This window comes from Triturus cristatus, chromosome 2_2 (assembly GCF_964204655.1).
Source record: "Triturus cristatus chromosome 2_2, aTriCri1.1, whole genome shotgun sequence".
NCBI classification, from domain to species: Eukaryota; Metazoa; Chordata; class Amphibia; order Caudata; family Salamandridae; genus Triturus; species Triturus cristatus.
The window spans coordinates 390,894,920-390,967,008 of record NC_140582.1 but is presented as its reverse complement, the minus strand read 5'-3'; positions in this window follow the sequence as shown (position 1 = coordinate 390,967,008).

Sequence of the window (72,089 nt, the reverse complement as noted above, 5' to 3'; positions counted from 1 at the left end):
CTGAAAGTATTTCCTACTGAGGAGACTGCAGTAAATGAGGAAATTAGGAAACTTCATAACAAATAAATCTCCCAAGATGGCTACCAGAGACAAAAGAGCCCAAATGTAGCCCAAATATCACCCAGATGTAGCCCAAGTATAGCCCAATGACAAAATGTCCCAGAGTGTTCTAACGAACAACTAGAGCGCTAACAGTCTTACTTATGACAAAAGTATGGCACACCTGAAGCCATCTTGATTGGAATAAAGTGGTAACACTTAAAACATTTAATTTACAAAGGAACAAAATGAGGAGGTTCATTTTGCCATAGAAATGATTAGTTCTGCAGAAAGACAAAATCCTCTTCTATTTCATAAACAAATTCTGACATGCAGACTGAAACATGCACTTTGAATACCAGCAGCAGACTTCCCCGGTGAGCAGTAGTTTTACTACAGTGATCTAATGAGCAACTAGAGTGCTAACATTCAGAATTTATGGCAAATGTGTGACATATCTGAATGCCTTCTTGATGGAACCAAAATAAAAAACTGAAAGTATTCCCACTGAGGAGACTGCAGTAAATGAGGAAATTAGGAAACTTCATAACAAATAAATCTCCCAAGAGACAAAAGAGCCCAAATGCAGCACAAATATCCCCCAGATGTAGCCCACATGTAGCCCAATGACAGAAGTGTGCAAAACACTTATTTTTTGTGTATTTGCAATTTTATATAGTGCAGACTTCTCAGGTATTGGAGTGCTTTACATGAGAATTGGTTACATCACACAAGATCAAATTCATTTTGGTTGTAGACATGGGGAGATTAAGTGATTTGACCAGAATCACAGAATGTTGAGCTGAAGCAGAAACCCCAACCTGGTTCCCCAGTTGCAAAGTCTGAAGCTCTGGAAGTAACACCACATCCTCTCCCCTAGGTGCAACATTTAATCAAGTCGTCAACTGGATAAAAAAACATAAAGATTACAAATAATTTAAAAGTTCTTTGTCACTATTTGAAAACTCAGAAAATATGTCCTCATTTTTGTTTTTTAGAGCACTAACCATAATTTTGATGCAAATAAGACCCTCTCATATATGTATATGTAATTTCTAAAGGAAATACTCTAGGTATTACAGTTTTGATTACATCAAGATGACGTCAGGCGTTCCACACTTTTGTAATAAATATAGAATGTTAGCAATCTAGTTGTTCATTGGGATACTGTTGAGAGGCAGAGGCCAGGGGCACGGACTCTGAAAATTGAAGACAGGTAGGAGAGTGCAGAGGCAACAATTTGACCACACTGGGCAGGCAGGAAGGGCAGTGGCAGCACAACAGACTGGAGGGCAGTGGAAAGGGGGGCAGGGGCAACAAACCAACAATACAGGACTGGCAAGAGATGCTGTGGCAATATAATAGACCATTGTGGGCAGAAGGAAGAGGCAGTGGTAATACAACCATACATGCCAGGAAACGTCCAATGTTTTTAAGCTCAAATGGGCTTTATTTGATCTGTCTCCTGTCTACAATCTCCTCTTTTTCAATGTAACTCAAAGGGGAAAATCAATACCCCAGTTTTTTTTCAAAATCTCCCTCTTAACATGTTCAAAATGTTTGCAAGTATGGTACATTGGATCATGGTAGGCAGGAGGAATTGGGGTAGGGACATGGACTCGGATAACAGAGGACAGGAGGGACATGGAGAGGTGCACCAAACTGACTCTACAGGGCAGGCATCAGGGTTTGCAGCAGCACAATACACCACACAGCGCATGCGGGACGGGAGTGCAGCACAACAATCCATAGAAAGCAATAGGGAGGGGACAGGACCATGCACATGGACAACAGAGAACAGAGGGGAAAGAGGCAATGGTAGCTAGCTGACCATAATGGAAAGACAGGAGAGAAAGCTGCAGCATAACAGACCATAAAGGGCAGGAGGAATGGATCAGGGGCATTACAATGGAACAGACAAGCCAGGAGGGAGGGAATATGGGTCTGCACATCGAAACAGAGGGCTGGGGGCAAGGGGGCAGGACAGGAGCAGCAAGATGACCATGGAGGTCAGGCAGGATGGGCACTAGAAACAAGACACACCATGGAGAGCAACAATGAGACTATGATAGCATACACACAGACCATGGAGGGAAGGTGGGAGGGGGTCAGGGGCAGCTAGCTGACCACACAGGGAAGGTGGGAGGGGCCATGGCAGCACAGAAGACCATGCATGGCAAGCAGAAGGGTTAGTGGCAGCACAATGGCTATGATGGGCAAGAAGGAGGGTGCAGGGGCATGCACAAAGGACCATGGAGGATAGAAGGGAGGGTCAGGACCTGGGCACAGACAAGAGAGTTCAGGGGAAGGGGCCTCACAACAGACCGCGCGGGGCAGGCAGGAGGAGCAGTTGCAGCACAACAGACCAGGGAGGGCAGAAGGGTGTGGCAGTAAAATGGACCATGGAGGACAGGAGGAAGGGGATAGGGGCATGGCATGTGGACAGGTAGGGTGGAGGTGGCAGGGACAGGTTACAGTCATCTGACAATGCTAGGCAGGTGGGAGGGGAGTGGCATCTCAACAGAACACTCAGAGTAGATAGGAGTGGCAGGTCCATGGAACATGGTGGGCAAAAAGGATGGAGCAGGGGCATGCACAAAGACATCGGAGGGCAGGGGGAAGGAGAATAGGGGCAGCAAGCTAAGCACAGAGGCTAAGCAGGAGGTCAATGATGGGCCATAGAATTGGGCAATGGAGGGCAGGAGGAGTGGACTGGTACATTATGCGAAATGGAGGGCAGTGGCAGCACATCAGACCATGCATGGCAGGAGGGAAGAGGCTAGTCCATGGATTCAGACAACAGATGGTAGGAAGGAGGTGGATGGGGCAGCAAGCTAACTGTTCAGAGAAGGAGGGTATTAGGAACTTTATTGTTTTAAAAATGTGTGTCTGTGCGAACTACTTAAAATATGAACAAGTATGCAGCATAATCTCACTTTTATTCAGGAAGAAGAGGACGTTTGTGACTGTGACTCCGGGCTCACTTGGCAGAAACACCCCCTGACCCTCCACCCCCCATCGCAAAATGTAATGCCCATGAAAAGGGTAGGTGGATGCAGTGTTATATAGAACATAGTCCTGAGAGCACGATTGAAAATGAAAACTAGATATAGTATATGGTATAAACTATGCACCAAAAAGTGTGATATAAGATGAACCGGGGCGTGAAATATAATATGCAATACATTGTGCGCAATGCCAGATTAATTGGAAAGCACGAGATAGCACAGGCACTAGCGCGTGCTATGGGATTTGCGCCTTAGAGTGTAATATGCACAGGGCAGTGTTGAGTAACCTAACTAGTCTCTAAAGTTGTAATATAAAATATGTGCTGGGGAGTGTAACGTTGCATATGCACTGTGACAAAGATATGGATCCCAGATTGTAATATGTATGGCATAGCACTGTGCGTTATAACATAGGCTTCGAGGAAGGCCGGTTAGATGGGGCAATATAACCCGTGCGAAGGCAAGTATGGCATGACATATTCACGGGGTGGTGTTACAGTGCACATGGGCTAGAGAGTGTCATAGCATACGCACTAGCTGGTGGAATACAACACAGAGGTGTGAGGCACTCGGCGGGCACTGGTGGGTGTAACACAGCATTGGGCTCAGCCAGGAGCACGCTGTGACTCTCAAGTGAGCTTTGTCTCCTTTCCAGAGAGTAAAATAAAAAGTATTACACATCCGGCGGTGGATATGTATTTTATTAACCGTGAGGGGGGTTACTTTCATAGTTTGGTCGAATTTTTGTCGAATCCCCTTTGAATGGCTTGGTGTGCGTGTATATTAAATGTGCCCGTCAATAGCTACCCATGTTTGTATAAATAAACGACAAGGGTGTCTACTTGGAGAGTACCCACCGGCGGGGGTGCCGGGATTAGATACGGTAGGGCGTCAGACACGTCAGAGCTTCACTAGCGGGGTAAATACATTCCATGTGGATTCATTCTATGCATATTCACCTTTTAATGAATATCACGCAAATCGTCATTGTGATAGGTACGTACGGTTTGTCCAGCATGTCCTAGGTGTTTCTATAAATATATATATTTTTAAAATATTAAAAAACAAAGGCCGGCCCCGAGGGATGGGGTACCCAGGGCCATAAGTGGCCTGAGGAGGGGAGCAACGCAGCCCCCTCCTAAAGAATAAAAAAAAAAAGGCCATGATCCGGGGGTTGGGGTCCCCGGGGCCGATTAAGGCCTTGGGAGGGCCAAATTTATTTTTTTCAAGAAAAAAAATTAGGGTGCAGGCCCTGGGGGGTGGGGTCCCCAGGGCCAGTAAATTAGAAAAAGAAGGGGGGCCACACAGCCCTCCTTCTTAAAAAAATAAAATAAATAAAAGACGGGCATCGCGATGGAGGCCACGCCCCCTCTTTGCAGCACTCTGCAAACGCGCCCCCTGGCCAGTTGTAAGTTGGGGAATTAACTCCCCTTCAATACTGAGGGTCCCTGAGGGCCAACTAGCCCAACAGGTATCTCCAGTATGCGCCAGGGAGCTGCGTTGCAGACAGGTGTTCTGAGACCACGCCCCTTTTTACACCTCTATGCAACGCAGCTCTGTGGCGCTTACTGAAGGTACCTAGTGGGCTAGTTTGACCCTTGGGACCCTTAGGATTCAAGGGGACTTAATCTCTCAACTTAGAACAGCCACAGGGTGCGTTTACACAGTAGTGAAGGGAGGGGATGGGGTCTGAGGTAACATGTGCAATCACGCCCTGTGGCGCGTTTTAAGTTGGGGAAATAATTCCCTTTCAATCCTGAGGGACCCTGGGGGCCAACTAGCCCACCAGGTGCTTCCAGTAAGCGCCACTGCTCTGCGTTGCAGAGAGGTGGTGTAGGCCGTGCCCCTTTTTACACCTCTCTGCAATGGCGCTTACTGGACGTACCTAGTGGGCTATTTTGCCCCTAGGGATCCTCAGGATTCAAGGGGACTTAATCTCCCAACTTAAACAACGGCCACAGGGATGTTTACACAGTGGGGAAGGGAGGGGACGGGGCCTGAGGTGACGTGTGCAAACACGCCCTATGGCGCATTTTAAGTTGGGGAAATAATTCCCCTTCAATCCTGAGGGCTCCTGGGGGCTAACTAGCCCACCAGGTGCTTCCAGTAAGCGCCACTGAGCTGCGTTGCAGAGAGGTGGTCCAGGCCGTCCCACTTTTTACACCTCTCTGCAACGCAGCACTGTGGCGCTTACTGGAGGTACCTAGTGGGCTAGTTGGACCCTAGGGACCCTCAGGATTAAAATGAACTTAATCTCCCAACTAAAAATGGCCACAGGGTGTGTTTACACAGTGGTGAAGGGAGGGGACGGGGCCTGAGTTAACTTGTGCAAACAAGCCCTGTGGCGCGTTTTAAGTTGGGGAAATAATTCCCCTTCAATCCTGAGGCACCCTGGGGCCCAACTAGCCCACCAGGTGCTTCCAGTAAGTGCCACTGCGCAGCATTGCAGAGAGGTGGTCTAGGCTGTGCCCCTTTTTACATCTCTCTGCAACGCAGCTCTGTGGCGCTTACTGGAGGTACCTAGTGGTCTAGTTGGACCCTAGGGACCCTCAGGATTCAAGGGGACTTAATCTCCCAACTTAAAACGGCCACAGCGCATGTTTACACAGTGGGGACGTGAGGGGATGGGGCCTGAGGTGACGTGTGCAAACACGCCCTGTGGCACGTTTTAAGAGGTAGTTTTAATCCCCTGCCCTATTATATACTAGGGCCTTACAGAGGAGGTCATGCTGATCACAGGGGGACCCCAACGCATAGTGTTCCCTAGTGTATGTAGGTGTTTTCACTGTATTCTGAGTGTCTATTAACATAGTACTGGCTCTAGGACTGGTTAGTCAGACTCAGTTACCACCAGTATCCGTTGGTACAGGATGATTTTGCAACAAGGCTTCTTTCTGCTCTTCTGTTTGTTCTTTCTGCACGTTATCCTTCTTCCTGCACTTTTCTTCTTCTTTGAGGACTTCTGTTGCTTCTTTCTGCATTTCTTATTTTTTCTTTCTGTGCGTTTTTTCTTCTTTCTTCACATGTCCTATCTCTGTAGGCATAGTTAGAAATTAGCATTTAAAAAACCTTTGAAATTCACTGAAAAAACCATAGGTTTCAGGCACGTTATAGTTAGGAATTAGCATTTAAAAAACCTTAGAAATTCACTGAAAAAACCATAGGTTTCAAGGGCGTTATAGTTAGCTGGACTTTTCACTCGTACAAAACCATTGAAATTCCCCCGTTATAGTTAGTTCAGCTAACTATAACTCGCGTGCCCGCAATGCACTGCTGATGACGTCACATATTACATCACTCATGACATGGTCAGTGACATCACTGATGACATCTCAAATGACATCACTGATGACATCATCCTTATGATAGAGTGGCAGACCTCCACTCCCCTAATATAACCTTTGATACACACATTTAAAAAATAGAAACTAACATTTTCAAAACAATGGACATACCAATATCAGTTACAATAACCTATTCAGTAATTCTAAGATCCACATACACATCCACTCATTCACCAACAGTCCTATACAGTCACTCATACATGTACTCACTCATCATATGTACTCATACACCTATACATCCTGTTACACAACGCCACTCATCCATAGAGTTACTCACACACATAGTCACTCATGCTAATAAAGAATCAAACATCCATGTACTTGCATATACAGTTATACACACACCACCACACTTACTTCTACAGAAACTTACACATACTTAGTCTTTTAAACAATCACTTATAGAAACACATACTTATACATACAGGAAATCTTTCAATCTCTCACCCTCACATATACTCACTTATATACACCAATAGTCACATATACTACTTTAAAACATATGTAGTTACTCATAAATACACTATTGAGACAGTCATTCACTCACTAACACACCCATGCACACATTCATCCACCCATACAGTCCTGCACACATGCTGTCTTCAACACATACAAACAGTGAGTCACTCATTCATGCACCTATGCACTATGTAATACCCCCCACCGAACCATACAGACACCCAGACACTCGTACTGATACTCAAAAAAACAACTAATAACCTATATAGACACTCATGTAGCTACTCACCAACCCATGCAGCCACTTATACACAAAGTGAGAGACTGATACAGATATTTACATATTTAAACATTACTCACTAAGCCATGTATTCACTAAGATACACTTAATCAGTCAGTTATACAATCAATTTTTCAAAAACAAATCATCCATTTAGACACATATACCCATTTATTCTTCCATCGACCTTGATATATACATATATAAAACATATGTAATTTTCAGAAAAGCACACATTCACTGGATGATGTCATCATTGATGTCATCAGTGATGTCATTTGATATGTCATCAGTGATGTCATGAGTGATGTCACTGACCATGTCATGAGTGATGTAATATGTGACGTCATCAGCAGTGCATTGCGGGCGCGTGAGTTATAGTTAGCTGAACTTACTATAACAGGGGACTTTCAATGGTTTTGTACGAGTGAAAAGTCCAGCTAACTATAACACCCCTGAAACCTATGGTTTTTTCAGTGAATATATATATATATATATATATTCACTGAAAAAACCATAGGTTTCAGGCATGTTCTAGTTAGGAATTAGCATTTAAAAAAACCTTAGAAATTCACTGAAAAAACCATAGGTTTCAGGGGCGTTATAGTTAGCTGGACTTTTCACTCGTACAAAACCATTGAAAGTCCCCTGTTATAGTAAGTTCAGCTAACTATAACTCTCGCGCCCGCAATGCACTGCTGATGACGTCACATATTACATCACTCATGATGTGGTCAGTGACATCACTCATGACATCACTTATGACATTTAAAATGACATCACTGATAACATCATCCTTGTGATAGAGTGGCAGACCTCCTCTCACCCTAATATAACCTTTGATACACACATTCAAAAATAGAAACTAAAATTAAAAACAATGGACATACCAATACCAGTTACAACAACCTATTCAGTAATTCTAAGATCCACATACACATCCACTCATTCACCAACAGTCCTATACAGTCAGTCATACATGTACTCACTCATCATATGTACTCATACACCTATACATCCTGTTACACAACACCACACACCACCACACTTACTTCTACAGAAACTTACACATACTTAGTCTTTTAAACAATCACTTTTAGAAACACATACTTATTCATACATGAACTCTTCCAATCTTTCACTCTCACATATACTCACTTATATACACCAATAGTCACATATACTAGTTTAAAACATATGTAGTTACTCATAAAGACACTATTGAGTCAGTCATTCACTCACTAACACACCCATGTTCGATTCGGTGACATCGTCGTGTGTTGCCATTAGAAATATCTCCTGTATGAAAGAAGTGTATGGTAGCGAAGGTCATCTGTGAAATTTTGGTCTTAAGTACCAGGAGACCAGAAGGAGTTCTGATAACGCTTATCACTGGAAAGGTAATAGGTGTTCCCTAAGCTTGCTAGAAGGATAAAGTAGAGGGAAGTGCTACTTTATTAACGTGTGTCATAATTCTGTAGTAGGACAGACTGTTCGCTGTTCTTGGGAAAGACAGAATTCTGTGTGAATATACTACATTTTCCGTGTGAAAGTGCATGAATGAAATAGCATTCAGGTTAATTGTGAAACTCTGGTTTTATTTCTCAGGAGCATTGGGTCTCCAACTAGGTGTCTTAATTCTGGAGAAACGGTTAGCTAATGCTTGTTAGAAGGGTAAGGTAGAGGGATGTGTTACATTATCAACGGAAGTAAAGATTCCATAGTAGGGCAGAGGTAAGCGCTGCACTCGGGAAAGACGGAATTCTTGTGAAAAAGATCATTAACTATACTTTGGTTAGCAAAACAGATAATGGTGGCGTTTTTATGTTGTTACTAACAGATTTGTAAATAAAAAGAACGTAAGAAAAGTTACCGATAAATTTTGTAAAGGAGGGGTCAACAGTAGCAGGGGCAGGAGCTGCGACAGGGAGAAAGCTGACGTCAGAAAAGCAGCGCTGAGATTGGCTAATTAGTAAGTAGCGTAGACACCCCTGACTGATGTATTAGTGCATGCCGCGCTAGGATTGGAGAATTGAAGGGTGACGTAGATGCCGCTGATTGGTGTGTCGGTGTGAGATGCACTGGGATTGGGGAATTGAAGAAGTGACGTTGACGCCCTGGATTGGTGCGTTAGTGTGAGTCGTGCTACGATTGGTTAAAATAACAGAACAGTCGTTAGGAAAAGATTAGCGATACACAAAAAGACAAAATGATGTATTACGATCCACCTGGAAAGGAGAAAAAGTCCTGATTTGGGAAAATCAAGAAATTATTTAAAAAGGACAAACCACTTGAGACTAGGGAAGGACAGTTGCTTCCCCTGCCGAAATAGCCTGCATCATTTATGGTTGCGAAATACGGATATCATACTTGTATTTGGTTGGACAATTGGGTAAAATACACCAAAAACGACGGAGTTTTAGCATTTCCAGAACATGGTTTGTTTAATTTAGTGGTTTTGAGAAATCTGAGAGAGAAAATGATGAATCTAGAACCAAGACCTAGACCGACACAGTTTGAAGCACTGACAGAATGGGAAGATGAGATGCATGACAGAGAAAGAGAGAGGGGTGGCGGAAGATATAAGTACATGTTTGGTAGATACGGACATGACACTCATGATGAGAGAATGAGAAGGTGGCAGAATGCGTGTATGACTGAAGGTTTGTTTCCTGTAAGAAACGTTGAGGAAATTGGAGGTAGAAAATGTACGGAAAAAAGACATAATATAGAATCAAGAGGGTATGGGGTGAATGAATGGGAGGATGATGTTCTTGATGACATGTTTTATAAAAATCCACCTCTGTATCAACCAGAATCTGAAATGTTGACACCAAGTGCCCCAATGAGAGAAACTTTGCGAATCATTAAGACTGAACCAGTTCCCCAAGAATTAGGTCAAAAAATAATGCCATCAGAGAGATAGAAAGAAAATCAGATGATAAAATGAGTGGTGAAAATTTGACAGAATTAGCAAAAACCACTTTAGAATTAACTGAAAAGATAAGAGAATTGACTAAATATTTAGAACCTGTAACTGTTCCAGTGACTATAGGCCCTGTGATGCCTATTTTTGATAAACAGAAAGATAGTGAACATTGTTTAACAGTCCCTTATAATAGCAATAAACAGATTGAGAAGCCAAAGCAGAGCCAAAATGAAAATCCATGGAGACAGACAATGAGTATGATCGAACCAAATGTTTCGAGTAACCCATTTCTAGGTCCAAATGTGGCAGAAAGACATACAATGACAATGGAATCAGTATTAGAGACACAAAGGGACTCAGAACGAAGTAATGTAGAGAAACCAGTAGGTCCATCTTCAGAAGAATTGAGTGAATGGTTGAGAAGCTTGCAGAAAAAAGACGATTAATCCCAATCAATATATGTGGCCAAATTACGAATGGTACTGGAAGAGTTAATAGTAGGAACTATCCCCACAGAGAAATTTAAAACTTATCAGGATGAGGAGTTACTGTTTTTGTGCAAAAGCGTAACATGGAGAGCAATAAATCTGCATGAAAGACTAGAGGAAGTAGCAAATGAAATGGGTATAGATATTGACACGGTGAAGGCTTTACAAAAACCATATTGAATAGATTGTACTGAAAAAGATATTGAAAATTTGAATAGTACAGGGCGGATAAGTCAGATTAAGGAGATAAATATTTTGTTGAGAAAATGGGGAGATGTAGATAAATGGAGAAGCAGATGGTACCGAAAACGAGATGATGCCTCAGAGAAAACATTTGCAGCATTCCCGGTGAGAGAAAAGGGAAAGGTAGTAACAGAATGCCCCATGAGAGAAATTCCAGGAGGAGGATATGTACATGTTCCACGGTCTAGACAAGATATTTTGTCATTTACAAATGATTTTCCTAGACTACTCGAAAAGCCTGTCGAGTGGTATAGGCAAGTGGACAGATTTGTGAAGTTATCTAAAGTATTATGGATTGATCTGAATAGCCTATTTGACATAATAGTACCAGCAGATTTATGGACAGAGTGCAAGCTTATGATAGATTGGCCAACACAGGAATACCCTAGGGATCCAAAGACAGGAGCCCCTGATCCAGAGGTCATGAAGAAATATGAACAGGTTATTGCCTTTCTGAAAAATAAAGTACCTCCTAAAGAAACAGATTGGGTGAAAATTGACAGAACTCATCAGGAAAGTAAGGAGTCGGTAGATGCCTATTACGAAAGGCTGATTTTGGCCTTGAAAAAGTTCAGTGGTGATGAAAATTTGAGTGAAAATGATTTAAGTCATTTTGCATACAGATTTGTATATGGTCTACGTCCAGAAATCAGTGAAATGATCAAACAACATACTGTAGATTGGCAAAATAAGAAAATAGATGAAGTATTGAGACATGCAAAATATTTCAGTGATGAGATTGAAGCAAAACAGCATAATTTAAAAGAGAAAGCTATGTGGGCACAAGTAAAAGTGGCAGAGAGGCAGGAAGCTCAGTTAGCGGAACCAGCGAACAATACAGGCCCCAGACAAAAATTAATTCCTGGGAAAGGTAAGGGAAATTTTAATATAGAAGAAGCTAAAAATTAATTCCCATGTCAAAATTGCGGTAGAGTAGGGCATTGGAAATCCGAGTGTAAATTTCCCCCAAATACTAACAATGAAAATGCATCATTGAATCCACAGGTGCAGAATGAGGTGAGTGATCAACCACAGCGACAGCAGTAGGTTGTTACCAAACAGAATCAGGTGCCAAAACAGCCTTTTCCACAAAGCAAAAACTCACAGAAATACAGTAATGAGACAGGATTCTACAACGAAGAACAGGTAACTAAGCTGCCGCACGCTAGCCCTGTTTCGCAGTATTGGCTACAACGCAATGAGAGCGATTCGGAAGCGGGTTATTGACGGTGCCGAAGGGAGGAAGAAGAGTGCGTACTTGGCGCAACTCTAGAAGTAGACCAGACAGGCCCATTTGTGTATGGGAAGATACATAATGAAAATATTACTTTCCTAGTCAATACTGGTGCTACTCGATCAACTGTTAGGTCAGCTGATATTAAGAATCTTCCTCTTTCGGATGAAACGATCCAAGTAGTTGGTGTATCCAACAGACAGATTAAAACTTATCTTATAGAACCGGTGAAAGTTAGCATAGGGAAATTCTCAGAAATGCACCGCTTTGTCGTGTGCGATACAAGTCCTGTGAATTTGTTAGGTAGGGATTTGCTGTGCAAAATAAATTGCACTATATTATGTACCCCTGATGGGATAGCATTTGAAACTCCTGATGAAGATGTGCTGTATAAAATGACTATGGCAAACAGGGAAACTGAGGTTACTGAAGCCTATGCTGTATTTAACCATGATGAATTACCTAAAGAATTGAAACAGTCCGTAAAAGCAGAAGTATGGGATTTTACAGGAGAAGATGTGGGACTAATGAGAAATGTAGATCCAGTAAAAATAACAGGGAAGGAAGGAGTAAGCTATCCAAATGTCCCTCAATATAAATTGACACCTGAGATAATTGAAGGAGTTACTCCTGTGATTGAAAAGATGATAAAACAAGGCATTCTGAGAGAAATAATGAGTAGTCCATGTAATTTCCTGATTATGGGACTGAAAAAGCCAAATGGAAAGTTTAGGATAGTGCAAGATTTGAGAAAAATAAATAAAATTGTTGTATCATGTTGTCCCATTGTACCAAATCCATCTGTGATTTTGTATCAGATTCCCCATGATGCAGAATGGTATACAGTGATTGATCTCTGCCATGCTTTCTTTTCCATTCCATTGTACCATGACAGCCAGCAAAGTTTTGTGTTTCGTTTCAGCGAACATATTTTGGCTTGATGCCGAATTCCACAGGGGTATACAGAAAGCCCCTCAATATTTAATCAGATATTGAAAAAAATCCTTAGAGAGTTTAGAAATATCTGAAAATTCAGTGTTAGTCCAATATATCGACGACCTTCTTGTGGCGTCGAAAACTCGTGAAGATTGTGAAATAGACACTATAACCTTACTGAAAGAAGTACATTATTTGGGCCATAATATTGAAAAAGGACTGAGATAGATAACAATAGACAGAATCAGGATCAAAAAAGGAATGAGAGCTCCCATGACTCAAAGAGAGGTGAGAATGTTTCTTGGAATGGTTGGATACTGTCGCCAGTGGATTAGCAATTTCTCTCTGATTGCAAAGCCTTTGGTACGTTTGACAAGAAGTGATGTGAGAGATCGCATTGATTTGAACAAAGAAGAATTGGCAGCTTTTAAGCAATTGAGAGAAGGGTTGTGCGAATCACCTGCATTAGGTATGTCTGATTATGAGAAGGAATTTGAGTTGTATTGCAGTGAGAGAAATGGATGTGCGCTCTCTGTTCTAATACAGAAGCATGGAAAACTGAGGAGACCAATTGCATACTTCTCATCAATGCTAGACTAAGTAGCTGTAGCCTTACTTGGGTGTTTGAAAGCAGTGGCTGCTACCTGTCGGAGTTTGGAACAGAGTGAAGGAATTGTGATGGGATATCCTGTGTAAGTGCTTGTACTTCATGATGTGGCAATCCTTTTAACAAGGAGTCGCACTCAGTACATGACACATAGTCGGCTGACTAAGTATGAGAAAGTCATATTGGGTGCAACGAATGTAAGTCTTGTGAGATGCTTGAATGTGAATCCTTCAACGTTGCTGCCTGATGCTGAGAATGTGGAAGTCATAGAAGAAGCAGATCATGATTGTCTGGATGTACTTGAAGGCTGTACCAAACCACGTCCTGACATAAAAGATGTACCATTACCAGAAAGTGATTTTGTGATGTTTGTAGATGAGTCTTGCCTGAGAACAGATGATGGAATGCTGAGTGCAGCATAGGTAGTTTGCACAGTTGCAGCAGTAATGGAAGCATCCTACCTGAAAGGAGTAAAATCGTCCCAAGTAGCTGAACTTGTTGCTTTGACTAGAGCATGTAAGATTGGGAAGAGTAACCGTGATAACTGACAGCCAGTACGGATTGGGTGTGGTGCACGATTTTGGCCAAATATGGCTGCAGAGAGGGTTTTTGACATCAAGTGGAACTCCCATTAAGAATGCTGAGGTGGTTGGAAAATTGCTTGAGGCGATACAGCTGCCTAGGCAATTGGCTGTTGTGAAGTGTGCTGCCCACAGTCAGTCTGGCGATTACATCGCCGTTGGCAACAAGTACGCCAATGATATGGCTCAATACTGTGCATGTAATCAGAATTAGATAAACAGGGCAAAGGAAAAAGAAGTGATTTCTTGCACCTTGATGTTTACTAAAACTGTAGGTACCTGGGAAGAAGTAAGGCAATTGCAGAACGAAGCAGAAGATGAGGAAATGAAGCAGTGGGTAAAAGCAGGATGTGCACCAAGGGAAAAGGACCATGTGTGGGTCTATCGGAATGGAAGACCAGTTATGCCTGATAGCATGATGTCTGCCATGGCACGGATGTATCATGGCCAGGGACACATAGGGAGGGATGCTTTGATCAGGTCGTTCAAGCAGACCTGGTACAATGCAACATTTAGACTTGTAGCAGAGAGTCTTTGTCAAAGATGCCTTAAATGTCAGCAATATAACCCTGGAAGAAAGACAGTAGTGAGCCTAGGAACAATAGGTCGAGAAGGAGGGCCTTTTACCAGAATGCAAGTGGATTTCATTGAGATGCCTCCCTGTAACAGGTTGAGGTATGTTCTAGTTATGGTCTGTTTGTTTTCTAGATGGGTGGAAGCATTCCCAACAAGGAGAAATGATGGAATCACAGTGGCAAAATTACTTTTGAGGGAATTTATCCCAAGATTTGGGTTCCCAGTAACAATTGAATCAGACCGAGGTAAACATTTCCATAATGAGATCATAAAATTGATTTGTGAAGCATTGAATGTGCGACAAAAACTGCATTGCGCCTATCGGCCAGAGGCTTCTGGTGTGGTGGAACAGATGAATGGTACTATCAAAAATAGGATAGGGAAAATGTGTTTAGCCACAAGTATGAAATGGCCTGATGTCTTGCCTCTGGTACTCATGACTATTAGATCAATTCCAGACAGAACTACAGGGTTGAGCCCCCATGAAATCATCATGGGTAGAGCAATGCGCCATGTGTTCATACCAGTCAACAAGCTGATGCCTATAACTGATGATATGGTGTTGGATTACTGTAAAAGCCTGGCTGACGCACTTCATTCTGTGTTTCATCAGGTTGGAGTGGATGCCACCATCCTTGAAAAGAAGCAAGCCCATGATCTGAGCCCAGGGGACTGGGTAAGAATCAAAGTACACAGCAGAAGAAACTGTCTGGTTCCAAGGTGGGGAAAACCACGACAAGTAATTTTGACCACAACAACAGCTGTGAAGTGTGCTGGACTGAAAAACTGGATTCACGCCAGTCACACATTGAGAATTCCAAATCCAGTGGATAACACAGAAAAGGAATATTTTGACGAATCAGGATCTAGTACTGAATCAGATGACGAAGAGACAAGAGCCAAAGAAAACCATGAAAGGGGGGAACCATAGTCAAATCTAACTTTCGTCCCCAGAAGTATTTCCTTGAGAAGAAGGCTACAGATTTCTGATACCAGCTCGGACTCAGAGACTGAACAAGGAACTCAATGTTTGAGAAAAGAAAAAGACAGTGAAAAGACAATTAAAGAAATTAATAAAGAGAAGTTCCAGATGAAAGATTGAGAGAAATCCCACCTGAAATAACCAATTTAGATGGACAGGTGCCAGATACAGAGAGAGAGGGAAGATTTCTGCGGAAGACCCCCGAGGAGGTGTAGGGAACTCCAACATCCAGTTAGAAGTAGGGACAAGTAGTCAGCAGGAAGATTGCGTGCCAGAGATTCAAGGAGGGACAGAAGTAGGGAAAACGAAAGAAGTGGTGGAAAAAGAAGCTGTTGAAAGTAAAAAGCAAGTTGAAACAGAGTCAGAGGATAGCGAAGACGAAGTACCTGAAGGTCGAATTCTAAGAAAGAGAGCTTGGAGAACTGAAAAGAATGATAAAGGAAGAAAACTGAAAAGAGCAGCAAAAGACGAAGTTTGGCCAAATAAAATAAAAAGACTGAGATATCGATTGACATGAGTAAATTCACCAAGAGCTGAACAAGTGAATGAAGTAACGAGTCAAGAGAAATCAAATGACGAAGAAATAGTTGTAATTAAAGAAAGCAAAAGAACGAGGAAAACTAACCAGAAGTATAAGTCGCCAGAATGGACGTATGTGGCATTGCCTGAAGTAAAAGAAGAGGCGGATAGTCAAGGAAATCCAGAGGTGGCTGTACCGGTAGTGGTTGAGGAGGACAAAGAATCAGAAATCCTGAGAGTTATCTTGTCCGATATTGGAGAAGAAGCGGATGCTCAGGACATTCTCAGATCACGAAGGAAAGGTGAAAGATGATGAGATGCCAAACTGAATGAGACAAGAAAGCTGCTAATGGAAAGACAATAAAATACAGGAAAAAGACAACCCTGGTAGAACCAAGGAGGTGCTTAGAGCCTTGGGTTAGACAAACTAGTTGTGAAGTAGAAGAGGCTAAGTCAAAAGACACTGTTCATTTTAACAAAAATGGCAAACACAGATAGTAGAAGAGGTAGATGTATATTTTTGAAAAGATGGTGTAAAATGTGTTGTTGTTGTACAGGGTTACTAATGCTTCTGTGGAGTATACTTGCTCTAATGATCTCATTTAAGGTTACTATAGATACAATAGAAGGACATAGTGAAAACAAAAATAATATAGAAAAGATTCAAAGGGTAGTTCCAACTAGAATAGATAGAAACTATTTGCATAAAGACAGGTCAATAATTGATTTCTCTAATAATGTATTTTCGAAATTATTGTATGAATATGTAAAGACAATGGACGTAAGGGACTGCTATGTTTGTATGCAGTTACCTGCATCTGTATCGGAGGGAGTGACTTATCACTACCTTCCTGTAACTTATGGAATAACATGTAGTGTAATGGCTAGTTTATTTTATCAAACAGGGAAGTTAGAGTATTATTTTTCAGATATAGATAACATATTTTCACAAGTACCATCAATTAACAAGCTAAACAAGGTAAAACTTGCAAAGGTGAATTTTTCTTAGAGACTAAAGAACTAATATTAGAGTACATATTTAGAAACAATTTGACATGCAGTTTAAAGAAAGAAGAAAATACATTTTTAGATATGGTTGAAGAAAGGAGATTGAAAATGCAAAGGAAGGCATCTGAAGGAAAGGTGGAGTAGACAGTCTGGGATGTAGAAATGGAAAAACACTTGAAATGAGAAGCTAGTCCAACTATGGCTTTAGATTGGCCTCAGAAAGGGAAACTGTGTATTAGAAGGAATCAAACTGCATATGATAATTACTTTGTAGGTAATAGTGAGTGCCATGATACATACCGAATCATGGGTGGATGGGGATTTAAAGGAGGAAATGATCCAGTTTTTCCTGGATTATACATTATTGGCGGGAACAGGGCGTATTATCGTTTGCCAGACCATTGGTATGGCACATGTTATGTAGGCCTGGTTTTCCCAAAGATTTTTCATATGGGAAGAGGAGAAGATGGTGTACATAACTTAGGTAGTTATTTATCACGTAGAAAGAGAGAATCTTGGTCAGAAATTGTGGGTAATATCTTTGGAGCATTGATACCAGCAGTGGGAATATCTCTGAACGCAAACAAAATTAGAAGGCTATTAACGGTAGTGGATCACTTGTCAAGAAGCACCTCTGTAGGAGTTCTATTGGTAAACACTGAAATGGTTTCCATGCGTGCCATGGTAATGCAAAATCGACCTGCCCTTGATAAATTATTGGCAAAAGAGGGTGGAGTCTGTGGAATGCTGAAAGTTCAACATTGTTATACTTACATTCCAGACGAAAGTAAAGATTTGAAAATTTATATTAAAAATATAACTGAACTGCATGACGAAATTGCACCACTGGAGGTTGAAGGTGTTTGGGAAAAGATTGGAAAGAAAATATCTGCTATTAAGAATTTCTTAGTAAATCTAGGTAGTACCTTTTTAGGTAAAATCTTATTTCCATTAACGTGTGATTTTCCTAGCATTAATATTAAGATTAGGGTGTCTTTGTCATAAAAAGAAGAAAATTCTGAATAAGTTACAAAGAGAACATTTAAGGAGAAAAGATAAGAAACAAGAGAGGGAATTTGAAGAAATAGAATTAGAAGAAGTTAAGGAAAATATGTATAAAACAGCAAAAAGAGAAGAAACGGGGGAGACTGAGTTGTGAATAAAAGCAAGACCTCACTTCGACTCCATGAAAAGTAATACAACATTTTAATGGTGTGGTGATATAATCACCAATGGGGGGATTGATGGAGCGGGTAGAACAACATTTTGTATACCCCTCTTTTTTCTGCATGTTTATACTAATTCGAATAATCTATTAATTATAATATTATTAATGTGTTAATGTGAAGTTTAACCAACATTACTAATGTACGAAATATACGTGGGATTTGCATTTTGCATCGCTAAAATAATTTGTAATTAACATATGTACGCTTACTAATACTAGGAAAATAGAATATTGCATGATATATGTTGCTTTTGTCACGTTATCATATGTTGCACCAGATGACATCAATGGGTGAATATGAACGCTTTAAATGTTGCCATTTGCTAGATAATTACAAGCACATAAGGGAATTAGTGAGGGTTTAACATTTTATTCATTATTTCTATTTTTTAATTACTTTTTGTGTTTGTTTCGCTTAAATTATCCTTTAGGCCTAAATCAAGATGGCCGCCTGACTAACTCGACGCGATGGCCACCATTCCATGAGGTTTCAGACAAAGTGCGCCTACGCCAACATCATGTACCAGTGGCCTCAACATGACCCTAGACTTGATGTGCCCAAGAAGGTCACGACGGGATGCCTGCCAAGTGTTTCGACAAAAGACTTTTATAAAAACCGGATGGCACATGTAGGATGACCTAACATCCTGAACTGTGTGAAACCTCACCGGACGATCCCAACCAACCAATGGGATGAGCCCAAATTCTCTAAATTGTATCTTTTAGACCTTATTTCCATTATAAAAGTGACGTTAGACTAGAGAGGGTGGTTGTTGGATTGCGTGTTTCCTTTGCTGACGGAGACGACAGTGACGCTACGTGAAGGCTGTGTTCCTGAATCTTTAACAGACTGAATTGCTGCCCAATTTCTTGATGAACTAAGGATTTCCAAAAATCTATAGGCACTAATCGATGCTTGCACGTCTCTGGTCCTTGACCCAATCTTTGGGACTGTAGAGTGCTGACAACTAAATTTGATGACTTAGAGGACGACCGTTAGCCAGAATAGGTAAATATGGTGTTCTGTGATTTGCGTAATGATCAATAAATTTATTAGATGAAACTAAAATTCTTGCATTATTTAGATAAACAAAATATTGATTAACAAGAACATTTGTTTGGTTGTTTATTGAAAAAGGGGTAGATCAGGATCTTTGAGTATGCTTTAGCTGGACTAAATCATCAATATCAAATCAACTAATTGATCCATTGATCACGTGGGAGTAGTATCTTAATGTTGAGGTTTATGATGGGTAGTGATAAGGGTATTGGTGCATAGAAGTGTAAATACATTTCTCTCTATAGGTTATAAGCTATTCCTTTCATGTCAGCGCTTGGAACATTTATCTCTCCTGCAAGTGCAGGCCAGTGAGAAGAGAAGTGTGAATGTTGGTGTTATGGGCCCCACCAATGATTGTAGGAGTGAATGTGTTAATGTGATATTTGGTCTGTGACGAAGGGAGGATATTAGGTACGGGGTTTTGTTCTGATTCCCGTTACCCAGGTTCCGCGCTCCAACAGCACCACAGGGCGTGTTTGCACACGTTAACTCAGGCCCCGCCCCCTGCCTTCAACACTGTGTAAACACGCCCTGTGGCCGTTTTTAGTTGGGAGATTAAGTTAATTTGAATCCTGAGGGTCCCTAGGGTCCAACTAGCCCACTAGGTACGTCCAGTAAGTGCCATTGCAGAGAGTTGTTAAAAGGGGCACGGCCTGCACCACCTCTCTGCAACGCAGCACAGTAGTGCTTACTAGAAGCACCTGGTGGGCTAGTTGGCCCCCAGGGTCCCTCAGGATTGAATGGGAATTATTTCCTCAACTTAAAACGCGCCACAGGGCGTGTTTGCACACATCACCATCAGGCCCCGTCCCCTCCCTTCACCACTGTGTAAACGCGCACTGTGGCCGTTCTAAGTTGAGAGATTAAGTCCCCTTGAATCCTAAGGGTCCCTAGGATCAAACTAGCCCACTAGGTACCTCCAGTAAGAGCCACAGATCTGCGTTGCAGAGAGGTGTAAAAAGGGGCATGGCCTCAGAACACCTGTCTGCAACGCAGCTCCCTGGCGCATACTGGAGATACCTGTTGGGCTAGTTGGCCCTCAGGGACCCTCAGTATTGAAGGGGAATTAATTCCCCAACTTACAACTGGCCAGAGGGCGCGTTTGCAGAGTGCTATAAGGAGGGGGCGGTAGTAACAACACATGATACCTCTGTCACCATAAATCAAAAGGTCGATTTCTTAAAGTGGATTTTTATTTTCCACCTTGTACATGTAATATTCATGGACTATATTTCATCTTTTTCATCAAGGTCTGTTCAGTGCTGTACAACTTTAAATCAAATTACAAGAAACATTTAGAAACACTTAACAAATAAAGACCAAATCGACAATTGGACAATCATGTGCATCAACAATATTTACATGAAAAGACAAGGACAATTCTGAATGCTACTTTTTTGGACAACGGAATGTGGAATATTCAACAAACAAGGGGAGTCCTACACATTTCATATAGAATACCTGGGACCTATTCTTTTAGTCCTCACAGACTAACAGTATTTTTTGAGTGCCAACAGGAGGAAGCCTCCAGAAAGTAGGGAACAGGTTTTTGACACTATACTTGGGTGTCGGGCAAATGTTTTTTAAGGACTTGACGTCGATATTGTTCCTTGGAGTTCTTAATACGGCTTGCCTCCTCTAGAAACCAACGCGTTTCGACCTTCTATGTGGCACTTGTTGTGGAAGGTCTTCATCAGGGTGAACACATGTTTGTGCGAAGGACTGGGTGTATCGTTTGGGATGTCCTATAGGAGTCTGATAATTGAGTTTCTTACGACTCCAGGGGTAGACGCTGTTGGAATTCAGCGAGAAAAGGAAGGGGAGAGGGAGGGGGAGCCTCCAAACAATGGAGGTTGAGCACCCCGGTACCAACTTGTGTCGGGGTCAGAAGCTCTCCTACGAATCGGTGGCTTGAGAGCTGTGGAGCAGCGTTTCACTTTCTCGCTAGCGTAGCAGTACAGCATGCAGCTCGGGGGCAGTCAATCATCCCTCCAGAGTATAAGGAGGGGGCGGGGCCTCCGGCGCGATGCCGATCTTTTTTTTTTTTTTTTTTTTTTAAGAAGGGGAGCTGTGTGGCCCCCCTTCTTTTTCTAATTTATTGTCCCTGGGGACCCCATCCCCCAGGACCTGCCTCCTAATTTTATTTTATTTTTTAAATTTTGGAAGGGGGCCGCGTGGCCCCCCTCGCAAGGCCTTGATCGGCCCCAGGGACCCCAACCCCCGGGGCCGGCCATTGTTTTTTATTATTCTTTTTTTTAAACTATATTTATAGAAACACCTAGGACATGCTGGACAAACTGTACGTACCTATCACCATGACGATTTGCGTGATATTCATTAAAAGGTGACTATGCATACAATGAATCCACGTGGAATGTATTTACGCCGCTAGTGAAGCTCTGATGTGTCTGACGCCCTACCGTGCCTAATCCGGGCGCCCCCGCCGGTGGGTACTCTCCAAGTAGACACCATTGTCGTTTATTTATACAAACATGGGTAGCTTTTGACGGGCACATTTAATACACACGCACACCAAACCATTCAAAGGGGATTTGGCAAAAATTTGACCAAAACTATGCAAGAAACCCCCCTCACGGTAAATAAAACACACATCCACCGCCGGATGTGTAATACTTTTTATTTTACTCTCTGGAAAGGAGACGAACCTCACTTGAGAGTCACTGAGCGCTCCTGGCTGAGCCCAATGCTGTGTTACACCCACCGGTGCCTGCCGAGTGCCACACACCTCTGTGTTGTATTCCACCAGCTAGTGTGTATGCTGGGGTGGGGGGGGGTGCACTGTAACTCCACCCCGTGAATATGTCATGCCACACTTGCCTTCGCACGGGTTATATTGCCCCATCTAGCGTGCCTTCCTCGATGTCTATGTTATAACGCACAGCGCTATGCCATACATATTACAATCGGGGACCCATATCTTTGTCACAGTGCATATGCAACGTTACACTCCCCAGCACATATTTTATATTACAACTTTAGAGACTAGTTAGGTTACACAACACTGCCCTGTGCATATTACACTCCAAGGCGCATATCGCATAGCACGCGCTAGTGCCTGTGCTATCTCGAGCTCTCCAATGAATCTGTCATTGCGCACAATGCATTGCATATTATATTTCATGCCCGGTTCATCTTATATCACACTTTTTGGAGCATAGTTTATACCATACACTATATCTAGTTTTCATTTTCAATCGTGCTCTCAGGACTATGTTCTATATAACACTGCGTTCACCTACCCTTTTCACGGGCATTACATTTTGCGATGGGGGTGGAGGGTCAGGGGGTATTTCTGCCAAGTGAGCCCGGAGTCACAGTCACAAACATCCTCTTCTTTCTGAATAAAAGTGAGATTATGCTGCATACTTGTTCTTATTTTAAGTAGTTCGCACAGACACATTTTAAAAACAATAAAGTTCCTAATACCCACCTTCTCTGAACAGTTAGCTTGCTGCCCCATCCCCCTCCTCCCTATCCTCTGTTGTCTGAATCCATGGACTAGCCTCCTCCCTCCTGCCATGCATGGTCTGATGTGCTGCCACTGCCCTCTATTTAGCATGATGTACCAGTCCACTCCTCCTGCCCTCCATTGCCCAATTCTATGTCCCATCATTGACCTCCTGCTTAGCCTCTGTGCTTATCTTGCTGCCCCTATTCTCCTTCCCTCTGCCCTCCGATGTCTTTGTGCATCCTTTTTGCCCACCATGTTCCATGGACCTGCCACTCCTATCTACTCTGAGTGCTCTGTTGAGCTGCCACTCCCCTCCCACCTGCCTAGCATTGTCAGATGACTGTAACTTGTCCCTGCCACCTCCACCTTGCCTGTCCACATGCCATGCCCCTATCCCCTTCCTCCTGTACTCCATGGTCCATTTTACTGCCACACCCTTCTGCCCGCCCTGGTCTGTTGTGCTGCAACTGCTCCTCCTGCCAGCCCCACACGGTCTGTTGTGAGGCCCCTTCCCCTGAACTCTCTTGTCTGTGCCCAGGTCCTGACCCTCCCTTCTATCCTCCATGGTCCTTTGTGCATGCCCCTACACCCACCTTCTTCCCCATCTTAGCCATTGTGCTGCCACTAACCCTCCCGCTTGCCATGCATGGTCTTCTGTGCTGCCACGGCCCCTCCCACCTTCCCTCCATGGTCTGTGTGTATGCCATCATAGTCTCACTGTTGCTCTCCATGGTGTGTCTTGCTTCTAGTGCCCATCCTGTCTGACCTCCATGGTCTTCTTGTTGCTCCTGCCCCCTTACCCCCAGCCCTCTGTATCCATGTGCAGACCCCTATTCCCTCCCTCCTGGCTTGTCTGTTCCATTGTAATGCCCCTGATCTGTCCCTCCTGCCCTTTATGGTCTGTTATGCTGCAGCTTTCTCTCCTGTCTGTCCATTATGGTCAGCTAACTACCATTGCCTCTTTCCCCTCTCTTCTCTGTTGTCCATGTGCATGGTCCTGTCCCCTCCCTATTGCTTTCTATGGATTGTTGTGCTGCACTCCCGTCCCGCATGCCCTGTGTGGTGTATTGTGCTGCTGCAAACCCTGATGCCTGCCATGCAGGGTCAGTTTGGTGCACCTCTCCATGTCCCAAGTCCATGTCCCTACCCCAATTCCTCCTGCCTTCCATGATCCAATGTACCATACTTGCAAACATTTTGAACTTGGAAAGAGGGAGATTTTGAAAAAAAACTGGGGTATTGATTTTCCCCTTTGAGTTACATTGAAAAAGAGGAGATTGTAGACAGGAGACAGATCAAATAAAGCCCATTTGAGCTTAAAAACATTGGATGTTTCATGGCTGAATCGGGTCTGTTGGCATGTATGGTTGTACTACCACTGCCTCTTCCTTCTGCCCACAATGGTCTATTATATTGCCACAGCCTCTCTTGCCAGTCCTGTATTGTTGGTTTGTTGCCCCTCTTTCCACTGCCCTCCATAGTCTGTTGTGCTGCCACGGCCCTTCCTGCCTGCCCAGTGTGGTCAAATTGTTGCCTCTGCACCCTCCTACCTGCCTCTGCCTCTCAACAGTATCCTAATGAACAACTAGATTGCTAACATTCTATATTTATTACAAAAGTGTGGAACGCTTGACGTCATCTTGATGTAATCAAAACTGTAATACCTAGAGCATTTCCTTTAGAAATTACATATATGAGAGGGTCTTATGTGTATCAAAATTATGGTGAGTGCTCTAAAAAACTAAAATGAGGACATATTTTCTGAGTTTTCAAATAGCGACAAAGCACTTTTAAATTATTTGTTATCTTTATGTTTTTTATCCAGTTGACCACTTGATTAAATGTTGCACTTAGGGGAGAGGATGTGGTGTTACTTCCAGAGCTGCAGACTTTGCAACTGGGGAACCAGGTTGGAGTTTCTGCTTCAGCTCGACATTCTGTGATTCTGGTCAAATCACTTAATCTCCCCATGTCTACAACCAAAATGAATTTGTTCTTGTGTGATGTAACCAATGCTCATGTAAAGCACTCCAATACCTGACAAGTCTGCACTATATAAAACCGCAAAAACACAAAAAAACAGTGTTTTGCACCCTTCTGTCATTGGGCTATACTTGGGCTACATCTGTGTGATATTTGGGCTACATTTGGGCTCTTTTGTCTCTGGTGGCCATCTTGGGAGATTTATTTGTTATGAAGTTTCCTAATTTCCTCATTTACTGCAGTCTCTTCAGTAGGAAATGCTTTCAGTTTTTTACTTTGATTCCATCAAGAAGGTATTCAGATATGTCACACATTTGCCATAAATTCTGAATGTTAGCACTCAAGTTGTTGATTAGATCACTGTAGTAAAGCTACTGCTCACCACGGAAGTCTGCTGCTGGTATTAAAAGTGCATGTTTCAGTCTGCATGTCAGAATTTTTTAATGAAATAGAAGAGGATTTGAGAAGTCAAATATGCCCTAATTTTTCTTTCTGCAGCACTAATCTATGTCAAAATGGACCCCCTCATTTTGTTCCTTTGCAAATTAAATGTTTTAAGTGTTACCACTTTATTCCAATCAAGATGGCTTCAGGTGTGCCATACTTTTGTCATAAGTAAGACTGTTAGCACTCTAGTTGTTCTTTAAAACACTCTGAGACATTCTGTCATTGGGCTATACTTGGGCTACATGTGGGTGATATTTGTGCTACATTTGGGCTCTTTTGTCTCTGGCGGCCATCTTGGGAGACTTATTTGTTATGAAGTTTCCTAATTTCCTCATTTACTACAGTCACCTCAGTAGGAGTACTTTCAGTTTTTTACTTTGATTCCATCAAGAAGGCATTCAGATGTTTCACACATTTGCCATAAATTCAGAATGTTAGCACTCTAGTTGCTCATTAGATCACTGTAGTAAAGCTACTGCTCACCAGGGAAGTCTGCTGCTGGTATTGAAAGTGCATGGTTCAGTCTGCATGTCAGAATGTTTTAATGAAATGGAAGAAGATTTGAGAAGTCACTCAAAATGTGCCCTAATATTTCTTTCTGCAGCACTAATCATACTTTCTATGGCAAAATTAACCCCCATCAGTTTTGTTCCTTTTTAAATAAATGTTTTAAGAGTTACCACTTTATTCCAATCAAGATGGCTTCAGGTGTGCCATACGTTTATCATAAGTAGGACTGTTAGCGCACTAGTTGTCCTTTGGAACACTCTGGGAAGCTGCAGTAGAACACAGAGGAATTAACTGACAGTCTCTGCCCTTGTTAGATGTACATATTTTACTGAGAATGTCAGACTTCATTCTTACATGAATGAGAAAGATAATGTGAATTTACAGAAAATATGCTCTCAGTTTAGCTTATAGATCACCTTCCAAACCTCTGTGGAAAAAACCTGAGAAAATAGTTTTCTCTCAAACATGATTCATGATATCACAGCAGAAGGCTTTTTCACATGGTAAAATCACCTTAGAACACAGCACAATTCCTAAAATGAGTATGGTACCATCAACAAATGATGTATAATGTAACTAAAGTCTTAAAACCTTCTATTAACTACAATGCTTTTTAATGAGGTGCTATCATGTATATTGGTCCCAAGATGGCTGCCAACACTTCTTGGATGAAGTGCTGACAGCCAATCAGATCTCACGATGTGATGTGTGGTTAGGCTCCGCCCAGATATATATGTGATTTTACTTTTGATTTTCTCAGGAACTACTGAACGCATTTACACCATTTAAACAAACGGCACCACTCTGAACCAAGGTCTGCCTTTCTGCCAAATTTGGTGTAATTCCCTTCAGCAGTTCGGGCTGTAGCTGCGGCTAAAAGTCCTATTGGAAAGTGCATGGGGAAAACACGTTTTGGGACCCCCCTTCTTTCTCAGCCCCCGCTACACGAATCATCCTGAGACTTTCAGGATAGGAGCGGGCCAGAGCTGGCCAAAAGTTTTGAAAATTTCGCGAAGATTCGTCAACGGGCGCCAAAGTTATTCCAAATAGAATGTTGCGGATTTCCTATGGAAAATAGGTCCTAACTATAACTACCTACTGGCGACCGCCAGTAGGTAATATATATATATATATACACATATATATACATATATTTATATATATTGCCTGAAAAAACCATAGGTTTCAGGGGCGTTATAGTTAGCTGGACATTTCCCTCGTACAATACCCTAGAAATTACCCCGTTATAGTTAGTTCAACTAAATATAACTCGCGCCCCCGCAATGCACTGCTGATGACGTCACATTTTACATCACTCATGACATGGTCAGTGACATCACTGATGACATCACTGATGACATCTCAAATGACATCACTGATGACATCACTGATGATGTCATCCATGTGATAAATTAGTGCATCTTCTCACACCCTTTGATATACTCAATCAAAATTTCAGATGTCCATTCTCAAAACCATAGATACTCCAATACCAATAACTACATACCCACTCATTGACTCTTAGATCTACACACACATCCACTCACTCACCTGTACAGTCACTCATACTTACAGTCACTCAGTACAGGACTATAATATACATTTATGCACCTACATAGACACTCACACACCACCAATCATCCATGGAGGTACTCTCACACCTAGTCAGTCATGCAAATAATTAATCACACAACCATTTACTCACCTATGCAGTTATACACACACAAGTTCACTTACTCATAAAAATAGTACCACATTCTTGCGCTCTTATACAATCACTGATACAAGCACACACTCATCCATACAACCACTCTCACAATCACACACTCTCACATATACCCACTTATATACTCTTACACACATATATACTGCCTTTCACATATGTAGTTAGTCACACATGAACCACTGAGATATACATTCAATCACTAACACACCCATACATACACTCACCCAACCATACAGTCCATCACAGATGCACTCTTAAAACCATGCACCCATAGAATCACCCTCTCACACATGTATGCACAGAGTCACCCACACCCCACCCACACAAACACTCAGGCACCCATACAGATACTCAGACAACCAATCTATAACCCATAGAGACACTCATATAGCTATTCACAAAACCATGCAGACGCTTATACACCAACAGACAGACATATACAGACATTCACACAGTTTACTCACTAGTCTGCAGTAAGATACGTTTAATGACTCCATTCACACACTTATGCATCCACTCATTCTTCCATAGGTTTATCCCTATATATATATTAAACATATTTAAAATTTACAAAAACACACACTCACTGGATGACGTCATCAGTGATGTCATCAGTGATGTCATTTGAGATGTCATCAGTGATGTCATCAGTGATGTCACTGACCATGTCATGAGTGATGTAATATGTGACGTCATCAGCAGTGCATTGCGGGGGGGGTGAGTTATAGTTAGCTGAACTAACTATAACGGAGGAATTTCTAGGGTTATTTTTTTTAAAATACTATTTTATCACAATTTTTTAAACTTATTTTTTCAATTAATTCTTTTAAAAATAAATAAATATTCTTTGTTGGTTTTGGGTTTTTTTAAAATATTTTTTTATATTTTTAAAACTATTTTTTAAACTATATTTTCAAAACTTTATGTTTTATTTTTTTCTCTCAATTTTTTGGGGTTTCGCGCACCCTATGCGCACCGTTCTCGATCCCTACGTGAAAGCATCCGCGCACGGTATGCGTTGGGTACGTGTTTGCAATGCGACCGGTATGCGACTCCAAGCCTATACGTGACACGTATGATGTACGTAACGCGACACGTGCGCGCTTCTGCGATGCGTCATATGCATGCATGACGCGATGGGTGCGCGGATCCGGCGAAATATTCAACATTTAAAAAAACATATATATATGTATTTCATGTGAATATTAATTGAACACAAACTTTAAACTACTCATGAAAGTAATATATTTTTACATCTAATCCTATATTCCTTTTAAATTCCATTTCGTGGATGCGCGCTGGGTGCGTGCTGCGTAAGCGCATGGTGCGCGGATCCCATGTGACCTGCAAAAAAAGAGATTTGATTGGTTCATTACACTTCCTGTTCTAACTATTGAAAGACCCCACCCATTTCAATCATTCTTCTTTGAGCTCCTTCGGAGGAACATCTAACACCTTAGAACTAGAAGAAACCTTTTGGGGAAGATTTCCACAGCTGCAATTTTTCTGAAGACAATGGCTTCTGCACAGAAGCCACCATCAGAATCAGACCATTCGTCCGATGAGGAATTTGTTGTGGAACCTCCACGCACAGAAAGATACACCTCTGTGGTGTGGAAATTTTTTACCTTCCCAGAAGGAAAAAATAAAACTAATTCAACTAAAGTGACATGTAAAATATGTCAAAGGGTGCTTTCCAGAGGAGATCCATCAAAAAAATACTCTTGTGGGACTGCGAGTATGTTAAAACACCTGAAGACTCTGCATCCCGTGACCCTGGCCAAGCAGGAAGGCAGAAGACTCCGACAGCAGCCTCAGCCAGCAGTGGCAAGCACTTCTGTAGCATCACCATCGAGCACTCACCCGGACATACGTCCAGAATTTGGAAAACTAAAAATTAGTTGCATTAGATGCAAAAAACTGCTATGTTACGGCGAGCAGTCAATTGAACTAATCTGCAGAGCGCAGCAAAACCACAAGTGCTAAACTTGTGTTTATTTTTTTTTTTGCAGAAGTTGACTGTTTTGTTCCTCCTGTTGTCTTTTTTTCCTTTTGAAAAAAACAAAAAAATAACAAAATCGTTACAAAAAGTAAAAAAAAATAAAAAAAACAAAAAAGAAGAAAAAAAAAGTTCTTCTAAGAACTAACTTTGCAGGTTTAAAAAAGAGCTAGATTTCTTTGTTTGTCTGTGAAAGTTTAGATGAATGTATGTGTACTACGTATTTGAACGAATGCATTAGTAGTGTATGGTGAATGTATGAGTGCAGAACTATGAGGAAGTGCTGCAGCATCACACAGTAACCTCTTTAACTACAGTGAGCTGTAGTACTTCCGAAGCACAGGGATGCAACATATGTACATAATTATGTTGCTTATCTATGCTTCTCTCTGCACGGCTGCTTAAACTGCAGCCATGTGGTGACACAGGCACCCTTGCACCATAGTGCAAGGATATCTGCATCATGTGCTGCTTGTTTTTGTGCAGGAAGACACACCTTCCTGCACAAAAACAATCAGTAAAGGCATTTTTCTCCTTCAATGTATGCTGAGCATTTTAGCATGCATTGAAGATGTAAAAATGTGGAGAAATATAAATAATTCTCCTTGCTGTGCTTTCCTACACCAATTTTAGAATGGTGCAGCATTCACACACATATTGAGATTTATGATTTCTGATAAATCTAGAGATGTGTCTTGTTCTATAAGTATTCAGTGCAATCATGCACAACAACACTTATAGAACATCCTTTCAACGCAAAGTGGTGTGTATGATGACGTTGTATTTACATGGAGTAGAAAAAGTGCACAGAGTGCCGTTTCCTCTCTTTGTAATTATGAAAGACTGTCTTGCGCAATAACTATGTTACAAAAAGTGACATATTTCCGGTTTTAAAATTCCTTGCGAATGATAGAAGGTAAGCACAGAGTTTTGTCTGCAAATATGTCCAAAGAAGAATGATTGAAATGATTGTGGTCCTTCAATAGGTACAATAGGAAATATTATGAACCTCCCAAATCCCTTTTTTTGCAGGTCACATGATATCTGATTATGGTCAGATTTCAAAACTACATAGGTATAAACAGAGTGTTTTTAGAAACGTGTTTCAACTTTGGAGCTTCTTGCAGACCTCCTCATTCTGCATATTGAGACTTAGTTAAACTTACCTTCACAGTAATAGGAATACAAAATGGTATACATTTTTTTCAGATTATCATTCCAATCTAAATTCATATAAATTGCTCATTTTAAAATTTGGATCTGTGAAAGAAAAGAAAAAAAAAATCATAACATGTAATAATACATTTTTTACAACACAGCATAATTTCCACAAAATAATTTGTTTGCCTTTTTTGCTGTTCTCAGAATATATTGAATTTCACTAAAAATAGTGATTTCAATCGTACTCATTACTTAACAGCGGGCAAAAAAAACAACAATCAGAAAGATTGTTAAAAAAAAACCAACATGCTATTCTCTGCAAAATACCACAAGATACAAATCACAGATAACAACATTTTATAAGTTTAACTTACAAAAACTGTAAATGTTGTCGCTTTAAAATATTCACCGAATCTGAGGATACATTTTTGGAGAAGGCACCACGCCCACAAAGTTTTTCTTCAGTGGTGTGGAAATGTTTTACTTTTCCCGAGGGGCAAACAAAGACCAGTGCCACCTTGGTCACGTGCAAGATTTGCAAAAGAGTTGCGAGGGGATCCTAACAAGAAATACTCGGACGGCACGGCAAGTATGATGAAACACCTAAGGACCCTTCATCCGAACAATCTTGCATGAGAAAATGCAAACGGATGAGAAACTCTCCTGCTCCTGAGCCTTTCTGAGTTTCTTTTCTTTTTCTTTTTTTTTCTGGCATGATTTCTCTATTTTTACGTTGAAAAACAGTATCTGTAAAAAAGAATCACAAATAAATGTATATTAATAACTTTCAATTTTATACTATTCCATTACTGTACAAACACATTTTATATAAAAACTGACTAAGAAACTATAGCCCTCAATCACAAGTGTGACGATGGTTAAAACACTACATGCATAGTGCACACTACTTTGAAGCAGTTCATGCCCTAAAGCCTACCTCACTAGAAGACTACATGCTAACTGACTGAATGGTTACAGTACTATAAGGAGACACACTGGGTGAGTGACAGGGTGTTTGCTAGAAGTGTATGAATACTGATTGGGGAATTGAAGGTGTGAAAGACAACTGTGTAGGTGATTAGATGACTGCATCCATACTGAATAGGCATTTGAAGCAGTCTATGTGCTAAGGCCTGGCTCACTGCATGAGTACTTGGGTACTGACGGAATGATTAGAGTACAGCAAGGAGAGTGCCTGGGTGAATTTAGAAGTGATTGGCTTTTGACACAGTGAATGGATTAGTAATTGGTACTGAATGGGTCACTAGAGGAGTGCAAAGGGAGTGACAGGATGTTTGCTGGACTGTATGGATACTGACTAGGGAATTGAAGGTGCGAAAGACAAGTGTATAGTATGTTAGAAGACTGCATGCATACTGCATAGTCATTTGAAGCAGTATATGTGGTAATGTATGGTTCACAACATGAGTACTTGCAAACTGACTAAATCATCAGACGACTGCTAGGACAGTGACTGGGTAAAACTTTTAAATTTTCAATTCTGGCACAGTGAAGAGAATAGTACATGGTACTGCACTTTAGTGTCAAACCCTGACTCATTTTATCAATGCATAAGCAAAGAATAGCTTCTAAAGCTACTAAAACATGACAACATGACCGGCTTTAAAAGAGTTATCTGTCAGCAAATACACAATGTTACCAAATGCTTCTATCACAATCCTTACCCAAATGCACACAGGCTCACAGTGTGATTTTAGACAAGCAACACTATCCTAGGAGTTTACCAAAACTCATTCACTAGTCTAGAAGATGTAAGGGTACTGCACACAATCTACATATTTAGGTACAGCACATTAGTGTCAAAGCATGACTCATTTAATCAACGCATAAGCAAATACTGGCTTCTAATGCTACTAAAACTTGACAACATGACAGGTTTTAAAAGAGTTATCTGCCAGAAAATACACGATGTTACCAAATGCTTCTCTCACAGTGGTTCCCAAATGCACACAGACTCACAGTGTGATTCTAGACAACAACCGCTATACCTAGGAGTTTACCAACAATCATTCACTACTGTGGAAGTGGTAAGGGAACTGCACACAATCTACATATTTCAGGACTGCCATTGTGTGTCAAAACCTAACTCATTTAATCAACGCATAAGCAAAGACTGGCTTCTAATGCTACTAAAACTTGACAACATGACAGGTTTAAAAAAAGTTATCTGTCAGAAAATACTCAATGTTACCAAATGCTTCTCTCACAGTGGTTCCCAAATGCACACAGATTCACAGTCTGATTCTAGACAAGCACCACTATCCCTAGCAGTTTACCAAAACTCATTCACTACAGTGGAAGTGATAAGGGAACTGCACACAATCTACACATTTCAAGACTGCACTTTTGTGTCCAAGTCTGACTCATTTAATCAAAGCATAAGCAAAAACTGCCTTCTAATGCTACTAAAACTTGACAACAAGACAGGTTTTAAAACAGTTATCTGTCAGCAAATACACAATGTTACCAAATACTTCTCTCACAGTGGTTCCCAAATGCACACAGACTCACAGTGTGATTCCAGACAAACAACACTATCCCTTGCACTATACCAAAACACATGTCTTCATCTAGAAGGAGTACTACATTTTAGTATAGAACCATAACTCATTTCACAAATTCATAAACAATGACTGGTTTCTAATTCTACCAAAATATAAAAACAGCACAGTTATCTGTCTGCAAACACATGAAAAACACAAATGCTTATCACAGAATGGTTTCTACATGCACACACACTGTCAATAAGATCGTAGAGAAAAAAAGTAATCCCTACACTTTAGCAGGAGAAATACATTAGTCTGATTAAAATCAAAATTGTCTACATACATCCCCTCACAATTAAATGACTCACCTTTCAAGTTGTTTTGTAGATTAAGAAGTATATCAGTCACACACCAGATATCAGTCACACACCAAATTTTCTTATACAGAATCTCTGCACTGTGCACCTCTCAGCAAAAACAAAGAATGGCAAAGTTCCCCTTTCATTTTCCACACATATACATGTAAACATCAAATCACAATCCTTCACACATAAATTCAAAAGCAAACACACAATTCTATTGGTTAAACATTTCAACCCTTTCCAAATGAAATACATTTCAACCCTTCCCCCAATCTGCCTTCTGCCTGTTACCATAGAAACAGGTCATGTAACACTGCACTGAGCACACAGGTCACAAGTTCAGCACACAATGTTGCTAAACAAGACAGCAAGTGTTCTTGACCTTTCAACATATCAGCTTCTCATATATAATGTTCCTTACAATCAGTTTTTGTTAACCAATAAGAATCATGCGTTTAAAAAACAGAAATATACACCCTACCTTTCAGTGTAGAAAGTTGTCATACAACCAATGATTTCTTGTCTTTTTTAAAAAAATTTTCCTTGGATCCGCGCACCCAACGCGAGACGATCCATGCACCAAACGCGATAGGATGCGCGCACCCTGCGCGCATTTTGCCATTTTTTTTTTTAAACAAGGGGGACCCCCTAAGCACCTCTAGAGGGTCAGAGTATTTCCACTCTGCCCCCTTTATATGTTTTACACACTTATTCCACTTGCTTCTTCAACCTCGCTTCTACCAAGGCAGAAAATGGCCGCCAACAGTTCCTAGTTTCGAATGTAGACAGACTCTCGACAGCCAATTAGCATTCAGCGTGCGATCGGGAGGGTGCGCGCTCGATTCGGAGAGGGTGCGCTTATGGTGCGGGTAGGGTCCGCGGATCCTCCCTGGCCATAGATATCACTAACTATTTTACCCTAATTTTCTCAGGAACTAATGAACAGATTCACACCATTTATGCAAAAGGCACGAGTCTGAACTGAGGACTACCTCTTTGCCAAATTTGGTGTCATTCCGTTCAGGGCTGTAGCTGCGACAACAGATCTGTTGGGAAATTGCATGGGGAAAATGTGTTTTGGGACCCCCCTTTTTTCTCGGCCCCCACTTTACGAATCACCACGAAACTTTCAGGGTACGAGCGGAGCGGAGCCGGCCAAAAGTTTGGAAAATTTTGCGAGGATTCATCAACTGGCGCCAGACTTATTGGGAATAGAATGTTGAGGATTTCCTATGGAAAATAGGTCCTAACTATAACTATCTACTGGCGACAGCCAGTAGATAACATACATATATATATATTCACTGGAAAAAAAGAGGTTTCTGGGACGTTATAGTTAGTTGGTGTCAAGTCCCTGGTCTTCACGGAAACAGAATGGCTGAATGGTCCCAACGCCCTCCTACCAGTGCCTCCGCTAAGGGAATTGTTCCCACGAATGCACCAGCAAGGGAGAAAGGGGAATTGGACAGAGAAGAGACACTCCAGCTCAGCAGGTTCTCCACTTTCACTCAGGAAGCCCTTGTCTGCTATTGCGTTCTGCTCCTGGTTGTTGAGGACCTAATGCACAGAGTAGATAAATAGGGTTAAGTACCTCCTACTCTACCTATTGGTCCCTCAGATACTATTTACCCCGGGCCTTCCTACCCGCTAAAACTGGAGCCTAGCTTCTCTTCTTACAGTACTATCTGTTGGACACTCTCTCTCTCTCTTGTAGAGTATAGAGTATTCCTATGTACAATGGGAAGAAAGAACAGTACATTAACTAATTTTCTTCTATCAAGCGACTATCTTGGATATGTATTAATGTCTTGGTCTCTTCCCCTACCTGTTAGGATAGTACGTAGTTTTAACGAAGGAACTAGACTTGGTCAAGCTACATCAGCTTACTTGGAATTGAAATAATATATACAATCAGTTTGTTTCTCAGTAGAGTCTTGTAACGCCTGGAATTTCCACTGCAGGATTTCGCTGACTCTGTTCTCTCACAACTTGAAGTTATGCTTTCAAACTGAAGCGCGCAAAAAGGAATAAGGGGCGGAGAAGTGAGGGAGGAAAAGATAGGAAAGACGCAAGGGAGGAAGTGAATGATTCCAGGAGGGAAATGGTTCGTTCTTCGATGAGATGACTGAGTCTCTTGGAAGTTAATACCCAGAGCTTACTTGAACGTCGAGTTGACTGACTCTCGAGTACTCGACACAAGCTGACTGACTTCTCTGCACTGACGGTCCGGAGGAAGCCTTCTGTGGTTCCAAATGAAGAATAACTGAATATGGACCTTGTATCGCTGGTCCACTCGCTCTTCACCAACGACTAGTTCTATAAACAGAAATGGAGAAGACTCTCCCTGAAAATAGCGCTCCGATAAACAGAGCCTGAGGAATTCGTGCTCTCTGATTCTTCGGTAAATCGAAGTGCGCAGCAAACAGCGCGCGCACCCTGTTTAACGTCTCAAATCTCGCGAGGGTAATAAAGCTGACTAAGTGGAGAAAACAGGGCGACCATCTTGTAATGTGTTTCTATGGAGAAACTAAATGTCTTTCCACACACCAACCCACTGCGGTCTCACCACCAACCTCAACCTTTTCCTCGGGGTTTTGCTTTGTTTATTGGGTAGCATGATGAGGGAATTTACATGGTTCCTGACAGTACCCCCTCTCAAAGACCGAGTCATCGGTCCTGGCTTTAATGGATAACGTGCATGAAATCGTTTTAATAGTTGAGGGGCATGAACATTTTCCACTGGTTCCCATGATCTATCCTCGGGGCCATAACCCTTCCAGTCAATCAGATAATAATATCTTCCTCTAACTCTTTTAGAGTCCAGAATTTCCTTTACCACAAATTCAGGATGACCTTCTACCAACAGAGGGGCAGGTGGCTTAGAGATGCGTGTATGTGGTGCAGCCTTCTTGAGCAAGGAAACATGAAAAATGGGATGAACCCCTGAGGTTTGAGGTAATTTCAACTTAACAGTGACGGGACTCAAGACCTTCTCAATGGAATAAGGACCCACAAAACGGGGTTGGAATTTCCTGTTCCCTCGTAAATGTAGATGGCGAGAGGACAACCAAACTCGATCTCCCACCTGATATACGGGTGCTAGTTTTCGATGTTTATCAGCCTGTTTTTTGTAACTGATTTTAGCCTTTACTAAGTTGGATTCTGCAGATTTATGAATAAGAGTTAATTTCTTCATTAAACTCCCTACAGCAGGCACCTGAATCCCTAAGGATTAGGGTGACGTCCATAATTCAAAAAGAATGGCGAAAATCCTGTGGACTCATTCTTAGCGTTATTAAACACAAATTCTGCCATCCACAGCATCTCAGACCATTCACCTCCTCGATCCAATAGAAACAATCTGAGATATTGTTCTAATTCTTGATTCGCCCTCTCAGTCTGCCCATTTGTCTCCGGGTGGTAGCTAGTGGAATGCCTGACCTCTACCCCCAACCCCTGCATGAAAGCCTTCCAAAAATGGGACACAAATTGAGAACCTCTGTCAGAGATTACTATCTTTGAAACTCCATGAATCTTTACTATGTGCTCACTAAATTGTCTAGCCAACTCCCTTGCAGAGGGAACCCCGGTTAAAGGGACAAAATGACCCATTTTAGTAAAGGTATCTACAAACACTAAAATGGTGTTGAACCCATGACTTAGAGGGAGCTCCACTATCAGATCCATGGTGACCTGATGCCAAGGGTGTGAAGGGGTGGGCAAAGGATGTAATAGCCCCTGTGGAGGTTGTCTGGAAGCCTTCCCTCGAGCACAGAGTTCACAAGTTTCCACGTATTGCTTAATGTGGGAATTCATCCCAGGCCACCAGAAATAACGCTGAGCCAGATCCAAAGTCTTTACATGACCCTTATGACCAGCTAAAGGCTGGTCATGACATTCATGCAATGCTCTTTCTTGAAGGGCTTTGGTAGGTAAGTACAACATCTCTTTGTAGTAAGGTAACTGATCTCGTATCTTCCTCTCTTCTCCTTGAGAGAGCCAGTTTGACATTTCCTCAAAAGTCATACTCTTCCGAACATCTTCTTGAAAGTTTTCCAAAGAAATAGTACAAACAATCTTGGCTTCTGGAATGATTGGTTGAGGAGCTACGATATGTTCCTGTGTCTCAATTTGAATTCTCGATAACGCATCAGCTTTGCCATTTTTAATACCTGGACGGTAGGTGATTACAAAATCAAAATCAGCAAAATAAAGAGACCAACGGAGCTGCCGGGGAGATAAAGTCTTGGCTGTCTTTAGAAACTGTAAATTCTTATGGTCCGAAAACACCGTTACCGTGTGTCTGGCCCCCAGCAGATAGTGCCTCCACTCTTCAAAAGCATCCTTTACGGCTAGTAGTTCCTTCTCGGCAATAGTGTAATTAATCTCAGCTGGGTTCAATTTTCTAGATCGAAAGGCTACCGGTTGCAACTGACCGGTGTTAGGATGACGCTGTGACAGTACTCCACCAATCGCTTGATCAGAAGCATCCGCTTCCAGATAGAAAGGTTCTGCCTGGTCCGCATGCAACAGAATCGGAGCCGAGGTGAAGCTTTTCTTTAAAAATTCAAACGCTTGTTCCGCTTCCTCTGACCAGAGGAACTTCACTCCTTTCTTGAGAAGGCGTGTAATGGGCACAATTTTTTGAGAAAAGCCTTGGATGAATCGCCTATAGAAGTTGGCAAAACCAAGAAATCTTTGGATCTCCTTAACATCTTTTGGTGCAGGCCAATTGATTACTGCTTGCACCTTCTTCGGATCCATAGTGATTCCAGCAGGAGACAGCACAAATCCTAAAAATTCTACAGTCTGTGTACTGAAAACACATTTCTCCAACTTAACATAGAGTCGATGATGGCGAAGCCGATCAAGGATCATCTTGACATGCACTGAATGTTCTTGTGGGTCTTGAGAAAAAATCAGTATATCATCCAAATAGACCACTGCCACCTTGTCAATCAAATCTCCCATGATATCATTTATGAAGTGCTGAAAGGCGGCAGGCGCATTACAGAGGCCAAAAGGCATTACTTGATACTCAAACAATCCATATTTTGTCTGGAATGCAGTCTTCCATTCGTGGCCTTCTTTCATACGAATGAGGTGATAGGCTCCACGCAGATCTAACTTTGTGAAGATCTTTGCATCCTTAATCTGATCCAAAAGAACCGAAATCAAAGGTAAAGGATAGCGATTCTTTACAGTGATTCGGTTCAAGGCACGATAGTCTATGCATGTTCTCAAGGGTCCTTCTTTCTTCGGAATGAAGAACAACGGAGATGAGACGGGGGACTGGGAAGGTCGGATAAATCCATTTGCAAGGTATCGGTCCAAATATTCTTTTAGATAATGATTTTCTGCTTCCGTCAAGGCATAAATCCTACTACACGGAAGGACTGCTCCTGGCTCCAAATCGAAGGTACAGTCGTATGGGCGATGCGGAGGTAATTTCTCTGCTTCTTGTTCACTAAACACTTCTTCAAATTCTTGATATTCAACAGGAATGTCGATGGAATCAATTACTCCAATAGTTTCTCCTCCGAAGGACAGCAACAAAGCTTGTGAAGGTTCAGCATTCCAATCTGGAGGGTGGTAACAGTGTGCAGCACAGAATGCAGATTTCATCTCCACTGTCCGATCTTCCCAATTAATGGTAGGATTATGCAGAGACAACCACGGAAGACCCAAAATCAGTTGAAATTGTGGTGCATCAATAAGATTAAATTGAAGAATTTCTCGATGTCCATCAGTCTGAATTAACTCCAGCGGTTCAGTATGACTTGTGATGGGACCAGAGGAAAGGTTTGTCCCATCAACTGCTCGAACAGACTCACTTCGTTCTTTGGACAAGGCTTTTATTCCAAGGCGTTGAGCAAATCGTATATCGCAAAAATTGCCCGTGGCTCCAGAATCTATCATGATGGCCCCTCCTAGGATTTCCTGGTCACGAAACTTGATCGTCATGTGTAGGATTAAGTGAGGAGCTAACGTCTGAAGGGTATTAATAAGTTGATGAGAGCTTGGGATCGGTTTTTCTTCTTGCGCCATCAGAACGACCCCGTCTACTGATGGTTTTGAGCGTTTCCCTTAACCGAGAACTTGGGTCTTTTGGGACACTCCTTCACGAAATGCCCTGAAGTTCCACAATATTAGCACAATTTCTGAATGCGTCGCTGTTCTTTCTCTTCTTTACTCAAAGGACCTCGCACTGTTCCAATCTGCATTGGTTCTGCTTCCGAAGAGGTTCCACTCGATCTTCCCACATCAGACTTCACTCGATCAAAACGAGGTATATTTATCCGAAAATCTTTCTTCTTTTCCCCTCTTCGTTCTGCCCAACGAAAATCAATTTCCAGCACCAAATCCACCAGAGCAGATAATTCAGTGGGTCTATTAGGAATCTGAGCTAGGGTGTCTTTTAACTCATCACGTAGTCCGCGATAGAAAAGTGCCGCTCTCTTTTCTTCTGGCCAATTGGTTTCCACAATTAATTTATTGAATTGGGTCAGGTACGTAACTAAGTCCTTAGTACCTTGGCGGAGCTCAAGTAACTCATTATCGGTGGCCTGGGAGATCTTTCTTCGATCAAATATCCTGAGAAACTCTGTTTTAAATCGCTCGAAATCATACAGAAAAGGGTCATCTCTGGATACTAAGGGCATGGCCCAATTTGCAGCATCCCCACTCAAATAGGATAGAATAAAGGCCACCCTAGACTGAGCATCAGGAAATAGAGTGGAGCGACACATGAAATGCAGGGAACATTGTGTAAGAAAAAGTTGAGCCTTTTGGGGGTCCCCACTAAATCTTTCCGGTGGAGCTAAAGGAATCAGAGGAGAAACAGAATGAATAACCTGAGTCACCATACTCGAGTTAGGTTCTGGGGCAGAGCCAATTTGTGGGGACTGAGAAACTGAAGGTCCCCCTGTGGTCAGCCCATTAACCTTTTGTGACAGTAATATGGTTTCCTGACGGGAGGCAATTATATCTCGTTTTAGATTTTTATTTTCTTCCCTAACTGCCCCTAACTCTTGTTGAATGCCTTTCAACATTTCACCCAAATCCTTCAATGTCAACCCTTCCGCCATTCTGCTTGGGGGAAGAAGAATCGTGGGCACTTCAATCTGTCAAGTCCCTGGTCTTCACGGAAACAGAATGGCTGAATGGTCCCAACGCCCTCCTACCAGTGCCTCCGCTAAGGGAATTGTTCCCACGAATGCACCAGCAAGGGGGAAAGGGGAATTGGACAGAGAAGAGACACTCCAGCTCAGCAGGTTCTCCACTTTCACTCAGGAAGCCCTTGTCTGCTATTGCGTTCTGCTCCTGATTGTTGAGGACCTAATGCACAGAGTAGATAAATAGGGTTAAGTACCTCCTACTCTACCTATTGTTCCCTCAGATACTATTTACCCCGGGCCTTCCTACCCGCTAAAACTGGAGCCTAGCTTCTCTTCTTACAGTACTATCTGTTGGACACTCTCTCTCTCTCTTGTAGAGTATTCCTATGTACAATGGGAAGAAAGAACAGTACATTAACTAATTTTCTTCTATCAAGCGACTATCTTGGATATGTATTAATGTCTTGGTCTCTTCCCCTACCTGTTAGGATAGTACGTAGTTTTAACGAAGGAACTAGACTTGGTCAAGCTACATCAGCTTACTTGGAATTGAAATATTATATACAATCAGTTTGTTTCTCAGTAGAGTCTTGTAACGCCTGGAATTTCTACTGCAGGATTTCGCTGACTCTGTTCTCTCACAACTTGAAGTTATGCTTTCAAACTGAAGCGCGCAAAAAGGAATAAGGGGCGGAGAAGTGAGGGAGGAAAAGATAGGAAAGACGCAAGGGAGGAAGTGAATGATTCCAGGAGGGAAATGGTTTGTTCTTCGATGAGATGACTGAGTCTCTTGGAAGCTAATACCCAGAGATTACTTGAACGTCGAGTTGACTGACTCTCGAGTACTCAACACAAGCTGACTGACTTCTCTGCACTGACGGTCCGGAGGAAGCCTTCTGTGGTTCCAAATGAAGAATAACTGAATATGGACCTTGTATCGCTGGTCCACTCGCTCTTCACCAACGACTAGTTCTATAAACAGAAATGGAGAAGACTCTCCCTGAAAATAGCGCTCCGATAAACAGAGCCTGAGGAATTCGTGCTCTCTGATTCTTCGGTCAATTGAAGTGCGCAGCAAACAGCGCGCGCACCCTGTTTAACGTCTCAAATCTCGCGAGGGTAATAAAGCTGACTAAGTGGAGAAAACAGGGCGGCCATCTTGTAATGTGTTTCTATGGAGAAACTAAATGTCTTTCCACACACCAACCCACTGCGGTCTCACCACCAACCTCAACCTTTTCCTCGGGGTTTTGCTTTGTTTATTGGGTAGCATGATGAGGGAATTTACATGGTTCCTGACAGTTGGACATCTCACTCGTACAAAACCAGAGAAATTCGGTCACTATAGTTAGTTGAGCTAACTATAACTCGCGCCCCCGCAATGCACTGCTGATGACGTCACATATTACATCATTCATGACATGGTCAGTGACATCACTGATGACATCTCAAATGACATCACTGATGACATCATCCAGTGACTGTGTGTTTCTGTAAAGTTTAAATATGTTTTATATTTATATATATATATGCCAAGGTGTATTGAAGAATGAGTGGGTGTATAAGTGTCTGAATGGATGACTTAGTAGGTGCGTAACTGACTGTATAAGTGAGTGATTAATCGTGTCTTACTGAATGCATGGGTTAGTGACTAAACTGTGTAAATGTCTATATTAGTCTGTCAGTTTGTGTGTAAATGGCTGCATGGGTTGGTGAGTAGCTACATGAGTGTATATTTGGGTTATTGATTGGGTGTCTGAGTATTTGTATGGGTGCCTGAGTGTCTGTGTGGGTGGGGGGTGTGACTCTGTGCATAAATGTGTGAGTGGGTGATTCACTGGGTGTATGGCTTAAAGAGTGCCTCTGTGATGGGCTGTATGGGTGGGTGAGTGTGTGGATGGGTGTGTTGGTGAGTGACTGGATGTCTCAGTGGTACATGTGTGAGTAACTACATATGTGAAAGGCAGTATATGTGAGTGTTGGAGTATATAAAGGACTATATGTGAGAGTTTGTGTTTGTGAGAGTGGCTGTATGGATGAGTGTGTGCTTGTATCAGTGATTGTAGAAGAGAGTAAGTATGTCTTAGTATCTGTATGAATAAGTGTGGTGGTGTGTCTATAACTGTATAGGTTAATAAATGGGAATGTGAATGATTATTTTTATGATTGACTAGGTGTGTGAGTAACTCTATGGATGAGTGGCCTAGGAATCAGATACAGGGTATGTAGTAACTGGTATTGGTGTGTCTATGGTTTTGAAAATAGTAGTCTGTATTTTAGAGTGGGCGTATCAAAGGTTATATTTGGATGTGAGGAGGTGCATAAGATTTTCACATGGATGATGTCATCAGTGATGTCATTTGAGATGCTAGTTGGCCCCCAGGGACCCTCAGGATTGAAGAGGAATTAATTCCCCAACTTAAAACGTGCCACAGGGCGTGTTTGCACACATGTTACCTCAGGCCCAGCCCCCTCCCCTCACCACTGTGCAAATGCACCCCGTGGTGCGTTTTAAATTGGGGGATTAAGTGTCCTTGAATCCCTGGGGTCCAAGTTGCCCACCAGGTACCTCCAGTAAGTGCCACAGAGCTACGTTTCAGAGAGGTGTAAAAAGGGGCGTGGCTTCTGAACACCTCTCTGCAACGCAGCTCCCTGGAGCATACTGGAGGTTCCTGGTGGGCTAGTTGGCCCCCAGGGACCCCCCGTATTCAATGGGAATTAGTTCCCCGTCTTACAACGTGCCAGGGGGCGTGTTTGGAGAGTGCTGCAGGGAGGGGGCAGGGCCTCCGGCGCAATGCCGGTCTTTTTTTTTAAGAAGGGGGGCTGTGTGGCCCCCTTCCTTTCCTTTTTTATTGGCTCTGGGGACCCCATCCCCCAGGGCCTGACCCCTATTTTTTCTTTATTTTTATAAATTGGAAGGGGGCCGCGTGGCCCCCCTCCCGAGGCCATATTCGAGCCCAGGGACCCCATCCCCCGGGGCATGGCCAGGTTTTTTTTTTCTTTAAATTATTGGAGGGGGGCTGCATGGCCACCATCCTCAGGCCATTTATGGCCCCGGGGACCCCACCCTCTGGGGCCTGGCCTTTCGTTGGGGACCGTGGGGGTCCCCGATTCCCCCACGGTCCCGCCAGCTCCCCGCCTCCTGCGGGAGCCGGCATTGCTTTTCCAAACGGGGAGCTGCTAAGATGCAGATCCCCCTGGCCCCTGCACATATATTTTTTAGATGCCCCCGGGACTTGGCCCACCCAGGGGCTTATTAATAACGAAGCGCGCTTCTTTTTTTTATTTTTCTCGGCCTGATCCGCGGATCCACCGCACATCCCACGATTTAAAAAAAAGAAATGCTTTTTTTAGCCCTGAGGGTCCTTGTGGGACCCCCTAAGCAGGCCTAGGGGGTCAGAGTGTTTCTACCCTGCCCCCTTTTCTTTTTTTCACGTTTGTTTTACTGATTTCTTGTGCCTTGGTTCTACCGAGGCACAAGATGACTGCCAACACATCCTGGTTTGAACTGTTGACAGCCAATTAGAATGCAGCTCGTGATCGGGAGGGTGCGTGGATCCTCCGTGCCTCTAAATATCAAAACTCTTATTTTTGATTTTCTCAGCAACTACTGAACGGATTTGCACCATTTTTAAAAAGGTCGCTTTCTTAGCCAAGCAGTCTCTTTTTGCCAATTTTGGGGTAAATCCGTTCAGCAGTTTCGGATGTATCCTTGCATAAGGTTTCCTATGGGAAATGGATTTTAGTCTCTTATTTTATTAATTTCCCAGCTACTACTGAACGGATTTACACCATTTAAATAAAAGGTCTCTTTCTGAACCAAGGGCTACCTTTTTGCAAAATTTGGTGTAATTCCGTTTAGCAGTTCGGGCTGTAGTCGTGTCTAAAGTTTCCTATAGGCAATAACATGGAGAAAACGCGTTTTGGGACCCCCTTTTTCCTCGGCCCCCGCTTGGCAAATCACCCCAAAAATTTCAGGATAGGAGCTGACCGGAGCGAGAGGAACGTTTTGAAAATTTCGCGAAGATTCGTCAACTGGCGCCAATATTATTGGGAAAAGAAGAAACACTTTTTGAATAGAAACAAGGTCCTAACTGTACCTAGTAGGTAATGTATATATATGTATATATATATATATATATATATATATATATATATATATATATATATATATATATATATATATATATATTCACTTAAAAAACCATAGGTTTCACACATGTTATAGTTAGCTGGACATTTCCCTTGTAAAAAACCAATGAAATTCCCCCGTTATAGTTAGTGCAGGCAACTATAACTCACGCGACCGCAATCCTCTGCTGATGACGTCAGATATTACATCACTGATTACATATGTGTCTTTCTGAAAAATAAATATTTGTATTATATGTATAGCTAAAGATTAATGGAAGAAGACATGGGTAAATAGGTGTCTAAATACAGTGATGTAATATCTGACGTCATCAGCAGAGGATTGCGGTCGCGTGAGTTAAAGTTGCCTGCACTAACTATAACGGGGGAATTTCATTGTTTTTTTACGAGGGAAATGTCCAGCTAACTATAACATGTGTGAAACCTATGGTTTTTTAAGTGAATTTGCAAGGTTTTTTAATGCTAATTCGTAACTATAACGTGTGTAAAACCTATGGTTTTTTAAGTGAATTTGTACAGTTTTTTAAATGCTAAGTTATGTATTTATAAATATATATTTTTTTCAGGTTTTTCACCGTGCACGCACCGTGCGCGCGCTGTGGGCGATCGGTGCGCTTTGCGCACCGAGCCCCCACGATGCGTTGTGCGTGCCGGGCGCGCACCCCGCGCTTTTTCGTCAAAAAAATAAATGGTTTTTTCACCCTTGTGGGTCCTTCAGTGACCACCTGACAAAGGCTAGGGGGTCAGGAACTGTGCACCCTGCCCCCTTTTCACGTTCTCCACCTTTGTTTTTCACTGCCTCAGACTGCGAGAGACAAAATGGCGGCCGACACTTCCTGATTTCGACCGATTAGAATGTTTACTGACATCTAACAACCAATCAGAATTGCGCTCGTTCACGTCACCGTGCGCGCACGGTGCGCGCACGGTGCGCGCCTATAGATATATACGTACTTTTAACTGACATTTTCTCAGGGACTACTGAACAGATTGACTCCAGATATTCAAAAGGCACATCCCTGACCTGAGGACTACCTCTCTGCCAAATTTCAAGTAATTCTGTTCAGCCGTTCGGGCTGTACCTTGGACTAAAGGCCCCTATGGAAAAATGCATGGGGAAAACGCGTTTTGGGTCCCCCCTTTTTTCTCGGCCCCCGCTTGGCTAATCACCCGAGACTTTCAGGGTAGGAGCGGAGCAGAGCGCCCCACCTATTTTGAAAAATGTGCGAGGATTCGTCAACCGGCGCCAAAGTTATTCAAAATAGAATTTTCAGATTTCCTATGGAAACACGGTCCAAACTATAACTATCTGCTGGCGACCGCCAGTAGATAATATATATATATATATATATATATATATATAGAGAGAGAGAGAGAGAGAGAGAGAGAGAGAGATAGATAGATAGATAGATAGATAGATAGATAGATAGATAGATAGATAGATAGATAGATAGATAGATAGATAGATAGATAGATAGATAGATAGATAGATAGATAGATAGATAGATAGATAGATAGACAGACAGATAGACAGATAGATAGATAGATAGATAGATAGATAGATAGACAGACAGACAGACAGACAGACAGACAGACAGACAGACAGACAGACAGACAGACAGACAGACAGATAGATAGATAGATAGATAGATAGATAGATAGATAGATAGATAGATAGATAGATAGATAGATAGATAGATAGATAGATAGATAGATAGATAGATAGATAGATAGATAGATAGATAGATAGATAGATAGATAGATAGATAGATAGATAGATAGATAGATAGATAGATAGATAGATAGATAGATAGAGAGATAGATAGATACTGGGTCTGGTGGCTCAGTGGACTAATGCGTCCGCTGAAGGGGCCTGTGTTCAACCTCAGGGTCACAGTTGTTTTTTTTGCTCTAGCCCCGACCCCCCACTGATGCCGTCCCCCGGTGCGGCCCTTGGCCACAACCCACACTGTAAATTTGGCCCGCGAGAGAAAGTTTGTGAGTACCCATGCTCTACACCAATAGTTTCAATATTTTTCTTTAAATCTAAAGGTAAATACAAAAATCTTCCTTTTAATCCTCTTTGTAAATCTGATGGAGGCAGCTTACCTGTTTTAGGCTCCATACGAGCAATAGCCTGAAACGGGTGCACAGATTGAATCAGAAGGTACTCATACGTATTTAAATCTACCAGTTCTGCAGGAATAGCTACCAACTCTAGGTTATTATGTACAGCTCTAGCTGGCATTTTGTTCTCCTCTAATTTGCTGTAACAATATTTACAAATACGTTGATCAATACCCAACTCAAAAACACCTTCCACCAACAAATAAGCAACAAATTCCTCACACTTATCATTGTTTTCCTTTTCACTTTTAAAAAACAGATCAACATTCATCATTTGATTTCTATACTGAGTACATCAACAACAAGTACAAACATAGTTTGGTTTTTCAGAACAAATTACCTTAAACTATGCAATTTCTTCTACAAACTTCTTAGTAGTACTATCTTCCACCTCCTCTTCAACACCTACACTTATCAAACTCTCACTTTGTGTACACTCTTCTCCAGTACTAAAGAAACAAAAATCTATGGGGCCAAATCATAAAACTAATCTGGGACAAAATACTAAACTTACTACTTTTGCTATTCACAGAATGCATTTAGTAGTAGTATAGTTAGGATTTTGTATTAAGTTAGGATTTTGTCTTAAGTTAGGATTTTGTCTTAAAACCAAAACTTAAGACAAACTTAAGTTTAACTCAAGTTTAACTTAAGTTTAACTTAAGACAAAATCCTAACTGAAGACAAAATCCTAACTTAAGACAAAGTCCTAACTTTACTACTACTAAATGTCTTCTGTGAATACCAAAAGTAGTAAGTTTAGGATTTTGTCTCAGATTAGTTCTGTGAATCAGCCCTTTTATCATCACAAACTCTTTTTACATCCGATACTGTCCCATGCAAAAGAGCAGTGTTTATTTCACTTAAAAATAATGCAGGACTTTTTACATAGTACAATCTTCTTACAAACCTCCGCATTGCAGAGTGATGTACTGCTAACATTCTCAAATGATGAAAAACACTTTGACACACTTTTCTAGAAAGACAAGCCAGAGAATGACCGTGCAAGCCAGCATTTTTTCTTACTTTACAAGGATCTAGTCCTTGCAACATCTTAATCTTTTGTTTAATACTTTATTTAGTATACTCTCATAAGAAATTTCGTAAAATATCAACAGACTCCTGTTGTATACTACAAATACTGCTACAATCCCATGTATACACTGGAGCTTGTGAACATCTCCCTTGAACTTCTTCAGCTATCACTTCTTCCACATTTCTAGGAACCATCTTTCCTTTTTCAATTGCACAACCGTTCTTCACTTCATAAGCACGACCACTGGTATCAACTGCGTGAACTAATGTATTGTTTTGAAAATAGCTCTCTTCATTAAAAAAAGGTTCTGAACTAGAAGTGTGCTTCAATTCACCCATTTTTACAAAGTTAGTTCTGTTGATTAGTCTTTTCCTTATACTTTTGTCCTTCGTAGAAGTAATTGGTTTATCCAATGTTCGCATTCTTTTCAGAACTAAGATAAGCAATCTTCTTTTTAATTCAAAAGCCTTTTCGACTATACTTTCAATCTCTTGTTTCACATTTCCTGAATTTCCATTAATTTGTAATTTTTTATTTCATTCTTCTTCATTCTACAAGTATTCTTTCTATTTTCAGCATTTTCAAAATCCTTTCTAGTCCTTAAAAGTCTTTTAATAAATTCTTTTGTTCTCTTACCACAAGACTTTTTCTTTTTTGCCACATGTTGTAGTTCATCTAATTCCTGCTTTTGTCTCTCCTTTAAATAGTACTCTTTTCATTGTTCTTTTTTCTTTTGCGTTTTTTTTGTCATGGTAAATCTTTCTTAATAATAATTGACAATATCTGAAAAAAAGAATTTTTTAAATAATCTAATATTATTAAAATAATTTTATACAAATATTCTTATCTATTACTAAAGAAACACCTTCTATTTGAAAGCTACAAACAAATGCATATATTGTTTTCAGAATATAGTAACACTAACACCTGAACTGCAAAATAAGGGAAGAGGGGTGCAGAAACAGAAAAAAAAGAATGCAGTAGTAATGAGTGAGTGATTACAGCAGTGCATATCTAGTACCTGCATCATTGTAAGACTGCATAGCAACTACTTGCTTGGTGTTTTTATAACTGCATGAGAGTTGAACTAAACTATAAGTGTCTCTATATTGTTACAAGCACACATTCATATGTCTCTGCGTTTTCAAATCATCATGATATCTAAAACAAATACGTATGTAATATTGCTGGAATATAATACGATCTAGAAACTGACACATGTAATAGATCTGCTTCAGTAATTGCATAATTCTGTGGGTAGTGCTTGGGTGATTGAATGAATGCAAAGGTAGTCACTGGGTAATTACAATAGAAGGAAGACGACTGCAGAAAGACACAACCGGGGTTGCAGAAAGAAGCAAGAGAGGTGTAGAAAGCAGCATGTAAAGTGCACAATGAAGCAACAGGAGTGTAGAAAGACGCAACACAAGTGCAGAAAAAAGCAACAGAGGTGCAGAAAGAGGCTAGAGAACTGCAGAAAGAAGCAACAGAGTTCCAGAAACAGGCAAATGACGTGCACAAAGAGGGATAATTACATGAGTGCAGACATATACGGTGAGTGCACAGATAACTGTATAAATACCACCTGAAGGCATATATGAGTGTAAAGATATAGACTGCCTGATTAAATGACTGCAGGGATAGTACATAACTAGTGCCTGGGTAATTGCATGACAGCGGTAATACAGGAACACAGGTGCAGACAGAGGCAAGAGAGGTGCATAAACAGCTAAAAGGTACAGAAAGAAGGAACAGGTGGTCAGAGTGAGGCAAGAGAGGTGCAGAAAGAGGGAAGAGGTGTACAGAAAAAGGAAAGAGGGATGCAGAAATTTGGAACAGAGGTACAGGAAGAAGCCAGAGCAGTGCAGAAAGAACCAACAGAGCTGCAGAAAGAGGCAAAAGGGGTAAAGAAAAAGGCAACTAAAGTGCAGAATGAAGCAAAAGACATGCAGAAAGAACCAACAGAGCTGGAAAAAGAGGTAAGAGGAGTGCAGAAAAGAGTAGGAGAGGTGCACAATGAGGCAAGAGGGGTACAGAATGAGGCAGGAGGGGTGCAGAAAGAGGAACAGAACTGCAGAATCAGTAAAAGGGGTGCAGAAAGAAGCAAGTGAAGTGCAGAAAGAGGCAAGAGAGGTACACAAACAGGCAGGAGAGTTACAGAAAGATGCAAGTTAAGTGCACAAGGAGACAAGAGAACTGCAGAAAGAGGCAATATAGGTGCAGAAAGAGACAAGTGAGGGGCAGAAAAAAGCAAAATAAGTGCAGAAAGAAGCAACAGAAGTACAAAAACAGGGAAGAGGGGTGGAGAGAGAGGCAATAGGGATGCGTAAGAAGCAAAACAGGTGCAGAAAGAAACAAAAGAAGTGCAGAAAGCGGCACTCAATGGGTACTCCTTGGGTAATTGTATGAGTGCAAGGGTAGTCACTGGGTAAGTACAAGACAAGATGAAAAGTGACTGGCTAATTTCATGAATGCAAACATTCACATTGAGTGCCTGGATACATGTATAAATAGCACCTAAAGGCATAGATGACTCATTGACTATTGACTACTGCCTAAGTGAATAAATGAATGCAACAGAAAGGCATGGGTGATTCGATGACTGAATAGCAACAGCCTGCATGATTGCATAACTGTAGGGGTAGTACATAACAAGACCCTGAGTGATTCTTTGCCTGTAAGGGTAATATCTGGGGGATTACTGAAGTAGATAGCAATTGAGTGTGTGATTTTATAAGTTCATGAGTACCGCCTGGGTGATTACTAAACTACTAAGATACTGCCTGAGAGATTACGGGCGTGGAAAGGTACTGACTGGGTGATTTTAAAAGTACATGACTACTGACTAACTGATTACATAAGTACAAGAAAAGTGTTTATGTGATTGAAAGAGTAAAAGGGGATTAAAGGACTATATAGATAACATCTCACTGATTGCATGACTACAGGGAGAATGTCTAGGAATTGACATGACTACATACCAAGTGACTGGGTGATTTTATAAGTGCATGGGTACTTCTTGGGTTATTGCAGGACTACTGAGGTAGAGCCTGAGTAAATAAAAGAGTGCAAAAGTAGTGCCTGGGTGATTTCATAACAGCATGACTACTGGCTGAGTGATTACATGAGTACAAAGGTAGCGCCTCCATGATTCAAGGAGCGCAGCAGTAGTGCCTGAGTGATTATATAAGTACATAAGTAATACCTTACTGATTGCATAACTACATAGATACTGTCTAAATGATTGCATCTTTCAAACCACACTTTTGTACTGCATCTTCCCCATTCTATCTAAAATTATGCGGCATAATTCAACTATACCTTTCTACATACTATAAAATAGAAGCCTAACTAATAACACCTTATGTGAACATCTTTTAAACCACAGTTTTGTGCTGCATCTACACCATTCTGTCTAAACTTATGCGGCATCATTTAACTATACCTTCTTACAGATTAGAAAAAACAAGCCTAATTAATAACACCTGATATGACCATCTTTCAAAGCACACTTTTGTACAGAATTATCGCTATTCTATCTAAATTATGTGGCCTCATTTAACTATACCTTTCTCCAGACTACAAAATAGAAGCATAATTAATAATAGCTTATGTGACCATCTTTCAAACCACACTTTTGTACTGCATCTTCACCATTCTGTCTCAAATTATGCGGCATCATTCAACTATACCTTCCTAAAGACTAAAAAAAACAATCCTAATTAATAACACCTGATATTAGCATCTTTCAAACCACACATTTATACAGCATCATCACCATTCTATCGAAAATTATGTGTTATCATTCATCTATACCTTTCTAAACACTAGAAAAAAGAAGCCTAATTAATAACACCATATGTGAACATCTTTCAAACCACAATTTTGTGCAGCATCTTCATCATTCTATCTAAAATTATGCGGCATTAGTCAACTATACCTTTCTACAGACTAAAAAAAGAAGCGTAAAAAAAATAATCCTAATTAATAACACCTTATGGAACCATCTTTCAAACCACACTGTTGTGCTGCATCATCACCATTCTAATAGTACTCACAGACTTGACCCTACCACATAAAAAGCAATAACAGCCCTTTGTTATACATCATACAACTTAAAATGTATAAAACATATGAAAATACATATAGAAGTAGAAACATACTTAGGACAGAAATCCATGCACACCTTAAAACTTGACAGACTCCACCTTCTAATTTAAACCAACAACTAAATCTCTGCGGTAGACTACAAATATACATATCCACACAGTAAAAAAAACTATCATAATCACTAATCCATATTCCAATATACACATAATACTATACAGAATCTATTTCAAACAACATTTAACTACAATAAAACAAACTACAATAAACATCTCTACATTTACTAATATATTTCAAACATCAAAGTTCCTGATTAATTATTTAACAAAAAAATAAAAATAACACATATTTCACCTCACAAATTTATAACTCACATTCCAAATTGATTTGTAGAATTTAAAATATCAGAAACTTATAAAAGATTTTCTTATACACACTATTAAAATAAAGCACTCCTCTCAGCAAAGCAAAACTAGTAATGACAAAGTTTCCCTCTCTTTCTCTACACAAATAAATGTAGGTAACAAATCACATTGCTTCCTACATTTGTTCAAAGTGCCCAAACCAGTTATGGAATTTTTTGGAGTCGCGACTCCACCTTGCAGCAAAGCGATGGAGCCATGAATCCACACGTGAGTTCAAAAATATATTACAAATAAAAAACATGACTACTTTTTAACAACACACCACTTCTAAAGATGCTACTGACTTGGGAAATCTTACTTTAATAAGATTTCACTTATATATAAATTACAATTTCACATTTTAACTACCCAGTTGAGTTTCAACCCTTCCCCCATTCTGTTTAATGCCAGTTTCCATTCACGGAACATTCAACTCAACTGACAGGTCAGAAGTTCGCCATATTTTGAACTTCACCACACAATTTTAATAATGCAAACAGCACGTGTGATTGACATTTCCAAAATATAAGCTTATCCTATCTACTGTACCTTTCAAAAAATGTTTACTAACCAATAAGAAACATGCTTTATATAAAGACAGTAACATGCACCCTATTTTTGAATATACACTGTTCTTAAACAGACAATCAATTCTCTACTTTTTTTTAAATAACATCTAGTCCAACATTTTACATACCTCTCATTCTACCAACTGACTACCCTTGCTACAGACATCTTTTCATTAATTCCAGACATCCCTCCCAGATTCTTACAATGTAGATTGTTGGAAACAGCTATGTTTTCTGGTGCAAAAGGTATGCTGAATGCAGAGGTATTGACAAACACCTAACTTTGCAAAATGTGTATATTAAATGGATTGCACAGAGATGATTAAATTGTCACCAATTGATGCCTTTGGTTAAAACCTTTTAGCATTTTCAACCCCCTGACCTCATGATTGTGCACTGTGGTGGCAATGACCTAGGTACATTGACTGGAGTAGGTCTGGAAATGCTAATGAAGGAGTCCGTTCTTTTTTTTGTTCCATACTCACCTTGCCCTGACGCTGCCACAGAGGAGCCTGCACTTCAGGGGAGCCCACCGAGCCTGCGAGCTCGCCCCCTGCAATTAGGAGCATTGTCCCGCACTACCCGCACTGCTGCTGGGAGGTAGGTGACTACAGCTCCCAGCTAGCCTTGCGCCAGGGACGTCAGGAGGGATGCATCAGGAGGCGCATTAGTGCGGCTGGGGACCCCGCGGCACGGGAGCCCGTTCTTCTTTTTGTACCATACTCACCTTGCCCTGATGCTGCCACAGAGGAGCCTGCACTTCAGGGGAGCCCACCGAGCCTGCGAGCTCGCCCCCTGCAACGAGGAGCATTGTCCCGCACTACCCGCGCTGCTGCTGGGAAGTAGGTGACTACACCTCCCAGCTAGCCTTTCGCCAGGGATGTCAGGAGGGACGCGCCAGGAGGCACATAAGTGCATCCGGGGACCCCACGGCGCGGGAGCCCCTTCTTCTTTTTGTTCCATACTCACCTTGCCCTGACGCTGTCACAGATGAGCCTGCACTTCAGGGGAGCCCACCGAGCCTGCGAGCTCGCCCCCTGCAACGAGGAGCATTGTCACGCACTACCCGCGCTGCTGCTGAGAGGTAGGTGACTTCACCTCCCAGCTAGCCTTGCGCTAGGGACATCAGGAGGGACGCGCCAGGAGGCGCATAAGTGCGGCTGGGAACCCCGCGGCACGGGACGTGCGCGGGCAGCGCCTGGGCAAAGCCCAGGCCAAGGACGGGCCAGACCGGATGAGACTGAGCTGGGCCCCCTCTTTGAGCACCACAGTAAATTAAAGGTCAGTCCTGTTAAGATGCCCATATATTGAAAGTATATAAGTAGATCTGGTTCCTTGATTTGTTTCCACCCCGGTTTCTAAGATGAATAAGTGAGAGGGTAAGGGCAGAAGTGTGAAACCCAGTGGACGCGTTGTGGGGACACTCGACCAATTCTTAATTAGAGCGACCTCTGTCTTGGATCACGAGATCGAAATCACAGAGCGTCGCCTATCACTTGAACCCCTACTGTCCAAAAGATCGTCTCTGGGTGGCCTGGCAGCCAATGCCATTCCTGACCGCTGTCTAAGTACAGATAAGGTGAGTGACTATATACCGGCCTCAAATGGGACCCCGGAAGCAGTACCAACTATACAGATATCTGATGAGACTGACCCAGAGCCTGTTGTAACTTGCCCCATACAACGATCCTCCCCTAGGTCTATGGCCCTGACAAAATCCATGGGTCCAGAAGTGATCCCAGACCCTCCAGTTAAGAGGAAGAGGGGAGGGGGTCCACAGAGGCCAAAAACTGCAAATTCAGCCAGGACAAATAAAAGTGGAGGGGGTGCTATGACATATTTACCCATCACAGGATATAGAGCCTCATCTAATGCCGGAACTCTGAATTTTGACCCACCATGTGTCCCGTGCACTGAAGTAGACGAGGCCATTGGGACGAGACTGGAAAATCTATTCCTCACATCACTAAACCCTATTACTCATAGATTGAGCCAGATCGAAGAGAGATTAAATAACTTTGAATTACAGGCCAACCCTAATCTCTGTGTACTTGAGGGCTTAATAGCTCAAATCAAGCCGTCACCAATGCCACCATCCAGCGGAAAAACTCAGCCTTTGAATGAGTCAAGTAACCCCGCTGCTGCAAAACCTGCAAAGAAACCACCACTTCCAAGGAAGCACCCCACCACAGCTACTAATCCAGCTGTCACTATGGCTGAGGATATCTCCGAGACAGCTAATATCTCAAGTGAATTCGCCCAATCTAATGAGAGCCTATTGAGCGACTTAGTTACCATTCCAGTGACAGTTGTAAATAACACTCTAATGGTTAACTCCAATACCAACTGTGTAACAGCAAGACAGGACAGTATGCTCCTAGGTATGAGCGGGCCAGAACCTATGAGGAAGTTTGGAAGATTATGTCATAGTGCTTCTATGGAAGGCTACCAGACTCTACATCTTCCCCCAGCCGCTGCACCACTGGTGGTGGTACTGGGGATGTCCCAGTATTGCGGGAAGGACAGATGGAAACCACAGAGCAACTATTGTTTAAAGTTATGCACTGGTTAATTCAACGTCTGAAGGGCGTAGGTATTTGGAAAGGGGATATACATACCCAAATGATCATGGCTAGAAGCTCTGCCTGGATAGGACCTTCCAGGAAGGAAGTGGGGGGAGATTGTGTAGTTGTTAACTGTAATAATGAGTATATTGTTGGACTTCATTTGGATTATTTGGGTAACATCCTAGAAAGCCATTCTGATAAAATCACTGTGCTGCCACTGTGCTTCTTCTACAGATCTCACTCCCATCTTCCAAAAGGGAGGGGCCCTCCTTGTGTGGTGAAACACCCATGGGCATCCCCAAGAAGCTTACCCAAACTCACAGATTTAAGTTTTGCTAACATATTTGCTCCCTTAACCGACTTAGAAGCGTGTGATTGAGTACAACCAGTCATCCTAAATTTGGCTGAGAGCTCTGTTATACAGCCCACTCTTTCTCCCGACATTGATGCGGGATTACAGATAATTAATATCAATCAATCAGAGAGTACTGAGATTCTGATATCCCCAGCATCAACTGGTAGGCTGGCCTCTTCTTTATTAACTTTTATCTCCTGGAATATCGCCTGCCTACCATCTAAGATTATGTCATCTGATTGGTCATCTTTTATAGACGGCACAATATCATTGTTTTTCAGGAAACGTGGTCACAGAACATGATTTTTCATCCTGGTTATTTTCCTTTGGTAAATCGGCCATTGTAAGACAAAAAGGGAGACCTTGTGGCGGGCTTATTATCTGGGTAAGACAACACTCTGGTTATCAGGTTGAAGAGTTACTAGTGGATAGCCCTGACATCTTGGCCATTAAAATTTGATCAAAATATGATCCAGACCTAATACTGATCAATGTGTATGCGAGAGGGATCGCGGGTGGGAAACCATCATTAACTGTCTCCCAACTAGAAACCTTTATTGAAGCCCTTAGAGGGAAAAATCTCCTGGTAATAGCAGGCGATTTTAATTGCACTTTTGAGCCCCTCAGCCATGAAGACTGTGGCTTTAGTAGTGATGAGGACTCCAATTGGGGGATCCCGCTGCTAACACTGCTTCAATTAAAAAATGTACTGAGGCAGCACTCCAGCTAAAAAGCCTATGTCTGGAGAGGGGTCTAAGGGCTGTAAATGGGAGGTCGTTGTCAGATAGCGAAGGCCATCACACTTTTAACAATGGGATAAGAAGTAGCTGAATTGACTATTTTCCTATCAATCTAGAATTATGGCCTCGACTTCTGGATATGAAGAATTCTGGATATTGCTAACTCTAGAGACAAAGGGTCTGGAACTACAAATGGCACAAAATGAAATAGTGACAGTAGACGTAATTATGTCACAAGACTGTCGTTAGCTAAAATGGGTAGTGGTACTAGAAGACGAAAATATTTTAGATCAGATAAAGATAACAGTCGAAAACACACTAACAACTATTTCAACCCTAGATACCCATGATGATTCTCTCCCCGCCCTCACGAAGGTACATGAGGACCTTTTTGCTAAGCTGGAAGTTTTCTTTACCAAGAATAAAAGTACTAGCAGGCATGAACCCCAAAAATCAGCAAAGTGGTATGACGGGACATGTAAGGCAGCATTTAGGCGCCTCTCCCAAGCAATCAGGGCGGGAGTACCACTGGAGGTTAAAATTGCACAGTCAGATTACAAAAAAGTGCAATACACGGCAAAGAAGAGTTACGATGAAAAAAGATGGAATGATTTGTTGCATGCAAGTAATCGAAAAAGCTGGGGAAAATGTTGGCAAATAGTTAAATGGGGAAGTGGAAACATAGGGCCGGCATCAGTTAATAATGTGGCACCAGAACAATGGGTCTCGCATTATCAGGCCCAATTTGCTGCCACATTTGGCACCCCCATACACTACCCTGAAATAGTCTCTGACATCGTACTAACCTTTGGAATAGGGGAGATCGAAAGAGCTCTGGATGCTGTTCCTACTGGTAGGGCTCCCGGCCCGGATTGTATCCCGGCCGATATATTCAAACATGACAGAATGAATTGGCTTAAATATATACATACACTAGCTAATGCCCTGGCCAGAGGAGCCCCTATCCCCGAATCCTGGCGTGGTGCAGAAATTATACCCATATATAAAAAAGGGGACCGCGCCAGCCCAAGTAACTACAGGCCAATAAGCCTAATTGACACAATACAAAAAATTGTGGCCAGGCTTGTGTTGAGTAGAGTTAACGCATGGATAGATGACCATGATATTCTATCCACCTTTCAAGCTGGTTTTCGACCCCATGTTAGCAGTATCGACCAAGTCTTCAGGTTTATGTTGATCTACTGGAGTACTGTGATTCTAGCTGGGGGACTCTATACGCAGCATTTATAAACTTAAAATCCGCGTTTGATTTGGTCTCCCGGAACAAGCTGTGGGATACACTAAAGGAAGCAGGGTTGCCTCTTGAGTTCCTACTTATTATTATTAAACTGCATGAGTCAAATTATGCCTAGGTACGTTGGGGCCAACAGGGCGAGCTAACTGATCATTTCCCAGTGAACAAAGGAGTCAGACAGGGATGCGTTTTAGCCCCCACCCTTTTTTCCTTATTTATAAACAAGGTTGTCACATACTACACTGCCTACCCAACCGATGCACCCATTCTTGCCGGCTCGAAGGTACCAATATTAATGTTTGCAGATGACACCTTAATTCTGTCCAAAACTCAATCAGCTCTTGACAGATTTACAGTTTTCTGCAACGACCATGAGCTAGTAGTAGATGTCGATAAGACAAAGTTCATGGTCTTACACAAACACAAAATAGTGAAAGGCAGAGGGGATATGAATAAGGTTACCTTGGAACAAACTGACACCTTCACATATTTGGGTGTGACTATGGGCAAGAGATTGAACTGGAAACCTCAGATAGATCTACTGGTCCTCAGGCATAGCCAACTAGCAGGAGCCCTACTGAAAGAGCATCGACTTTCCCAAACCAAACCAGTAGGGCCTGCTCTAACGATTTATAAAGGGAAAATCAGGGCATCGATAATTTACGGTGCAGAGCTCTGGGGCTTCGAAAATCTAACTCCTTTAGTTCTAGCCCAAAATAAGTTTTTGAGATCCCTAACTGGTCTTCCCCAATCCACCTCCTTTAAACCACTACTCCTAGACTTGGGATGTAATTCGTTTGAGGAGGCGGTGGGTTTTAGACCCCTAGCTTACTGGAGACGATTATGGACAACACAGGAGTTATTATCATATGCAAATGCATTAAAATATATAAGAGAAGCAGCTACGTCATCCAAAATTAAGTGGCTGCAAAAGATCAATTGCTCACTGGTTTATATGGGGCTTATCCATCTGTGGGAGGATCCAGTAGGTAACCTGTTCCCATCGAAAAGTGATTTTAAAGCATTAAAGAGGGACATGGTCAACCTTAAGTCCATGTCACTGGTGAGCAGTACCTCTTTGACAGGCATTTTCCTGGAGCACAATTTTGAATCTAGGCCTGAAGCATATTGGGATTTTATTGCTAGACCACGTGACAGGAAACTATATCATCAAATAAGAGTTGGTACCCTCCCCATAAAAACATTCACATCAAAATGGCATAATACATCAGATAATAATCATGCAACAAAAGATCTGGCAAATACAGGCATTTTCTCAATTTATTATATAGATTGATAGGATACCAATGAGGGAAGATATTTTTATCTAAAACCTCAGCCAGCTATCGTTATAGCATAATATGGCCGAATCCTCAGTGCCCATTATTTTTAAAACTGTAGAAAAAAAGGGGACTCATGAAGTCTCAATTAAAATTGCCCATCATTAAAGTGGTCCACAACATGCTGTGTTTTTAGTTTGGCGTTGACTCACAGTTCGGAATAAAAGTGACCAGTTGTTGTGTGTCTAGTCCAATTTTAATTGAGACTTCTTGAGTCTCTTTGTTCTCACGGGGTCTCTATCTTTTGTCACTCCTTTTTCTACTGGACACATCACTTTTTTCTTTGAGAAAGTTATCGATGATGACATAAACGTGGGGAAGCTGGTGAGAACCAACCAGTAGCTCCTCTGGTGGTGTGCACGTGAGATATTTTCTCTTTCTTTTACACATTTTTTAGCACATATATACTTGATACCGGGGGTTTGTGTTAACTTGAGTGTACTGAGTGGCCACTTCTTTTTCTATCTTTCCCTTTTTTTCTGCAGTTTTAAAATTAATGGGCACTGAGGATTAGGCCATATTATGATATAACGATAGCTGGCTGAGGTTTTAGATAAAAATATCTTCCCTCATTGGTATCCTATAGATATATATATAATACATTGAGAAAGTGCCTGTATTTGCCAGATCTTTTGTTGCATGATTAGATGTTGAGTGGAGGGAGGTCTGGCATATTATTTCCCTCTATAGCTCCTTATCGATATTATTATAATACATCAGATACCAAATGCCCCACGTGTATAGCGACGGAAGAGTCCATTACCCACATATTGTTTGTATGTCCAGCATACAAGTGCCCTCGATATAAATGGCTTAAGGCGATCTGTCTAAACCTTGGCACAAGATCATGCCAAACAGCGCTGCGCATCCTGAAAACAGATGCACGCGAAGATGTAGCAATAGCAATGGCAAAGTTTCTGAGTTGGATGTGGGCACTCAGAAGAAATAGCCTGGAGGATATAACAGCTATCATTCCGTAACAATTAGCTCCTCTATACATAGTGTGGTGTCTCCTGTGTGTATTGAATCTGTATGAGTAACTCATTTACAATGCTGGTGTTTTTTAAATTATTTATGGATATAACAATACTACCGATTATTTGTTTATTATTAACCAATGTTATTAATTTTATATTTAATCGTACATTTTAACGGAAAAATTCCTTTTTTTAATGATATATGTTATAAGGAATCTTAATTTTAATGAGATTTAAAGATATTGTATGTATTGTAATTGTGTCTTTAATGATTGAAAATATCGAATAAAGACTAATTTGATTTGGATACCTTTTCACAACTGGTGTTGCTTTTACCTCAAACTGTCTTTGTATACTCTAATATATGCCAAAGACAGAAATGGAAGTGGTCAAATCAATTCTGTCCACAGATTGAGAAAGCTAGAAAGAATGTCAATAAAGCTGTTTCTGCTTACCTTAGAGACCATAGGATGGGCTCCATATATAACAACAATCTATGTTTTGATATGGAAGGCATCTGCAGGACTGATGGAGTACACTTCACAGATCAGGGAATCAGAGTCTTTCTCAACAACCTAAAGCTCTGCATCCGCAATTACATGTAGCTACAACAAACTCATAACAAACACAAGGGCTCTTTTTAGAGTCACCCTGTAACACAACAATGAATCTTACCTATTCAAAACATATATATTCTTTTTTCAAAACTTTTGCTTGGATCCACAAACCCATCGCTTTTACATTGGGGGCCGCATTGGATGCGATGGAGTCGCGACTCCAAGTGCGCGGAAGAAAAAAATGCCCCTATTCTAAATAGTTTAATTCTGCCTCGGGGACCCAATCCCCCGAGGCATGCCCATGGGGACTGTGAGGGGAGCCCAATGCCCCCACAGTCCCTGCTGTCTCCCCGCCTCCTGCGGGAGCCAGCATTGCTTTTGGACAAGTGGAGCTGCTAATATGCAGCTCTGTCCCGGGGGTGGGCACCTCGGGACATTGCAGGAGCCGCCCCTGGGGGGTGGTGGTCCCCAGGGCCATCGAGGGCTCCAAGAGGGGGACCACATGGCCCCCTCCCTAAATCTGCATAGCCCCGGGAGGTGGTGGCCTCTGGGGCTTGGGGGGGCCTGCGAGGCCCCCTCCTTAATTAATGATGGAATCCCAGAGGGGGTGGTGGTTCCCGGGGCTTGGGGGGCCTGCGATGCCCTCCCTAATTAATGATGGAAGCCTTGGGGAGGTGGTGGTCCCCAGGTATTGGGTGGGACTGAATGGCCCCCCTAATTAAGGAAAGAAGCCCCGGGGAGGTGGCGGTCCCTGAGGATTGGGGGGCCAGCGAGGCCCTCCCTTACAATTACAAATGCCCTGGGAAGTGGCATGGGGGGAGTTATGACCCTCCCACACTTTGAATCAACAAGCCCTGTGGAGGTAGCAGTCCCCAGGGCTGTGGTGGCCCCCAGGGCCCCCCACAAATTAATTACTTATTGCCCCCGGGACCTGGCCCACCCGGGTGCTTATCATTTTTTTTTTTTCGTCCGGATACGTGCACCCACATCGGACGTTTTAGTATTTAGAAAATGTTTTTTATGGGCCTGCGGGTCCTTCTGGGACCCCCTGACCAGGCCTAGGGGGTCAGGGTCTTTCTACCGTGCTCCCTTTTCTTATTTTTCCACCTTTTTTCCACTGTTTCTTTTGACTTACATGTAGCTACAACAAAATCATAGTAAACGCAAGGGCTCTTTTTAAAGCCACCCAATAAAACAACAGTGAATCTTACCTATTAAAAACATACATATTCTTTTTTCAAAAATTTAGCTTGGAGTCGTGAACCCATCGCTTTTACACTGGGGACTGCACTGGACGCGATGGAGTCGCGACTCCAAGGGCGCAAAAGAAAAAATAAATGCCCCCTATTCTAAATAGTTTAATGCTGCCTGGGAGATCCCATCCACCGAGGCATACCCTTAGGGACTGTGGGGGGAGCCCCAATGCCCCCACATTGCAAACAGCAATGTTCCGGGGGTGGGCCTCCCGGGACATTGCAGGAGCAGGCCCTGGGGGGTGGCGGTCCCCATGGCTATCGAGGGCCCCAAGAGGGGGGCCTTCTCCCTAAATTTGCATGGCCCCCGGGAGGTGGTGGTCCCTGGTCCTTGGAGGGACCTGCGAGGACCCCTCCATAAATAAAGTTGGAAGCCGGGCCTGCGAGGCCACCCTAATTAATGATGGAAGCCCCAGGGCATTGGTTGTCCACGCTGCTTGGGGGGCCTGCAATCCCCCCTAATTAATGAAAGAAGCCCCGGGAGGTGGCGATCCCCAGGGCTTGGGGGGCCAGCGTGGCCCCCCTTACAATTACAAATGCCCCAGGGAGGTGGCAGTCCCTAGGGCAGCGTGGGGAGGAAGAACCCCCCCACGCATTGAATCAACAAGCTCCGGGGAGGTGGCGGTCCCTAGGCCTACAGGGGCCCCTACGGCCCCCGCAAATTAATTACTGATGGCCCCCAGGACCTGGCCCACCCGGGGGCTTATAAAAAATGAAACAGTTTGTTATTTTTTGTTTCACTTCCGGATTCGCGTACACAGCGCGACTTCGGACATTTTCTTTTTTTTTAATGCTTTTTTGGGCCTGGGGACCCCCTGACCAGGCCTAGGGAGTCGGGGTCTTTCTACCCTGCCCCTTATTTTTGTTTTCACCTTTTGTTCTACTGATTTCTTGTGACTGTGTTACCGAGTCACAAGATGGCTGCCAACACATTCTGGTTTGGAGTGTTGGCAGCCAATCAGAATTGAGCTCGTGCTCGGGAGGGTTCGCGAACCCTCCTCGGTGCTCAGATATTGAAAGTTTTCTTTTTTTAAATTTCTTAGGAACTACCGAAAGGATTTACACCATTTAAAAAAATTGTCGCTTTCTGAACCAAGACCTACATTTTTGCCAAATTTGGTGTAATTCCTTTCAGTAGTTCGGACTGTAGTCTGTTCCAATTTTCCCAATGGAAATTAACATGGGAAAAACTCGATTTGGGACCCCCTTTTTTCTCTGCCCCGCTTGACGAATCACCCCAAAACTGTCAAGACAGGAGCTGACCAAAGAGTCCTATTCGTTTTGAAAATTTCGCGAAGATACATCAAACGGCTCCAAAGATATTGGCAAATCAAAAAACGCTTTTCCCATGAAATCTAGCTCCTAACTATAACTACCTACTGGCGACCACCAATAGGTTATATATATATATATATATATATATATACATATAGAAATAGTCCTGTCCGCTCTCTTCTCAGCGGGGATATAGGCACGGACCTCTCACCTCCAGGAATCAAATAACAAATCCCACAACACGAAGAGTGGGTTTATTTCCCAAAATTTAAACCAAGAAAATAACAGGACCAGTGTCCTCCATGACGCGTTTCGCTCCACACAGGGAGCTTGATCACATGATGCGTCTCCGTGTGATGACGTAATAAATAGAGACTCTGAGCACAAACAGCGTGAAAGAAATGAAAAACAGACTACAATAGTGTATTCATCCAGCATAGCAAAGTCCGAATAATTGATAATGTTGATATAAATAACTTGTGCAAAATACGCAAAAAATCAATAAAAGACAAAACATCATCATGTAAGATGTAAAAAAAAAAATCTAAATACATACAGGTGACTAAAGGCGGTTTTCATAATCAATACATAATGTATATAATCCACCTCTAAAGTAACCTGCATTGCACTTGGGAAAAACTATCCAGAGAATAGAGGACAAGTGTCCAAAATTGAATACCCAACAATACTGACATGTCTCTGAAAATTGCGTAAAAAGCTGATATGTAACTTTCAAGTGCATAAAACGGACATCTAACATTCTAGAAAGATCATGCATAGAGTATTTGGTGAACCGAAATATCCAGGGAGATAAGACATATATCTAAATAAACAGTTTGGCAATAAATGTCTCACTTAAATGCAAGTGTAACAATAAAAATAACCAAAGAAAATGAACTAAAACCCCATATCAGTCATATTAGCAGCATGTATAATAAATAACAATCCTAGTGCAACAATTATAAATATGCTAAAAAACCATCAGTAGATAAGATCTCCTGTTGTAAAATTGCATGAAGAAAATAGTAAAACTCTATACAAGAAATAGCCCGATCATAAATAGTCTGTTAGTTTTGAGAAACTGAAGTGCATAAAAAACAGTGCAAAATAGTGCTCTAAAACACAGCTAGAAACAATAGCAGCAAGTAGAAATAGTCTTAACTGATTTAGGCCAGAGCAATCCTAAAGTGCTAGTGCAGAAAGAATAAGTAAATGCCTGGACTCTGAATAAATACTTGAAGAGTGGAGGAGCCATTACAAACAAGACCAACTCAGTTTGGGCCAAAAAAATATATATATCTATACACAGAAAAATGAATGATACAGAACAAGGTGTATCAATCATAAAAAATTGTGCAAATCCTCATTAATGTTAAGGCCATTGGGGACTCTTGTGTCGAGAGCTAAAATGAAGTGAGACTCTCGTTGTCTCAGTAGCTTATCTCGATTGCCTCCCCGTCCGGGGTTAGCAACTGACCCTATGACTGTGTACTCCAAATCCTTTAATTTATTTTCATGAATTGATTTGAAGTGTCTAGCAACCGGATAGTTGTGGTCAGAATTGACAATGGCCCTGACATGTTGCAAGATATGTTTATGCACAGGAAGTTTGGTACTTCCAATATATTCCAAATTGCAAGTGCACTTAAGTTTATAGATGGCATACTCAGTACGGCAAGTTAAATGTTCTGGGATAGCTATCTCTTTATCACTAAATGCTGTTTTATAGTGAGTGCTGTTAGTAGCAAAAGTACAAGCACGGCAAGAGTTGCATTTAAAGAACCCAGTCCTAGTAAGCCAGGTGCCTTTAGTTTTAACCAAAGGCATAGGTCTCACAAGGGCATCCCTCATAGAAGGAGCCTTTCTGAAGGTAGTAGATGGTAAGTTAGGTAGGATGGGGCCAAGAATGTTATCAGTTAAAATGATAGGCCATTCTGAATAAATGATCTTACGGATAGCATTTTCTTGAGAACTGAATGTCGTAATCAAGCGAATAGACTGTAAATCTGGCTCTGTAGTTTCAATTACAGGTTTGGTACTAGGCTTGAGCAAATTTAATCTAGGCACATTGTTTGCTTTATTTAGGGCAAGGGTCAAGTGATGTTCCTTATAGCCCCTGTCCAAAAATCTATGAAATGCTGCCCTCTGGCATTCAGTAGAATCAATTTCAGAGCTACAGATTCTTCGAATACGAATAAATTCGCCGTACGGTATGCTGTTAATGAGATGACGCAGATGTGCACTGTCAGCATGTAGAATTGAATTGCCTGCAGTGGTCTTTCTGTGTAACTTAGTACAGAGTATGTCATTGTCTATATACACCAGGACATCAAGAAAGTCAACAGAGAAGCTATCAATAGAGACAGTGAACTTAAGGTTCAAATCATTGAGATTGATGTCATCTATAAATCTCATTACATCATCCTTAGGGCCATTCCAGACTAGAAATATGCCATCAATATAACGCCAATAGTGGACCACATGACTCCACCAGTGCTGAGGAGTGGTTCTGAGGACATGCTTCTCCCACCAACCCACGTGCAAGCATGAATAGCTTGGGGAGAAGCAAGCCCCCATTGCCACCCCACGCACCTGTTGGTAGATATCATTCTGGAATAAAAAGAAGTTAGTTGATAGACAAAGTTCAATTATTTCCAAAAGCATGTTGTTATGGTCTTTCATATTTATATCCCTATTCTCAAAAAAATGTCTCGTAGCATTAATGCTATGACAATGATTGATACTGGTGTAAAGGGATTCAATGTCCATCACTACCAACAAGTAATGCGAACACCATGTAATATCTTTAACTTTGTTCAAGAAATCTGCAGTGTCTCTTATATAGGACGGTAGAGAGATCATATGTGGGTGCAGGAAAAAATCAACATATTTAGATACATTTTCATTCATACTTCCCTGAGCAGAGATAATAGGGCGACCAGGTACAGGAGTAACCTTCTTGTGTACCTTAGGTAAAAAATATAACATGGGAGTGATTGGATGTTCAATATTCAAAAAGTTAATTTCTTCTTTAGTTAATAAACCATTTCTCTTCCAATTATAGATTTTTTTACGTGTTTTATCTTCCGCAGATCTCATTTCAAATTTGGTCGAATGTCTGTAACAGGAAGTATCAGAAAGGTGGCGATCAGACTCTGCCAGATAATCAATTCGGGACCATAACACTGTATTGCCTCCTTTGTCTGACTTGTTGATGATGAGATTTTGGTTTCTTTGCAACTTAGCAAACAACGTGTGATATTGTCTATTACGATAATCCCTCTGACGTGATTGAAAAGGTACTGTTCTGTTTAGAGCCTTAAGCTCAGTGATGACTCGGTCACTGAAAACATCCACTGCATCTTTTGGCATTAGGGGAAGAAAGGTGGAGGCTGGAAGGAAAGGGCTGAGAGCTGTCTTATTATGGCAAATGGCTTGACTAGCCATAGATGGATCCCCATCTTCGGTTTCACGTGCCAAATCGTACAGTATCTGTAAGTTGGGAATGTCTTTGACCTGTAAAGATTCTTCTGTGTTGATGGTATTGGTAGCATTATCAGACGTTTTACCATCAAATGTGTTCAATTGGAAATATTTGATCAATTTTATTTTCCTTATGAATTTAAACACATCTGTCCTTGCTTGGTTGTAGGAAAAACGGTGCTTAGGACAAAAAGAAAGGCCTAGAGATAAAAGCTGTGTTTCTGCTGTTGATAACACAGTGTCAGTTAGATTAATGACAGTATTCTGTATCCCACATGTTATTTCTTCCAGGCCCTTCGCGCATTCCCTCTTGAGATAGTTTTGGCGGTGCCTGACCCTCCTCTCCCTCCTACGTTTGTTTGTTGATCCCCTTGCACATACTGAGGTTTGCGGGGGCGCAAGGCATACCTCCGGTCCTCGCTCACAAAATTCAGTTCCTCCACTAAAGAAAAACTAGGAGCAGCAGATGATACTTGAGCCGAGGTACCAGGTTGGCCATCCTCAGAGTCACTGTTAGATGTGAGGGACACTACATCAGAATCACCTTCGCTGATTTGAGCCTCATTACTCACAGTACCTTGCTTGCTTTGTGCAGCGCCACCGGTCAATGCTTGTTTCTTGTAATTGTCGTATTTACGAGCAAATGTGAAAATTCTGCCGGTGGCATAGTCATTCTGATCACATGCAAACTTGAAAATCTTCCTTTCTTTAATATATATATACATATCAGTGTCAGTTAAAACGCACCATTTTAAACTAACAAAACCACTGAGATTCACCAGTGAATTGAACTCAAGTACCTCCAACTCATACCCTTAAGTTACTATAAGTCACCCCCGCCATGCACAGTGTTGTCATCAATGATGTAATTTTAGATGTTGCAGTCATTTTATCAATGATGTCATAGATGATGTCAGGAGTGATGTAATATGTGGGGTAATTAGCAATGTTGATGAGGGAATGAGTTATAGGACTTTAGGGCACAAGTTACTTGAAAAACTATAACTGGTAAATTTCAGTGGTTTTTTCCATTTAAAATTATACATTTTATCCAACATTTTCACTTAACTAATGTCCTCTTAACCTTTGTTTTTTTCAGTGAAATTCTAATGTTTTATTTATGCAAAGTAGGATATTATTACCCCACCTAACTATAGTACCACTTTAAATTTTGTTTTTTCAGTGAGTTTCTAGGTTTTTTTAATGTAAAGTAACACTTTATCACCATACATAATTGAAACCCCATGTCACACATGGCAAAATGCCAGGTCCTGTGTCCAATCCCTCACAGGCAGCGTACCCAATGCCGTGTACAGCCTTTGTCCGTGCTCAGAATGGGGTTGGTCGCAGGGCCTTGCCTGCAGCTAGGCTGTGAGTCCAATATCTTGTGAACATTTAACCCACACCACACATGGCCTACTGCACTAGTGCCCAACACCACCACCACTGCACACAAGCCAGGTGCAGGGGAGGGTGGGGACTCGGGCCCACACACCCAAACCCCATTGGCTAGTATTGCTGACTATAAATGTGTCATTTTAAGTGTGGTAGAACTACTGACTTTGTCAACAGGCCATAACACTAAAACATAAAAAGTGGGCCTATTGGCTTTTGATAGGGTCACCAGATCAACATATATAAAGCACACTTATTTTTTATCAGAAAATCACCACTATTTATAATCAAATTTACATTTCATTAATTTACATAGTGCAATGTTCAACAAAAGTGATTGTCTTGAAAACATTGTAATAAAGTTTATTTGCAGAAAAAAAATAATCAACGTATTTGAGTCTTTTTTTGTGTGCAAAATGCAGTCAACAAGAATGGGGCTCTGCACTTTAACTGAAAAGAATAAAGCTTAAGCAAGAAGTGCTTTAATAAAATGTGGTGAGCTCTACTGGAGTCATGGGTTTAATGACCCGAGATTTACTGTTACTTTTTTTTATGTAGCTGGAGAGCTGCAACATACCCTGCAGCCAGCCACAACATTAAAAAAGGTGTGGTCATGCCTCTCCATGTTCTAGTCGCACCACCAGGCTCAGAAAAATGTAAACAAAATATCACTCACAGGGCATTGGGGAGCACTCCTTGAAAGAGCAGTGAATAATAAATGGTCAGCTCATGCTGCTCATTTAATATGTTTTTAAAAAAAATATATATATATACTTCTTGGTGGCCCCATGCCCACCCAGGGCACTCCAACCTTTTTTTAATGTAAAGACAGCAGGGAGAGCCCCCGGACACCCCTGGCCCGCCATCTTCCCAGCCACCATTGTGGCAAGAGCCAGCCACTTTGTTATTTTATAGTGGATACACTGGTGCCCAAATGGGGCACCTACAATCTTGATTTCCTTGGGCAACAAGGAGGTAGCCCAGGGCTCCTGCTGGCTCCCCTTGCGGGGGCTGGCCATTTGTTGAATTTTGCCCTGGTGCCCACCGAGGACACCCACAATGTGGTCTGTTTTGCTGACCATGAGGGGGCACCAAGGCCACCATAACTCCTTCTGGCTCCCCAGCCTACACAATGCTGTGTGCGAGCTGGTGCCAGCACCTTTCCTCTGTCCCCACCTGGGCAGAAGCAGCATTTTTTGACTGCCCCCGCTAGACTGGAGCATACTTCTGTTCCTTGCCCAGGAGAGCATGGGCAGGTATGTCTGCATTCTCTGGGCAGGGAATCACAATGTCCCTGATCGAGCTCCCCAGGTCACTCTTAAGTATCTAGGAATGAGGGTTGGGGTCCCTAGGGCCTATACTGGCTTAGGGAGGACAGCATGCTCCTTTTGAAAAAAATTCAGGCATGTGGAGGAGGGACACATGCCCACTCCCCTTATTACATCGACCTGGGGATGGAGTCCCCGGGGTCTTGTAGAGGCTTGGAGAGGGGGCAGAACACCCCCTCCCTAAAACATATTGATGCATCACCACCCTGGGAACGATGCAGCAGCCTGTACTTTTTTCCTAAAAATGTTGCCAAAGATTTGCGACTCCATCATGAATTTGTGACAACATTTTAAAAAAAATATATGTTTTTGGCCCCAGCGGGATGCAACTCTGGGGCCCCCTTTATCTTTTTTTTAAACCTCTTTTCTATGACTTGAAAGTGCGTCCTGAGTCTCCTAAGATGACTAACGCCACATTGCTGTTAATGTCTTTGCAGCCAATCAGATCCTCCCCAGTGTGAAATATATAACGTTTTTGAGCCTTGATTGCTCAAAAAGTAAATCACACCAAATCACACAAAGCGTGCTTTCAAGACCAAGATCTAGCTTTCTGCCAATTTTATGTAAATCTGTTCAGCTGTTTGGGATGTAGCTGTGTCTAAATTTCCTAATGGAAAATAAATGAGGGAAACGTGTTTTGGGATCCCTTTTGTTTCAGCCCTCACTTGATGGATCACCCCAAACCTGTTCAGGAAGGAGCTGAGGTGGATGAGACCTTCTTTGAAAAATATTTTGGTGAAGATTCGTCAAATGGTGGCAAATTTATTAGCAAAACAAATATTGCTTTTCTTGGTGAAACGTGGTCCTCACTATAATTACCCAGTGGTGACTGCCACTGGGTAATACATATACAAGGATGTGGTATAGCAACCAATATTTCACTTCAGTGATCCTTATGAATTTGTGATATCATCATCATATTGACAGCCCAAATCACGGCAAAGGAATTGTCAGGTCCTATAGAAATATGCAGTAATGGAGTACTCATTTTCCAGACTTTTTACCTAAATTAAGCATCAGGAAATGGAAATACATGCAGCACATTTGGATGCAATATTATTTTGACCCATTTGAGCTACAAAAATATATTCTATTGTAATCTGCAGTAAACTGTGTGGTAAGTGTGGAGAACCCATAACTATGCAGTATATGCAGCAGGAATAGAATCTAATAATGTTACTGACCAATGGACCATTTATTTTACAAGCTATCCATTCAGAAAAAATGTGTACAACCAAAACATCGTATTTTCAAACATTCCCAAACATTACCTGCACCTTGAAGAGAACAGCAGAAAACTATCTCACCGATCTGCAATGAAAATGTGTTTTTTAACAATGGAATGGGTGTGTTTTTATAAAATTATACATGCTTTCCTTTCCAATGCAGAAAAGCAAACAGTATAGTGTGGTTTTCGTTTTGCTATTTTCAATAAACATTGTCTTGTCCTGTTTGAAAAGGGGCCAAATCATTTTAAAAATACATAACAAGCAATTTACTATGGTCCTATAATATGGCTATTCAGAGTTCTGATGACTTTTACAATACAAATCACTCTGTGTTCAGCTCTCTGATGCCATCAGAAGCAGGCGGTCAACACTGGGTGGTTATAGTTTGGTCTGCATTAGGAAATACCTTTTTGGGTTTGCTAATAACGTTGGTGCCGTTGGAAGAATCTTCACAAAACATTCCAAAAACATGCTCTTTTTGATTATGTTCTACATGGGAAGTTTCTGGGCGATCCGTGAAGTGGGGGCTGAGGTAGGTATTTCCAGGCAGCGCTGCTGAACAGAATTACAACAAATTTGATAGGAAGTTTGATCTGGGTCTGGAAAGCGTGATTTTAGTGATTTGGTGTTAACCAGTTCAGTTGTTTTTGAGATATTAAGGATCAAAACTATTTGTATATCTGGATGATTGGATTCAAAGGACTCTCTGGAGAGTCTTTCGACCCTATTTAACAAAATAGAGTTATCTAAATGACCTCGGGCACTTTTTTACCCTTGGGTCAACTCGGTCCCACAGAAGTAAGACTCCAGCAGCAGTGCAAACTCTGATTGACTGCCTGCAACAGTAGAAGAAATGTTGCAGGCAGTCATTCCAGGAATCTAAGACTTAGCTCATCCTGAGATTATTTTGTAAAAAAAAATATAAGGGGACAGGGTAGGCATACCCTATCCCCCTAGCCCTTGTGGGGGGTGTACAATATATATTTATATATTGTACACCCCCCACGAGGACTAGGGGGATAGGGTATTTTACACAAGCTGGACCTTCAGGGCAGGTGTAGGCCTTTGAATTAGAAGCACTAAAGGACTTTGTTAAAGTGCCTGAGACAGGGAGGAGTGTGTGTAGCCGTGCCA